We start from the raw sequence: 68232 nt of genomic DNA, 5'->3' as shown, positions 1-68232 counted from the left end.
TCGATCAAATTAGTGCTTATCCAAATTAAGCCTGAATGTCACTGTTTTCCATTCATCCAATGTCTAATGTCTGTTACTATGTCAGTCAAGTCTTTGATCGTTGGCGTGGTTGGTGTCGAGCATTTCTTTGTGATGGCCTTTTTCTCTACAGCCAAAAGTGTGTTCCAAGGGTATCCATTTTTGTGTCCATGGCAGGAGTGTTGAGGCCCAAGTACATAGTTTTAAATTTGAGTTGGATGGCAAAGTCAAAAACAGTCTGCAGTGCCCTGTGAATTTCATTCCATTATTTTTGAGCAACAGCACAGCCCCAAAACACCTGATAGTGGTTTGCCTGCTGGGTTCTCCAGCAGTTAGCATTTCCTTGTGAATAATGGGCACTTTGACATGGTGTGGTGAAAAAAACATATTTTTCCCCTTCAGGCATGTGATTTTGTGGTCTTCCTCAGGGCTGTTCCCACATTTCCACACTCTTGGTCAGACAAAACCAGGTTCACTTCTCGTTCCCATTGGTTTAGAATATACTTAGCAGAACGTTGTCCAGATTACCAATGCATTGAGATCATTTAGAAATGATTCCCCTCGCAAGTTCTGATTGATTGGTTTCAACAAAGATTACTGTCAGAGGATTATAGTGGTCATTTCTTTGTTTCATTTCTTGCTTATAATAAGTCCTATAAAAGTCCTGTCTCTCCAAGTCAAAGGATTCCTTCAACACATCAATGCTTTTCATTTGATTTTCTTTTGCAATGCAGTGAAACGTTTACGCCTTTTGTAATCCAGGCGTTGAATCATAAGCTTGGTCATAAGAAAACCAGCTCCAGATTTTAACAGCTTTGTTTAGTTTGTATGCTTTGGTTGGCTCCTTTCAGGGGGTAAGCACAGATTTTACCCAAAGATTCTTCTTGTTTCTGCACTTTTTCAAAAGAGTAGCGCTGCTCTCGGGGCACTCAAGGTTTCACCGAGATTTGAACTCGGATCGCTGGATTCAGAGTCCAGAGTGATAACCATTACACCATGGAACCGCAGACTCCTCCTTGGAGTCTTTACGTCAATCATCCCTTGCCAAAAAAATGAGAAACAAGGAGTTAAAACAGTGCAAATAATCTTGATGTGCAGCAATACTTTTCCCTCTCTTAATGCAAAGTGTAGCAGCAGTAAACTTGAGGGAGAAAGGTATGGGTTTGAGGGCTCTTCTTGTGGGCTTTTCTGTCCTTGTAAATATTTTTCATACACAAAAGAGTAGGCATTTCCTGTTTACTAAACAGGCCCTTTGACCAAGGAAGCCGCAGCGCCATAACGATTTCCTGGTTTCCTTACATAATTACATACAGTGGTTACTTCTGGCATTGTATTTCTTGCTTGCTTTGGCAAGGTGAGCAGTCGTCCCTGGGTGGGCTCTAACCACCAACCTTTCGGTTAACAGCCGAACGCGCTAGCCGATTGCGCCACAGAGACAAGAGCGTATCCATTAAAGACTTGTGCCTCTAATTGCAATAAGAAATGAAGAAAAACTCGAGATTCAGAGCGCTAACGGCTATACCGTTGAACCACACCTTTCTACAGGATGTCCTGTTTTGAAAATAAGTATGACATTTGATCATTGGGCTATATCAAAGAGAGCAGCATTGAAGTAGGCAAACTTCTGCTTCATGGTTTCATTGTGTGGTGGTCATCACATCTGCCCTACACGCAGAAGGTCTTGGGTACAACATTCAGCGAAACCAAACATGTTACCAAACATGTTCATGCTAACAATGTTCCAACGAAAGCTTGCTGTTTATGTTTTATAGATCCTTTCCAGGCCATTTATGTCCTGATCTCGCAAAATATCCAATAGACCCAGCATTCCTATTCATTGTATTTTTGAGCAAAGACTAACATTCAGGTACACCTGCCGAAACCCGGGATTGAACCAGGAATAACGTAGCGAGAAAATGAACTAGTTCTGTGTGTCCTTTTTTCTTTTCTTTTGATTAAACATAAAACAATACAGGACACAACCAGGGAGCAAAAATCGTAATTAAAAGAACTTAATAGTTACATAAAACATAACATAACATAAAATAAAATAAAAACAAAATCACATTTAAATGAAAATAAGGGTCCTACTTGGTCCAAGTCAATCAAATTAGTGCTTATCCAAATTAAGCCTGAATGTCACTGTTTTCCATTCATCCAATGTCTAATGTCTGTTACTATGTCAGTCAAGTCTTTGATCGTTGGCGTGGTTGGTGTCGAGCATTTCTTTGTGATGGCCTTTTTCTCTACAGCCAAAAGTATGTTCCAAGGGTATCCATTTATTGTGTCCATGGCAGGAGTGTTGAGGCCCAAGTACATAGTTTTTAATTTGAGTGGGATGGAAAAGTCAAAAACAGTCTGCAGTGCCCTGTGAATTTCAGTCCATTATTTTTGAGCAACAGCACAGCCCCAAAACACCTGATAGTGGTTTGCCTGCTGGGTTCTCCAGCAGTTAGCATTTCCTTGTGAATAATGGGCACTTTGACATGGTGTGGTGAAAAAAACATATTTTTCCCCTTCAGGCATGTGATTTTGTGGTCTTCCTCAGGGCTGTTCCTACATTTCCACACTCTTGGTCAGACAAAACCAGGTTCACTTCTCGTTCCCATTGGTTTAGAATATACTTAGCAGAACGTTGTCCAGATTACCAATGCATTGAGATCATTTAGAAATGATTCCCCTCGCAAGTTCTGATTGATTGGTTTCAACAAAGATTACTGTCAGAGGATTATAGTGGTCATTTCTTTGTTTCATTTCTTGCTTATAATAAGTCCTATAAAAGTCCTGTCTCTCCAAGTCAAAGGATTCCTTCAACACATCAATGCTTTTCATTTGATTTTCTTTTGCAATGCGGTGAAACGTTTACGCCTTTTGTAATCCAGGCGTTGAATCATAAGCTTGGTCATAAGAAAACCAGCTCCAGATTTTAACAGCTTTGTTTAGTTTGTATGCTTTGGTTGGCTCCTTTCAGGGGGTAAGCACAGATTTTACCCAAAGATTCTTCTTGTTTCTGCACTTTTTCAAAAGAGTAGCGCTGCTCTCGGGGCACTCAAGGTTCCACCGAGATTTAAACTCGGATCACTGGATTCAGAGTCCAGAGTGCTAACCATTACACCATGGAACCGCAGACTCCTCCTTGGAAGGATAACGGTCATCCAAAGCTACAAGTCTTTACATCAATCATCCCTTGCCAAAAAAAATGAGAAACAAGGAGTGCAAACAGTGCAAATAATCTTGATGTGCAGCAATACTTTTCCCTCTCTTAATGCAAAGTGTAGCAGCAGTAAACTTGAGGGAGAAAGGTATGGGTTTGAGGGCTCTTCTTGTGGGCTTTTCTGTCCTTGTAAATATTTTTCATAGACAAAAGAGTAGGCATTTCCTGTTTACTAAACAGGCCCTTTGACCAAGGAAGCCGCAGCGCCATAACGATTTCCTGGTTTCCTTACATAATTACATACAGTGGTTACTTCTGGGATTGTATTTCTTGCTTGCTCTGGCAAGGTGAGCAGTCGTCCCTGGGTGAGCTCGAACCACCAACCTTTCGGTTAACAGCCGAACGATTGCGCCACAGAGACGAGAATCTAGGCATATCCATAAAAGACTTGTGCCTCTAATTGCAATAAGAAATGAAGAAAAACTCTGGATTCAGAGCGCTAACCGCTATACCGTTGAACCACACCTTTCTACAGGATGTCCTGTTTTGAAAATAAGTATGACATTTGATCATTGGGCTATATCAAAGAGAGCAGCATTGAAGTAGGCAAACTTCTGCTTCATGGTTTCATTGTGTGGTCATCACATCTGCCCTACACGCAGAAGGTCTTGGGTACAACATTCAGCAAAACCAAACATGTTACCAAACATGTTCATGCTAACAATGTTCCAACGAAAGCATGCTGTTTATGTTTTATAGATCCTTTCCAGGCCATTTATGTCCTGATCTCGCAAAATATTAAATAGACCCAGCATTCCTATTTATTGTATTTTTGAGCAAAGACTAACATTCAGGTACACCTGCCGAAACCCGGGATTGAACCAGGGACCTTTAGATCTTCAGTCTAACGCTCTCCCAACTGAGCTATTTCGGCTAATTTTTCAGCAAATTAGGCAAGGGAGCGAAACGTGTGGCATAAAGTAGCGAGAAAATTAACTAGTTCTGTGTGTCCTTTTTTCTTTTCTTTCGATTAAACATTAAACAATACAGGACACGACCAGGGAGCAAAAATCGAAATAAAAAGAACATAAATAGCACTAAACATAAAATAAAAACAAAATCACATTTAAATGAAAATAGGGGGCCTACTTGGTCCAAAGTCGATCAAATTAGTGCTTATCCAAATTAAGCCTGAATGTCACTGTTTTCCATTCATCCAATGTCTAATGTCTGTTACTATGTCAGTCAAGTCTTTGATCGTTGGCGTGGTTGGTGTCGAGCATTTCTTTGTGATGGCCTTTTTCTCTACAGCCAAAAGTGTGTTCCAAGGGTATCCATTTTTGTGTCCATGGCAGGAGTGTTGAGGCCCAAGTACATAGTTTTAAATTTGAGTTGGATGGCAAAGTCAAAAACAGTCTGCAGTGCCCTGTGAATTTCATTCCATTATTTTTGAGCAACAGCACAGCCCCAAAACACCTGATAGTGGTTTGCCTGCTGGGTTCTCCAGCAGTTAGCATTTCCTTGTGAATAATGGGCACTTTGACATGGTGTGGTGAAAAAAACATATTTTTCCCCTTCAGGCATGTGATTTTGTGGTCTTCCTCAGGGCTGTTCCCACATTTCCACACTCTTGGTCAGACAAAACCAGGTTCACTTCTCGTTCCCATTGGTTTAGAATATACTTAGCAGAACGTTGTCCAGATTACCAATGCATTGAGATCATTTAGAAATGATTCCCCTCGCAAGTTCTGATTGATTGGCTTCAACAAAGATTACTGTCAGAGGATTATAGTGGTCATTTCTTTGTTTCATTTCTTGCTTATAATAAGTCCTATAAAAGTCCTGTCTCTCCAAGTCAAAGGATTCCTTCAACACATCAATGCTTTTCATTTGATTTTCTTTTGCAATGCGGTGAAACGTTTACGCCTTTTGTAATCCAGGCGTTGAATCATAAGCTTGGTCATAAGAAAACCAGCTCCAGATTTTAACAGCTTTGTTTAGTTTGTATGCTTTGGTTGGCTCCTTTCAGGGGGTAAGCACAGATTTTACCCAAAGATTCTTCATGTTTCTGCACTTTTTCAAAAGAGTAACGCTACTCTCGGGGCACTCAAGGTTCCACTGAGATTTGAACTCGGATCGCTGGATTCAAAGTGTGCTAACCATTACACCATGGAACCGCAGACTGCTCCTTGGAAGGATAACGGTGATCCAAAGCTACAAGTCTTTACATCAATCATCCCTTGCCCAAAAAATGAGAAACAAGGAGTTAAAACAGTGCAAACAATCTTGATGTGCAGCAATACTTTTCCCTCTCTTAATGCAAAGTGTAGCAGCAGTAAACTTGAGGGAGAAAGGTATGGGTTTGAGGGCTCTTCTTGTGGGCTTTACTGTCCTTGTAAATATTTTTCATAGACAAAAGAGTAGGCATTTCCTGTTAACTAAACAGGCCCTTTGACCAAGGAAGCCCCAGCGCCGTAATGATTTCCTGGTTTCCTTACATAATTACATACAGTGGTTACTTCTGGGATTGTATTTCTTGCTTGCTCTGGCAAGGTGAGCAGTCGTCCCTGGGTAACACCTCTAATTGCAATTAGAAATGAAGAAAAACTCTGGATTCAGAGCGCTAGCTGCTATACCGTTGAACCACACCTTTCTACAGGATGTCCTGTTTTGAAAATAAGTATGACATTTGATCATTGGGCTATATCAAAGAGAGCAGCATTGAAGTAGGCAAACTTCTGCTTCATGGTTTCATTGTGTGGTGGTCATCACATCTGCCCTACACGCAGAAGGTCTTGGGTACAACATTCAGCAAAACCAAACATGTTACCAAACATGTTCATGCTAACAATGTTCCAACGAAAGCATGCTGTTTATGTTTTATAGATCCTTTCCAGGCCATTTATGTCCTGATCTCGCAAAATATTAAATAGACCCAGCATTCCTATTTATTGTATTTTTGAGCAAAGACTAACATTCAGGTATACCTGCCGAAACCCGGGATTGAACCAGGGACCTTTAGATATTCTATCTAACGCTCTCCCAACTGAGCTATTTCGGCTACTTTATCGAATAAATTAGGCAAGGGAGGGAAACGTGTGGCATAACGTAGCGAGAAAATGAACTATTTCTGTGTGTCCTTTTTTCTTTTCTTTCGATTAAACACTCTACACTCTTGGTCAGACAAAACCAGGTTCACTTCTCGTTCCCATTGGTTTATCTTCTTTACCATGAAATCAACTCTTACCTTCTCAAAGCCTTCCCATATGGTCTAGCGGTTAGGATTCCTGGCACTCATCCAGGGGCCAGCCGTGGATAGTGGGCATAGAGCGCCAGCCAATCAGAATGAGCCTGTGTGCCATGTGCCACTGTGATGAAGGCCAACCAATCAGAATGCAGAGATTCGTGTTCGTTCACAAATTCATCTCAAGAAACCAGAGTTCAATTCCTGCTGTGCCCAGAAGAAGAGGAACGTTTCAAAGGATCAAAACATTAAATGTATAAAGTTTATGAGTTGGTGTGTCAGTTTGCACTTGTTAAAAGGTCAGATCATGAGAAGGACTCACATGCAGCTGCTGGTACTGATTTGCAATTTTAATAAAATCACAAATTGATCACAAATAGTGATTTCTGCTTCACCTTAAGAGATTTACCCACGTCACACCTTCTGCATAAATAAACTTGGAGTGGGTCAGAAAACTCCAGGTGTTTAGTCAGAGGTCACACTATCACATCTCTAACACTGCAGCACTGAACTGTACTATTGTGTTCAGTTTATGTTCTGCAGAGAAATAAAACAATGACTCATATTGTTAATGATATGATATCTCAATCATTTAAAGAATATTGTTGTATTGTTATATTGGAAAGAAAACACAAAAAAACATGTACTTTTAAGAATATTTATTGACAGGGAAAATACCAGAAATATTAAGTTTAATTTATTTACACTTCAGACAGCATTCATTACTTGACAGTAGTATTTACATTAAATATACAGATATATACAGTCCAGGGAAGTATGTGTGGATGTGAGGACTGTGCGGGGCCTGCTTCAGCACCAGTTTGCAGAACCTGCACGTTCTCCCTGGGGCAGAACCTGCACGTTCTCCCTGGGGCAGGTGACTCCTCTCTCTTCCTCTTCTGTTGCTTCCTTTCCTCCTCTCTCTGTCTTGTGGCCTCCAGCTCCCTCTGGAAGAACTCTGTGTCCACAATGTCCTTAAAGGTGGTGTTTCTTCAGGGCTGCTGCTCAGGGCGTCCTGAGAAAGAGACGGTGATGGTCAGAGCTGTAGGAGACGAGGTGATGGTCGTGGTGACGACAGTTGTCGTGGTGACGACAGGCAGAGTTGTGGTGCTGCCAGAGTGTCTGTGTTTGCTCCAGCTTTTTCGGGCTGATGTTGAGTGAAGATGATGCATTTAATAATTTGATGTGATGATGATGTAATGACAAATATGTAGTTTTGTGGTCGGGTGTAGCGCGCTGTTGGCTGATTGGCTCAGGGGCAGTGGAGGGGGAGGCGGCCTGTTGTGACGACTGCGGCTGAAGCTTCACTGGAGGAGGAACTACAGAACAAAACAGATGAATGTTTTAGTGATAAGCAACACGTGTGCACATGAAATACAACACATGACACACATTTAGAACCACTGCACTGGCTGTGAAACTACAGTCAGCATGAAGCATTCATCTGTTCACTCTGTGATGGTTTGACTGAGACAGACACAGACACACATGGAGCATGAAGCATTCATCTGTTCACTCTGTGATGGTTTGACTGAGACAGACACAGACACACATGGAGCATGAAGCATTCATCTGTTCACTCTGTGATGGTTTGACTGAGACAGACACAGACACACATGGAGCTCACTCACTTTGGGTTGTCTCTTCTCCAGGAGCATCAGATGCAGAATGTGTGGGACGAGCTGCATCTGAAACAACCAAAACACCACAATATAGGTTTATGTTTGTTTAGATTATTCTATTAAAATGTCAGACCTGGAGCTGAAGTACTTCCAGACTCGGGCAGAACAAACCTCAGCTCCTGTGGAAGTGGCACTGGAGGCTTAAGGGGCAGCACATCTGCAGCAGCTGAAGAGAGGAAAGAAATATATGATACGTTTGATCAACTTTGATCTTACAGTGAATAAGCAACAAGTAAAAGCTCTTACATCCTGTGGTTCCTCCAGAACAGTTGCTGTAAGAGAAGAAGAAGAATAATGAGTCATATTTAGCTGTTAGTAACAACGCACACTTACATTTGACCTGTTGTTTATATCATAAGTAAGTTTATATTGCTGTTTTATTTAGCAATGTTAGTGTGAATGAGCAGAAGAAGCTCTCACTCATTCATATTGAACACCAGATAATATGACTTACTCTCATCACAGGTGCATGAATTCAGAGCAGGACCTGAACAGGGTCAGGAACAACTGAACTCATGCACAGGACAGAACGTGTCCCAAAGTGTCTTTCATGGCAGGACATCTGTGTGTGAACTTCTGTAAACCTGAGGATGATGGAGCTCAGCAGCGACTGGACACGGCTGGAATAAAAGACAAACCTTTTTAACACATGATAAATCCAAAATGGAGCTTAAGCGTTACAGACACATTACACACATCCACGTGTTGTTTGGACGGAGATGCTGAGCATTGTCCTCTCCAGCGCGTCCTCTTCAGCCACTACTAAAGGAAAAGACATGAAATGAAACAGAAGTGACTGCTCCTCTACACGGTGTGACTCTGTGTGACTCCACACAAACCAAGAACACATGATTTATGTAGTTATACTCACCCAAGGGCTCACGAGGAGAGGTGGTGGGGACACGAGTGGGTGGAAAAGAGGACAGGGCAGAGGAGGACAGGAGAGAGGAGGACAGGACAGAGGAGGACAGGGCAGAGGAGGACAGAACAGAGGAGGACAGGACAGAGGAGTACGGGGCAGAGGAGGACGGGGCAGAGGACAGGACAGAGGAGGATGGGGCAGAGGAGGACAGGAGGAATTGTTGAGTCATTCATATGGATTTTGGCTCTTGTTTACAGTCTGTTGCTAGGTAACAGTTGTGGAATGTCCTCCACATTAACATGAAGTGAAGGCATTTCCCCCATTGTGGGAAAAAGTCTCTCTTACTTGTGATGAATTGTTGAAGCTACAACTACTTTTATGCACAATAAGAGACAACACAACACACAGATCACGTAATATTGCACCTTATATAAAACTGCACAACTGCAAACCTTTAAATGTAATAAACTTTAACTTCACAGGGCTGAATATCACACAAAACTGACAGAAAAGTCGCGTTTAGTTGTTCAACAGAGACATGGAAGTAGCAGTGACTTTATGTGACTAAAAACACAGTTTCAAAAGTGCAAAACACAAGACGAACTTTACCTGAAAACGTCTTCAAATGCCCGTTATAAATGCCACAAAATACGAGTGTTCTGGGGCAGTAAAATGTCCATAAGAAGGTGAAAACAGGAGCAGATCTAGTGCTAAACTTGTCCAGGTCGCACTGAATGAATGACGTCACTCTGCATTCAAACATGGCGCGCTCTCGCCACAGCGCCGCCGCTGGCCAAAAGTATATTACATCCGTAGTGGTTTAACACTACCATAGGAAATGAATGGGATTCTGTTTAGGGCTGTTTAGCTAAAGAATCCAGGTGGCCCGGGTTCAACTCCCGGTATGGGAATATCTAGTCTGTCCTGCTGGAACACTTGTAGCTGCATTATGTACAAGACTCGCTGTGGTTACGAGTACATTCAAGCTGGACGGAGGTGAAGAGAGGCATAGCAACATGGTATCGATTTGGGCGCAGCATGCGAAAATTCGTAATCAACCTTTAGCTTTTCTATGCATCTATAGACTAGCAGGTTGGTTGGTGTTTCTTTTTGGAGCATTTCTCTTAGACAAAGTGGGTCAGCGGTAGAGCGCATACTTTGCTTCATTTGGGATCAGTCATGTTTTCCAGCAATTCTTGACTGGACAAGCATATCTTGATTTTTTTTTATTGGTCTCACGCTTTCACTGTAATTTTCCAAAGATGCAGTATTGTGGTGGCCAGGTGGTCAAGCTGATGGGCAAGAAATCCATTGGCATTGCTTCATATTTCTTAGAACCCTGCTGGAAACATACCTTTCTCTTCCCCCTGACCAGCAAAGGATGCCACCTGCTTAACAGTGCTTGATTTGTAAATATATAGGTACAGGAACACTTGTGGACTGGGTGATCAGGCCAAAAAAGTTACTGTAACACACAAAAAGTGACGCACATGTAAGTAAAGTAACAATGGGACAAACCTTTGTGTCACAACCAGTCAAATTGGAATTTAAAAAAAAATCAAGAATTGAATTGTCTATCTGGTCACTGTTTCTGTTGTTTCTATTCTATCTGTTCTGTTTTTGTCCATTCTATCATTTAAGGCATTGTTACGGAAGGGGATGTAGCTCAGTGGTAGAGCGCATGCTTAGCATGTATGAGGTCCTGGGTTCAATTCCCAGCATCTCCAGGCGACACTGTAGTCTTTGCTAATTGCCAGATTACACTGCATTGAATTTTAGAGACCTTCACTGAAATATTTCAAATCAGCACATGTGGTGATTCAGTGCAAGCTCCCAGTCCCGCATTACCTTTGAACCTTGCAGCACTTATAAAATTCAAACAATATTATTTCGTCCATCCACACTACCTGCAGGAAGGTGAGACAAAGTGGCCCATTCAGGCAGCCTGGGCGACATTCCCAACTTCCAGTATAGGTATGTCTCGCCAAACCTGAGCTTAGAATGCTTAGTAAAACATGCTGTCTCCATGAATTCATGGAGAGTTAAATCTGGTAATGTAATTGCGCTAGTTTCAGAAAATAATGTGGGTAATTTCCACTTTCTTAAACACAGTTTAAAGGTGTCTTGTTGTTGTGGCCGAGAGGTTAAGGCGATGGACTTGAAATCCATTGGGGTTTCCCCGCGCAGGTTCGATTCCTGTCAGCAACGTGTGTTTAGCAGCACAGATTTTGAGATTTCGTTCTATTCTATAAACCAGCATGTTTGGTGATGTTTAATTTCGGAGCCATTCTTTCAGAACGAGGGCATGTATGAAATCCTTGTTTCAATCCCCTGCATCTCCATTCAATATTCTGTTGATGGCACAAAGTGAAAAGTGTTGACTCCAGGTCTTGCTTGGAAAATAATCATGACAGGCAAGAGATGGTTATGTAGCTCAGTGTTAGAGCACAGTCTTTCGTAGCAAGATCCCAGTTCCACATTCCTTTAAAATTAGATTTCATATTTTGAAGCAATTTGAGTCTATTAGACGTATACAGCCCCATGGGCATTACGCACTGGCCTCTTGAACCAGGGATTGTGGGTTTGAGTCCCATGATCATAGCCATTCAGCAGAGTGGCGCAGCGGAAGAGTGCTGGGCCCATAACCCAGAGGACGATGGATCGAAACCATCCTCTGCTAGATTTTTTTTACTTGCATTATTGCGATTGTCAATCCAAATGAACCAAGCTAGTCAGTAATGTGTTGGATGATGGAAGCCGATCTTCAGCGCAAGCTCCCAGTTCCACATTTGCTTTGAATCTAGCAGCACATTTCTTTTTTCCATCCTATATTGTTATTTCTTTTTTGGGGAAAAGGATAGCTGAGTAGTGAAAGAAGATGTAGGTAAAAAAAGACCCATGATTAGACATTTTGAAGCAATTTGAGTCTATTATGGGTACATAACCCCATAAGCAATATGCACAGGATACTAGCCTCCAAAATCCGGGATTGTGGATTTCAGGTCCATGGTCTAATAGGCTGAGCCACAAGGAAAATACTAATCACTAGACTTGTTGCACGTGGAATGGGCTTATATCTATGACATACAGAACTGTTCCTTAACTCTCAAGCATCAATGAGGCCTTCTTTATACGTCATAAGGCGCTGGTACAGCTAGCAGCCCGGTGTAAACGCTCTCTCTTTTTTCTCACACTTATTGTGCTTTATCTCCTATATTTTGTAAATATAGTTAGTATATTTTTTCTATTTTACTGTAGGATAGGGACACGCGCTGGAATCGTTTTTAATTCAACTGTTTTTGACTTTATTCGGCTGGATTGAGTGTTTTCGTCGTGTCGTGGCGATGTGTCTTGGCTCTGAGTCCCCCGGCTCCGGCCCCGCCCCCCGGCCGGCGCCGTACCGCGTTTACACAAAGGACGAACTAATGAAACTGCGGAGAACAGTCGTCTTACCCGGAGATCGTCACGTTATCCCGGCGGACATCCTAAGGAAAACGCAACGAAGCAGACGGGCTGGACGTAAACTCCGAGAGAAGAGAGGGACAAACAGGAAGTCGGTTCCCGCCGTAGTCATGGGTAACGTGAGGTCCCTTCAAAATAAAATGACGGAAATAGCGAGCCTCATGCGGTCCCAGAGGATTTATAGGGACAGCAGTGTCTTGATTTTCACAGAGACCTGGTTAACAGCAGAAATGCCAGACTCTATTGTAGGTTTGGACAATTTTCATCTGCTGCGGGCGGACAGAACGAGAGAATGCGGGAAGAAAAGATATATTATCTGCCCCGGGAGTTCTCACATGTGATTTCGATCGCAGTCTATGTGGCCCCGTCTGCCAATACTGAATATGCTTGTGAAGCACTGCTCTCCTGCACTTGTAGGCCGCAAACACAGCACCCACAGGCTCTTTCCCTCGTCTCTGGTGACTTTAACCACGCTTCTCCCTCTTCTGTTCTACCAACATACACCCAGTATGTTACCTGCCCCACCAGAAACAATAGAACATTGGACTTGTTTTTTGCCAACACCAAGGAGGCTTATTCCTCTTTCCCCCTCCCTCCCCTGGGCAGCTCGGACCACAACCTTGTACATCTGGGGCCTGTGTATGAACCCATCGTGCCCATGTGGGACAATAAAGGAATATCTTATCTTATCTGATCTGATCTGATCTGATCTGATCTTATCTTATCTTATCTTATCTTATCTTATCTTATCTTATCTTATCTTATCTTATCTTATCTTATCTTATCTTATCTTATCTTATCTTATCTTATCTTATCTTATTTACCATTAAATCAACTCTTACCTTCTTAAATCCTTCCCATATGGTCTAGCGGTTAGGATTCCTGGCTCTCATCCAGGTGGCCCGGGTTCAACTCCCGGTATGGGAATATCTAGTCTTTCCTGCTGGAACACTTGTAGCTGCATTATGTACAAGACTCGCTGTGGTTACGAGTACATTCAAGCTGGACGGAGGTGAAGAGAGGCAGAGAAACATGGTATCGATTTGGGCGTAGCATGCGAAAATTCGTAATCAACCTTTAGCTTTTCTATGCATCTATAGACTAGCAGGTTGGTTGGTGTTTCTTTTTGGAGCATTTCTCTTAGACAAAGTGGGTCAGCGGTAGAGCGCATACTTTGCTTCATTTGGGATCAGTCATGTTTTCCAGCAATTCTTGACTGGACAAGCATATCTTGATTTTTTTTTATTGGTCTCACGCTTTCACTGTAATTTTCCAAAGATGCAGTATTGTGGTGGCCAGGTGGTCAAGCTGATGGGCAAGAAATCCATTGGCATTGCTTCATATTTCTTAGAACCCTGCTGGAAACATACCTTTCTCTTCCCCCTGACCAGCAAAGGATGCCACCTGCTTAACAGTGCTTGATTTGTAAATATATAGGTACAGGAACACTTGTGGACTGGGTGATCAGGCCAAAAAAGTTACTGTAACACACAAAAAGTGACGCACATGTAAGTAAAGTAACAATGGGACAAACCTTTGTGTCACAACCAGTCAAATTGGAATTTAAAAAAAAATCAAGAATTGAATTGTCTATCTGGTCACTGTTTCTGTTGTTTCTATTCTATCTGTTCTGTTTTTGTCCATTCTATCATTTAAGGCATTGTTACGGAAGGGGATGTAGCTCAGTGGTAGAGCGCATGCTTAGCATGTATGAGGTCCTGGGTTCAATTCCCAGCATCTCCAGGTGACACTGTAGTCTTTGCTAATTGCCAGATTACACTGCAGTGAATTTTAGAGACCTTCACTGAAATATTTCAAATCAGCACATGTGGTGATTCAGTGCAAGCTCCCAGTCCCGCATTACCTTTGAACCTTGCAGCACTTATAAAATTCAAACAATATTATTTCATCCATCCACACTACCTGCAGGAAGGTGAGACAAAGTGGCCCATTCAGGCAGCCTGGGCGACATTCCCAACTTCCAGTATAGGTATGTCTCGCCAAACCTGAGCTTAGAATGCTTAGTAAAACATGCTGTCTCCATGAATTCATGGAGAGTTAAATCTGGTAATGTAATTGCGCTAGTTTCAGAAAATAATGTGGATAATTTCCACTTTCTTAAACACAGTTAAGAGGTGTATTGTTGTTGTGGCCGAGAGGTTAAGGCGATGGACTTGAAATCCATTGGGGTTTCCCCGCGCAGGTTCGATTCCTGTCAGCAACGTGTGTTTAGCAGCACAGATTTTGAGATTGCGTTCTATTCTATAAACCAGCATGTTTGGTGATGTTTAATTTCGGAGCCATTCTTTCAGAACGAGGGCATGTATGAAATCCTTGTTTCAATCCCCTGCATCTCCATTCAATATTCTGTTGATGGCACAAAGTGAAAAGTGTTGACTCCAGGTCTTGCTTGGAAAATAATCATGACAGGCAAGAGATGGTTATATAGCTCAGTGTTAGAGCACAGTCTTTCGTAGCAAGATCCCAGTTCCACATTCCTTTAAAATTAGATTTCATATTTTGAAGCAATTTGAGTCTATTAGACGTATACAGCCCCATGGGCATTACGCACTGGCCTCTTGAACCGGGATTGTGGGTTTGAGTCCCATGATCATAGCCATTCAGCAGAGTGGCGCAGCGGTAGCGTGCTGGGCCCATAACCCAGAGGTCGATGGATCGAAACCATCCTCTGCTAGATTTTTTTTACTTGCATTATTGCGATTGTCAATCCAAATGAACCAAGCTAGTCAGTAATGTGTTGGATGATGGAAGCCGATCTTCAGCGCAAGCTCCCAGTTCCACATTTGCTTTGAATCTAGCAGCACATTTCTTTTTTCCATCCTATATTGTTATTTCTTTTTTGGGGAAAAGGATAGCTGAGTAGTGAAAGAAGATGTAGGTCAAAAAAGACCCATGAATAGACATTTTGAAGCAATTTGAGTCTATTATGGGTACATAACCCCATAAGCAATATGCACAGGATACTAGCCTCCAAAATCCGGGATTGTGGATTTCAGGTCCATGGTCTAATAGGCTGAGCCACAAGGAAAATACTAATCACTAGACTTGTTGCACGTGGAATGGGCTTATATCTATTACATACAGAACTGTTCCTTAACTCTCAAGCATCAATGAGGCCTTCTTTATACGTCATAAGGCGCTGGTACAGCTAGCAGCCCGGTGTAAACGCTCTCTCTTTTTTCTCACACTTATTGTGCTTTATCTCCTATATTTTGTAAATATAGTTAGTAATTTTTTTTCTATTTTACTGTAGGATAGGGACACGCGCTGGAATCGTTTTTAATTCAACTGTTTTTGACTTTTTTCGGCTGGATTGAGTGTTTTCGTCGTGTCGTGGCGATGTGTCTTGGCTCTGAGTCCCCCGGCTCCGGCCCCGCCCCCCGGCCGGCGCCGTACCGCGCTTACACAAAGGACGAACTAATGAAACTGCGGAGAACAGTCGTCTTACCCGGAGATCGTCACGTTATCCCGGCGGACATCCTAAGGAAAACGCAACGAAGCAGACGGGCTGGACGTAAACTCCGAGAGAAGAGAGGGACAAACAGGAAGTCGGTTCCCGCCGTAGTCATGGGTAACGTGAGGTCCCTTCAAAATAAAATGACGGAAATAGCGAGCCTCATGCGGTCCCAGAGGATTTATAGGGACAGCAGTGTCTTGATTTTCACAGAGACCTGGTTAACAGCAGAAATGCCAGACTCTATTGTAGGTTTGGACAATTTTCATCTGCTGCGGGCGGACAGAACGAGAGAATGCGGGAAGAAAAGATATATTATCTGCCCCGGGAGTTCTCACATGTGATTTCGATCGCAGTCTATGTGGCCCCGTCTGCCAATACTGAATATGCTTGTGAAGCACTGCTCTCCTGCACTTGTAGGCCGCAAACACAGCACCCACAGGCTCTCTCCCTCGTCTCTGGTGACTTTAACCACGCTTCTCCCTCTTCTGTTCTACCAACATACACCCAGTATGTTACCTGCCCCACCAGAAACAATAGAACATTGGACTTGTTTTTTGCCAACACCAAGGAGGCTTATTCCTCTTTCCCCCTCCCTCCCCTGGGCAGCTCGGACCACAACCTTGTACATCTGGGGCCTGTGTATGAACCCATCGTGCCCATGTGGGACAATAAAGGAATATCTTATCTTATCTGATCTGATCTGATCTGATCTGATCTGATCTGATCTGATCTTATCTTATCTTATCTTATCTTATCTTATCTTATCTTATCTTATCTTATCTTATCTTATCTTATCTTATCTTATCTTATCTTATCTTATTTACCATTAAATCAACTCTTACCTTCTTAAATCCTTCCCATATGGTCTAGCGGTTAGGATTCCTGGCTCTCATCCAGGTGGCCCGGGTTCAACTCCCGGTATGGGAATATCTAGTCTGTCCTGCTGGAACACTTGTAGCTGCATTATGTACAAGACTCGCTGTGGTTACGAGTACATTCAAGCTGGACGGAGGTGAAGAGAGGCAGAGAAACATGGTATCGATTTGGGCGCAGCATGCGAAAATTCGTAATCAACCTTTAGCTTTTCTATGCATCTATAGACTAGCAGGTTGGTTGGTGTTTCTTTTTGGAGCATTTCTCTTAGACAAAGTGGGTCAGCGGTAGAGCGCATACTTTGCTTCATTTGGGATCAGTCATGTTTTCCAGCAATTCTTGACTGGACAAGCATATCTTGATTTTTTTTTATTGGTCTCACGCTTTCACTGTAATTTTCCAAAGATGCAGTATTGTGGTGGCCAGGTGGTCAAGCTGATGGGCAAGAAATCCATTGGCATTGCTTCATATTTCTTAGAACCCTGCTGGAAACATACCTTTCTCTTCCCCCTGACCAGCAAAGGATGCCACCTGCTTAACAGTGCTTGATTTGTAAATATATAGGTACAGGAACACTTGTGGACTGGGTGATCAGGCCAAAAAAGTTACTGTAACACACAAAAAGTGACGCACATGTAAGTAAAGTAACAATGGGACAAACCTTTGTGTCACAACCAGTCAAATTGGAATTTAAAAAAAAATCAAGAATTGAATTGTCTATCTGGTCACTGTTTCTGTTGTTTCTATTCTATCTGTTCTGTTTTTGTCCATTCTATCATTTAAGGCATTGTTACGGAAGGGGATGTAGCTCAGTGGTAGAGCGCATGCTTAGCATGTATGAGGTCCTGGGTTCAATTCCCAGCATCTCCAGGTGACACTGTAGTCTTTGCTAATTGCCAGATTACACTGCAGTGAATTTTAGAGACCTTCACTGAAATATTTCAAATCAGCACATGTGGTGATTCAGTGCAAGCTCCCAGTCCCGCATTACCTTTGAACCTTGCAGCACTTATAAAATTCAAACAATATTATTTCATCCATCCACACTACCTGCAGGAAGGTGAGACAAAGTGGCCCATTCAGGCAGCCTGGGCGACATTCCCAACTTCCAGTATAGGTATGTCTCGCCAAACCTGAGCTTAGAATGCTTAGTAAAACATGCTGTCTCCATGAATTCATGGAGAGTTAAATCTGGTAATGTAATTGCGCTAGTTTCAGAAAATAATGTGGATAATTTCCACTTTCTTAAACACAGTTAAGAGGTGTATTGTTGTTGTGGCCGAGAGGTTAAGGCGATGGACTTGAAATCCATTGGGGTTTCCCCGCGCAGGTTCGATTCCTGTCAGCAACGTGTGTTTAGCAGCACAGATTTTGAGATTGCGTTCTATTCTATAAACCAGCATGTTTGGTGATGTTTAATTTCGGAGCCATTCTTTCAGAACGAGGGCATGTATGAAATCCTTGTTTCAATCCCCTGCATCTCCATTCAATATTCTGTTGATGGCACAAAGTGAAAAGTGTTGACTCCAGGTCTTGCTTGGAAAATAATCATGACAGGCAAGAGATGGTTATATAGCTCAGTGTTAGAGCACAGTCTTTCGTAGCAAGATCCCAGTTCCACATTCCTTTAAAATTAGATTTCATATTTTGAAGCAATTTGAGTCTATTAGACGTATACAGCCCCATGGGCATTACGCACTGGCCTCTTGAACCGGGATTGTGGGTTTGAGTCCCATGATCATAGCCATTCAGCAGAGTGGCGCAGCGGTAGCGTGCTGGGCCCATAACCCAGAGGTCGATGGATCGAAACCATCCTCTGCTAGATTTTTTTTACTTGCATTATTGCGATTGTCAATCCAAATGAACCAAGCTAGTCAGTAATGTGTTGGATGATGGAAGCCGATCTTCAGCGCAAGCTCCCAGTTCCACATTTGCTTTGAATCTAGCAGCACATTTCTTTTTTCCATCCTATATTGTTATTTCTTTTTTGGGGAAAAGGATAGCTGAGTAGTGAAAGAAGATGTAGGTCAAAAAAGACCCATGAATAGACATTTTGAAGCAATTTGAGTCTATTATGGGTACATAACCCCATAAGCAATATGCACAGGATACTAGCCTCCAAAATCCGGGATTGTGGATTTCAGGTCCATGGTCTAATAGGCTGAGCCACAAGGAAAATACTAATCACTAGACTTGTTGCACGTGGAATGGGCTTATATCTATTACATACAGAACTGTTCCTTAACTCTCAAGCATCAATGAGGCCTTCTTTATACGTCATAAGGCGCTGGTACAGCTAGCAGCCCGGTGTAAACGCTCTCTCTTTTTTCTCACACTTATTGTGCTTTATCTCCTATATTTTGTAAATATAGTTAGTAATTTTTTTTCTATTTTACTGTAGGATAGGGACACGCGCTGGAATCGTTTTTAATTCAACTGTTTTTGACTTTTTTCGGCTGGATTGAGTGTTTTCGTCGTGTCGTGGCGATGTGTCTTGGCTCTGAGTCCCCCGGCTCCGGCCCCGCCCCCCGGCCGGCGCCGTACCGCGCTTACACAAAGGACGAACTAATGAAACTGCGGAGAACAGTCGTCTTACCCGGAGATCGTCACGTTATCCCGGCGGACATCCTAAGGAAAACGCAACGAAGCAGACGGGCTGGACGTAAACTCCGAGAGAAGAGAGGGACAAACAGGAAGTCGGTTCCCGCCGTAGTCATGGGTAACGTGAGGTCCCTTCAAAATAAAATGACGGAAATAGCGAGCCTCATGCGGTCCCAGAGGATTTATAGGGACAGCAGTGTCTTGATTTTCACAGAGACCTGGTTAACAGCAGAAATGCCAGACTCTATTGTAGGTTTGGACAATTTTCATCTGCTGCGGGCGGACAGAACGAGAGAATGCGGGAAGAAAAGATATATTATCTGCCCCGGGAGTTCTCACATGTGATTTCGATCGCAGTCTATGTGGCCCCGTCTGCCAATACTGAATATGCTTGTGAAGCACTGCTCTCCTGCACTTGTAGGCCGCAAACACAGCACCCACAGGCTCTCTCCCTCGTCTCTGGTGACTTTAACCACGCTTCTCCCTCTTCTGTTCTACCAACATACACCCAGTATGTTACCTGCCCCACCAGAAACAATAGAACATTGGACTTGTTTTTTGCCAACACCAAGGAGGCTTATTCCTCTTTCCCCCTCCCTCCCCTGGGCAGCTCGGACCACAACCTTGTACATCTGGGGCCTGTGTATGAACCCATCGTGCCCATGTGGGACAATAAAGGAATATCTTATCTTATCTGATCTGATCTGATCTGATCTGATCTGATCTGATCTGATCTGATCTGATCTTATCTGATCTGATCTGATCTTATCTTATCTTATCTTATCTTATCTTATCTTATCTTATCTTATCTTATCTTATCTTATTTACCATTAAATCAACTCTTACCTTCTTAAATCCTTCCCATATGGTCTAGCGGTTAGGATTCCTGGCTCTCATCCAGGTGGCCCGGGTTCAACTCCCGGTATGGGAATATCTAGTCTGTCCTGCTGGAACACTTGTAGCTGCATTATGTACAAGACTCGCTGTGGTTACGAGTACATTCAAGCTGGACGGAGGTGAAGAGAGGCAGAGAAACATGGTATCGATTTGGGCGCAGCATGCGAAAATTCGTAATCAACCTTTAGCTTTTCTATGCATCTATAGACTAGCAGGTTGGTTGGTGTTTCTTTTTGGAGCATTTCTCTTAGACAAAGTGGGTCAGCGGTAGAGCGCATACTTTGCTTCATTTGGGATCAGTCATGTTTTCCAGCAATTCTTGACTGGACAAGCATATCTTGATTTTTTTTTATTGGTCTCACGCTTTCACTGTAATTTTCCAAAGATGCAGTATTGTGGTGGCCAGGTGGTCAAGCTGATGGGCAAGAAATCCATTGGCATTGCTTCATATTTCTTAGAACCCTGCTGGAAACATACCTTTCTCTTCCCCCTGACCAGCAAAGGATGCCACCTGCTTAACAGTGCTTGATTTGTAAATATATAGGTACAGGAACACTTGTGGACTGGGTGATCAGGCCAAAAAAGTTACTGTAACACACAAAAAGTGACGCACATGTAAGTAAAGTAACAATGGGACAAACCTTTGTGTCACAACCAGTCAAATTGGAATTTAAAAAAAAATCAAGAATTGAATTGTCTATCTGGTCACTGTTTCTGTTGTTTCTATTCTATCTGTTCTGTTTTTGTCCATTCTATCATTTAAGGCATTGTTACGGAAGGGGATGTAGCTCAGTGGTAGAGCGCATGCTTAGCATGTATGAGGTCCTGGGTTCAATTCCCAGCATCTCCAGGTGACACTGTAGTCTTTGCTAATTGCCAGATTACACTGCAGTGAATTTTAGAGACCTTCACTGAAATATTTCAAATCAGCACATGTGGTGATTCAGTGCAAGCTCCCAGTCCCGCATTACCTTTGAACCTTGCAGCACTTATAAAATTCAAACAATATTATTTCATCCATCCACACTACCTGCAGGAAGGTGAGACAAAGTGGCCCATTCAGGCAGCCTGGGCGACATTCCCAACTTCCAGTATAGGTATGTCTCGCCAAACCTGAGCTTAGAATGCTTAGTAAAACATGCTGTCTCCATGAATTCATGGAGAGTTAAATCTGGTAATGTAATTGCGCTAGTTTCAGAAAATAATGTGGATAATTTCCACTTTCTTAAACACAGTTAAGAGGTGTATTGTTGTTGTGGCCGAGAGGTTAAGGCGATGGACTTGAAATCCATTGGGGTTTCCCCGCGCAGGTTCGATTCCTGTCAGCAACGTGTGTTTAGCAGCACAGATTTTGAGATTGCGTTCTATTCTATAAACCAGCATGTTTGGTGATGTTTAATTTCGGAGCCATTCTTTCAGAACGAGGGCATGTATGAAATCCTTGTTTCAATCCCCTGCATCTCCATTCAATATTCTGTTGATGGCACAAAGTGAAAAGTGTTGACTCCAGGTCTTGCTTGGAAAATAATCATGACAGGCAAGAGATGGTTATATAGCTCAGTGTTAGAGCACAGTCTTTCGTAGCAAGATCCCAGTTCCACATTCCTTTAAAATTAGATTTCATATTTTGAAGCAATTTGAGTCTATTAGACGTATACAGCCCCATGGGCATTACGCACTGGCCTCTTGAACCGGGATTGTGGGTTTGAGTCCCATGATCATAGCCATTCAGCAGAGTGGCGCAGCGGTAGCGTGCTGGGCCCATAACCCAGAGGTCGATGGATCGAAACCATCCTCTGCTAGATTTTTTTTACTTGCATTATTGCGATTGTCAATCCAAATGAACCAAGCTAGTCAGTAATGTGTTGGATGATGGAAGCCGATCTTCAGCGCAAGCTCCCAGTTCCACATTTGCTTTGAATCTAGCAGCACATTTCTTTTTTCCATCCTATATTGTTATTTCTTTTTTGGGGAAAAGGATAGCTGAGTAGTGAAAGAAGATGTAGGTCAAAAAAGACCCATGAATAGACATTTTGAAGCAATTTGAGTCTATTATGGGTACATAACCCCATAAGCAATATGCACAGGATACTAGCCTCCAAAATCCGGGATTGTGGATTTCAGGTCCATGGTCTAATAGGCTGAGCCACAAGGAAAATACTAATCACTAGACTTGTTGCACGTGGAATGGGCTTATATCTATTACATACAGAACTGTTCCTTAACTCTCAAGCATCAATGAGGCCTTCTTTATACGTCATAAGGCGCTGGTACAGCTAGCAGCCCGGTGTAAACGCTCTCTCTTTTTTCTCACACTTATTGTGCTTTATCTCCTATATTTTGTAAATATAGTTAGTAATTTTTTTTCTATTTTACTGTAGGATAGGGACACGCGCTGGAATCGTTTTTAATTCAACTGTTTTTGACTTTTTTCGGCTGGATTGAGTGTTTTCGTCGTGTCGTGGCGATGTGTCTTGGCTCTGAGTCCCCCGGCTCCGGCCCCGCCCCCCGGCCGGCGCCGTACCGCGCTTACACAAAGGACGAACTAATGAAACTGCGGAGAACAGTCGTCTTACCCGGAGATCGTCACGTTATCCCGGCGGACATCCTAAGGAAAACGCAACGAAGCAGACGGGCTGGACGTAAACTCCGAGAGAAGAGAGGGACAAACAGGAAGTCGGTTCCCGCCGTAGTCATGGGTAACGTGAGGTCCCTTCAAAATAAAATGACGGAAATAGCGAGCCTCATGCGGTCCCAGAGGATTTATAGGGACAGCAGTGTCTTGATTTTCACAGAGACCTGGTTAACAGCAGAAATGCCAGACTCTATTGTAGGTTTGGACAATTTTCATCTGCTGCGGGCGGACAGAACGAGAGAATGCGGGAAGAAAAGATATATTATCTGCCCCGGGAGTTCTCACATGTGATTTCGATCGCAGTCTATGTGGCCCCGTCTGCCAATACTGAATATGCTTGTGAAGCACTGCTCTCCTGCACTTGTAGGCCGCAAACACAGCACCCACAGGCTCTCTCCCTCGTCTCTGGTGACTTTAACCACGCTTCTCCCTCTTCTGTTCTACCAACATACACCCAGTATGTTACCTGCCCCACCAGAAACAATAGAACATTGGACTTGTTTTTTGCCAACACCAAGGAGGCTTATTCCTCTTTCCCCCTCCCTCCCCTGGGCAGCTCGGACCACAACCTTGTACATCTGGGGCCTGTGTATGAACCCATCGTGCCCATGTGGGACAATAAAGGAATATCTTATCTTATCTGATCTGATCTGATCTGATCTGATCTGATCTGATCTGATCTGATCTGATCTTATCTGATCTGATCTGATCTTATCTGATCTTATCTTATCTTATCTTATCTTATCTTATCTTATCTTATCTTATCTTATCTTATCTTATCTTATCTTATCTTATTTACCATTAAATCAACTCTTACCTTCTTAAATCCTTCCCATATGGTCTAGCGGTTAGGATTCCTGGCTCTCATCCAGGTGGCCCGGGTTCAACTCCCGGTATGGGAATATCTAGTCTTTCCTGCTGGAACACTTGTAGCTGCATTATGTACAAGACTCGCTGTGGTTACGAGTACATTCAAGCTGGACGGAGGTGAAGAGAGGCAGAGAAACATGGTATCGATTTGGGCGCAGCATGCGAAAATTCGTAATCAACCTTTAGCTTTTCTATGCATCTATAGACTAGCAGGTTGGTTGGTGTTTCTTTTTGGAGCATTTCTCTTAGACAAAGTGGGTCAGCGGTAGAGCGCATACTTTGCTTCATTTGGGATCAGTCATGTTTTCCAGCAATTCTTGACTGGACAAGCATATCTTGATTTTTTTTTATTGGTCTCACGCTTTCACTGTAATTTTCCAAAGATGCAGTATTGTGGTGGCCAGGTGGTCAAGCTGATGGGCAAGAAATCCATTGGCATTGCTTCATATTTCTTAGAACCCTGCTGGAAACATACCTTTCTCTTCCCCCTGACCAGCAAAGGATGCCACCTGCTTAACAGTGCTTGATTTGTAAATATATAGGTACAGGAACACTTGTGGACTGGGTGATCAGGCCAAAAAAGTTACTGTAACACACAAAAAGTGACGCACATGTAAGTAAAGTAACAATGGGACAAACCTTTGTGTCACAACCAGTCAAATTGGAATTTAAAAAAAAATCAAGAATTGAATTGTCTATCTGGTCACTGTTTCTGTTGTTTCTATTCTATCTGTTCTGTTTTTGTCCATTCTATCATTTAAGGCATTGTTACGGAAGGGGATGTAGCTCAGTGGTAGAGCGCATGCTTAGCATGTATGAGGTCCTGGGTTCAATTCCCAGCATCTCCAGGTGACACTGTAGTCTTTGCTAATTGCCAGATTACACTGCAGTGAATTTTAGAGACCTTCACTGAAATATTTCAAATCAGCACATGTGGTGATTCAGTGCAAGCTCCCAGTCCCGCATTACCTTTGAACCTTGCAGCACTTATAAAATTCAAACAATATTATTTCATCCATCCACACTACCTGCAGGAAGGTGAGACAAAGTGGCCCATTCAGGCAGCCTGGGCGACATTCCCAACTTCCAGTATAGGTATGTCTCGCCAAACCTGAGCTTAGAATGCTTAGTAAAACATGCTGTCTCCATGAATTCATGGAGAGTTAAATCTGGTAATGTAATTGCGCTAGTTTCAGAAAATAATGTGGATAATTTCCACTTTCTTAAACACAGTTAAGAGGTGTATTGTTGTTGTGGCCGAGAGGTTAAGGCGATGGACTTGAAATCCATTGGGGTTTCCCCGCGCAGGTTCGATTCCTGTCAGCAACGTGTGTTTAGCAGCACAGATTTTGAGATTGCGTTCTATTCTATAAACCAGCATGTTTGGTGATGTTTAATTTCGGAGCCATTCTTTCAGAACGAGGGCATGTATGAAATCCTTGTTTCAATCCCCTGCATCTCCATTCAATATTCTGTTGATGGCACAAAGTGAAAAGTGTTGACTCCAGGTCTTGCTTGGAAAATAATCATGACAGGCAAGAGATGGTTATATAGCTCAGTGTTAGAGCACAGTCTTTCGTAGCAAGATCCCAGTTCCACATTCCTTTAAAATTAGATTTCATATTTTGAAGCAATTTGAGTCTATTAGACGTATACAGCCCCATGGGCATTACGCACTGGCCTCTTGAACCGGGATTGTGGGTTTGAGTCCCATGATCATAGCCATTCAGCAGAGTGGCGCAGCGGTAGCGTGCTGGGCCCATAACCCAGAGGTCGATGGATCGAAACCATCCTCTGCTAGATTTTTTTTACTTGCATTATTGCGATTGTCAATCCAAATGAACCAAGCTAGTCAGTAATGTGTTGGATGATGGAAGCCGATCTTCAGCGCAAGCTCCCAGTTCCACATTTGCTTTGAATCTAGCAGCACATTTCTTTTTTCCATCCTATATTGTTATTTCTTTTTTGGGGAAAAGGATAGCTGAGTAGTGAAAGAAGATGTAGGTCAAAAAAGACCCATGAATAGACATTTTGAAGCAATTTGAGTCTATTATGGGTACATAACCCCATAAGCAATATGCACAGGATACTAGCCTCCAAAATCCGGGATTGTGGATTTCAGGTCCATGGTCTAATAGGCTGAGCCACAAGGAAAATACTAATCACTAGACTTGTTGCACGTGGAATGGGCTTATATCTATTACATACAGAACTGTTCCTTAACTCTCAAGCATCAATGAGGCCTTCTTTATACGTCATAAGGCGCTGGTACAGCTAGCAGCCCGGTGTAAACGCTCTCTCTTTTTTCTCACACTTATTGTGCTTTATCTCCTATATTTTGTAAATATAGTTAGTAATTTTTTTTCTATTTTACTGTAGGATAGGGACACGCGCTGGAATCGTTTTTAATTCAACTGTTTTTGACTTTTTTCGGCTGGATTGAGTGTTTTCGTCGTGTCGTGGCGATGTGTCTTGGCTCTGAGTCCCCCGGCTCCGGCCCCGCCCCCCGGCCGGCGCCGTACCGCGCTTACACAAAGGACGAACTAATGAAACTGCGGAGAACAGTCGTCTTACCCGGAGATCGTCACGTTATCCCGGCGGACATCCTAAGGAAAACGCAACGAAGCAGACGGGCTGGACGTAAACTCCGAGAGAAGAGAGGGACAAACAGGAAGTCGGTTCCCGCCGTAGTCATGGGTAACGTGAGGTCCCTTCAAAATAAAATGACGGAAATAGCGAGCCTCATGCGGTCCCAGAGGATTTATAGGGACAGCAGTGTCTTGATTTTCACAGAGACCTGGTTAACAGCAGAAATGCCAGACTCTATTGTAGGTTTGGACAATTTTCATCTGCTGCGGGCGGACAGAACGAGAGAATGCGGGAAGAAAAGATATATTATCTGCCCCGGGAGTTCTCACATGTGATTTCGATCGCAGTCTATGTGGCCCCGTCTGCCAATACTGAATATGCTTGTGAAGCACTGCTCTCCTGCACTTGTAGGCCGCAAACACAGCACCCACAGGCTCTCTCCCTCGTCTCTGGTGACTTTAACCACGCTTCTCCCTCTTCTGTTCTACCAACATACACCCAGTATGTTACCTGCCCCACCAGAAACAATAGAACATTGGACTTGTTTTTTGCCAACACCAAGGAGGCTTATTCCTCTTTCCCCCTCCCTCCCCTGGGCAGCTCGGACCACAACCTTGTACATCTGGGGCCTGTGTATGAACCCATCGTGCCCATGTGGGACAATAAAGGAATATCTTATCTTATCTGATCTGATCTGATCTGATCTGATCTGATCTGATCTGATCTTATCTTATCTTATCTTATCTTATCTTATCTTATCTTATCTTATCTTATCTTATCTTATCTTATCTTATCTTATCTTATTTACCATTAAATCAACTCTTACCTTCTTAAATCCTTCCCATATGGTCTAGCGGTTAGGATTCCTGGCTCTCATCCAGGTGGCCCGGGTTCAACTTCCGGTATGGGAATATCTAGTCTGTCCTGCTGGAACACTTGTAGCTGCATTATGTACAAGACTCGCTGTGGTTACGAGTACATTCAAGCTGGACGGAGGTGAAGAGAGGCATAGCAACATGGTATCGATTTGGGCGCAGCATGTGAAAATTTGTAATCAACCTTTAGCTTTTCTATGCATCTATAGACTAGCAGGTTGGTTGGTGTTTCTTTTTGGAGCATTTCTCTTAGACAAAGTGGGTCAGCGGTAGAGCGCATACTTTGCTTCATTTGGGATCAGTCATGTTTTCCAGCAATTCTTGACTGGACAAGCATATCTTGATTTTTTTTATTGGTCTCATGCTTTCACTGTAATTTTCCAAAGATGCAGTATTGTGGTGGCCAGGTGGTCAAGCTGATGGGCAAGAAATCCATTGGCATTGCTTCATATTTCTTAGAACCCTGCTGGAAACATACCTTTCTCTTCCCCCTGACCAGGAAAGGATGCTACCTGCTTAACCCTTTAGGCGCCAGAGATTATGGATGAAATAAATGTATAAATAAAAAACTTCCTGAGATACAGAGAACTGAAGCCGGGGCACAGCTCTGGGTCGGCAGTGCCCCTGGAGGCCCGTAGAAGCTCCACACTCCAGTTGATTCTTGGATAAAAGGCCCTCACCGGGCCCCGAACTCGGCTGCCGGACGCAGTGCAGTGCCTCATGGATAAAAGGGCACCCAGCCGGTCTCGAACTCGCGTGAGGTGGAGCAGGGATCATCCACCCCGCACACGGCCAGACTTTGCCCGGCCAGGGAGCACCTTCTGCGGGTCGGAGGCTCCGGGTCGGAGCCCCTGGAGCCTGGAGCCCTCACCGGGCCGCAAACTCGGCTGCCGGAGGCAGTGCAGTGCCTCATGGATAAAAGGGCACCCAGCCGGTCTCGAACTCGCGTGAGGCGGAGCAGGGATCATCCACCCCGCACACGGCCAGACTTTGCCCGGCCAGGGAGCACCTTCTGCGGGTCGGAGGCTCCGGGTCGGAGCCCCTGGAGCCTGGAGCCCTCACCGGGCCCCGAACTCGGCTGCCGGAGGCAGTGCAGTGCCTCATGGATAAAAGGGCACCCAGCCGGTCTCGAACTCTCGTGAGGCGGAGCAGGGATCATCCACCCCGCACACGGCCAGACTTTGCCCGGCCAGGGAGCACCTTCTGCGGGTCGGAGGCTCCGGGTCGGAGCCCCTGGAGCCTGGAGCCCTCACCGGGCCCCGAACTCGGCTGCCGGAGGCAGTGCAGTGCCTCATGGATAAAAGGGCACCCAGCCGGTCTCGAACTCGCGTGAGGCGGAGCAGGGATCATCCACCCCGCACACGGCCAGACTTTGCCCGGCCAGGGAGTACCTTCTGCGGGTTGGAGGCTCCGGGTCGGAGCCCCTGGAGCCTGGAGCCCTCACCGGGCCCCGAACTCGGCTGCCGGAGGCAGTGCAGTGCCTCATGGATAAAAGGGCACCCAGCCGGTCTCCAACTCGCGTGAGGCGGAGCAGGGATCATCCACCCCGCACACGGCCAGACTTTGCCCGGGGAAGGGCCACTCTGGCTGGGCATGGCCCCCACTGAGCACCCCCTGGAACCCCTGGAGCCCCCGGAGCACCTCCAGAGCCACCCCCCACTCCTCCAGACTCTGCCCGGGGAAGGGCCACTCAGGCTGGGCATGGCCTCCACTGAGCACCCCCTGGAGCCCCCAGAGCACCTCCAGAGCCACCCCCCACTCTCCCCAGACTATGCCCGGGGAAGGGCCACTCTGGCTGGGCATGGCCTCCGCCGAGCACCCCCTGGAACCCCTGGAGCTCCTCCAGAGCCACCCCCCACTCCTCCAGACTCACCCCGGGGAAGGGCCACTCTGGCTGGGCATGGCCTCCACTGAGCACCCCCTGGAGCCCCCGGAGCACCTCCAGAGCCACCCCCCACTCTCCCCAGACTATGCCCGGGGAAGGGCCACTCTGGCTGGGCATGGCCTCCGCCGAGCACCCCCTGGAACCCCTCCAGAGCCACCCCCCACTCCTCCAGACTTTGCCCGGGGAAGGGCCACTCTGGCTGGGCATGGCCCCCACTGAGCACCCCCTGGAACCCCTGGAGCCCCCGGAGCACCTCCAGAGCCACCCCCCACTCCTCCAGACTCTGCCCGGGGAAGGGCCACTCTGGCTGGGCATGGCCTCCACTGAGCACCCCCTGGAGCCCCCGGAGCACCTCCAGAGCCACCCCCCACTCCTCCAGACTCACCCCGGGGAAGGGCCACTCTGGCTGGGCATGGCCCCCACTGAGCACCCCCTGGAACCCCTGGAGCCCCCGGAGCACCTCCAGAGCCACCCCCCACTCCTCCAGACTCTGCCCGGGGAAGGGCCACTCTGGCTGGGCATGGCCTCCGCTGAGCACCCCCTGGAACCCCTGGAGCCCCCGGAGCACCTCCAGAGCCACCCCCCACTCCTCCAGACTCTGCCCGGGGAAGGGCCACTCTGGCTGGGCATGGCCTCCACTGAGCACCCCCTTGAGCCCCCGGAGCACCTCCAGAGCCACCCCCCACTTCTCCAGACTCTGCCCGGGGAAGGGACACTCTGGCTGGGCATGGCCTCCACTGAGCACCCCCTGGAGCCCCCGGAGCACCTCCAGAGCCACCCCCCACTCTCCCCAGACTATGCCCGGGGAAGGGCCACTCTGGCTGGGCATGGCCTCCGCCGAGCACCCCCTGGAACCCCTCCAGAGCCACCCCCCACTCCTCCAGACTTTGCCCGGGGAAGGGCCACTCTGGCTGGGCATGGCCCCCACTGAGCACCCCCTGGAACCCCTGGAGCCCCCGGAGCACCTCCAGAGCCACCCCCCACTCCTCCAGACTCTGCCCGGGGAAGGGCCACTCTGGCTGGGCATGGCCTCCACTGAGCACCCCCTGGAGCCCCCGGAGCACCTCCAGAGCCACCCCCCACTCCTCCAGACTCAACCCGGGGAAGGGCCACTCTGGCTGGGCATGGCCCCCACTGAGCACCCCCTGGAACCCCTGGAGCCCCCGGAGCACCTCCAGAGCCACCCCCCAGTCTCCCCAGATTCTGCCCGGGGAAGGGCCACTCTGGCTGGGCATGGCCTCCACTGAGCACCCCCTGGAGCCCCCGGAGCACCTCCAGAGCCACCCCCCACTCCTCCAGACTCTGCCCGGGGAAGGGCCACTCTGGCTGGGCATGGCCTCCACTGAGCACCCCCTGGAGCCCCCGGAGCACCTCCAGAGCCACCCCCCACTCCTCCAGACTCTGCCCGGGGAAGGGCCACTCTGGCTGGGCATGGCCTCCGCTGAGCACCTCCTGGAACCCCTGGAGCCCCCGGAGCACCTCCAGAGCCACCCCCCACTCCTCCAGACTCTGCCCGGGGAAGGGACACTCTGGCTGGGCATGGCCTCCGCTGAGCACCCCATGGAACCCCTGGAGCCCCCGGAGCACCTCCAGAGCCACCCCCCACTCTTCCAGACTCTCCCCGGGGAAGGGACACTCTGGCTGGGCATGGCCTCCACTGAGCACCCCCTGGAGCCCCCGGAGCACCTCCAGAGCCACCCCCCACTCTCCCCAGACTATGCCCGGGGAAGGGCCACTCTGGCTGGGCATGGCCTCCGCCGAGCACCCCCTGGAACCCCTCCAGAGCCACCCCCCACTCCTCCAGACTTTGCCCGGGGAAGGGCCACTCTGGCTGGGCATGGCCCCCACTGAGCACCCCCTGGAACCCCTGGAGCCCCCGGAGCACCTCCAGAGCCACCCCCCACTCCTCCAGACTCTGCCCGGGGAAGGGACACTCTGGCTGGGCATGGCCTCCACTGAGCACCCCCTGGAGCCCCCGGGGCACCTCCAGAGCCACCCCCCACTCCTCCAGACTCACCCCGGGGAAGGGCCACTCTGGCTGGGCATGGCCCCCACTGAGCACCCCCTGGAACCCCTGGAGCCCCCGGAGCACCTCCAGAGCCACCCCCCACTCCTCCAGACTCTGCACGGGGAAGGGCCACTCTGGCTGGGCATGGCCTCCACTGAGCACCCCCTGGAGCCCCCGGAGCACCTCCAGAGCCACCCCCCACTCCTCCAGACTCACCCCGGGGAAGGGCCACTCTGGCTGGGCATGGCCTCCACTGAGCACCCCCTGGAGCCCCCGGAGCACCTCCAGAGCCACCCCCCACTCTCCCCAGATTCTGCCCGGGGAAGGGCCACTCTGGCTGGGCATGACCTCCACTTAGCACCCCCTTGAGCCCCCGGAGCACCTTCAGAGCCACCCCCCACTCCTCCAGACTCTGCCCGGGGAAGGGCCACTCTGGCTGGGCATGGCCTCCGCTGAGCACCCCCTGGAACCCCTGGAGCCCCCGGAGCACCTCCAGAGCCACCCCCCACTCCTCCAGACTCTGCCCGGGGAAGGGCCACTCTGGCTGGGCATGGCCTCCATTGAGCACCCCCTGGAGCCCCCGGAGCACCTCCAGAGCCACCCCCCACTCCTCCAGACTCACCCCGGGGAAGGGCCACTCTGGCTGGGCATGGCCTCCACTGAGCACCCCCTTGAGCCCCCGGAGCACCTCCAGAGCCACCCCCCACTCCTCCAGACTCTGCCCGGGGAAGGGCCACTCTGGCTGGGCATGGCCTCCGCTGAGCACCCCCTGGAACCCCTGGAGCCCCCGGAGCACCTCCAGAGCCACCCCCCACTCCTCCAGACTCTGCCCGGGGAAGGGACACTCTGGCTGGGCATGGCCTCCGCTGAGCACCCCCTGGAACCCCTGGAGCCCCCGGAGCACCTCCAGAGCCACCCCCCACTCCTCCAGACTCTGCCCGGGGAAGGGACACTCTGGCTGGGCATGGCCTCCACTGAGCACCCCCTGGAGCCCCCGGAGCACCTCCAGAGCCACCCCCCACTCTCCCCAGACTATGCCCGGGGAAGGGCCACTCTGGCTGGGCATGGCCTCCGCCGAGCACCCCCTGGAACCCCTCCAGAGCCACCCCCCACTCCTCCAGACTTTGCCCGGGGAAGGGCCACTCTGGCTGGGCATGGCCCCCACTGAGCACCCCCTGGAACCCCTGGAGCCCCCGGAGCACCTCCAGAGCCACCCCCCACTCCTCCAGACTCTGCCCGGGGAAGGGCCACTCTGGCTGGGCATGGCCTCCACTGAGCACCCCCTGGAGCCCCCGGAGCACCTCCAGAGCCACCCCCCACTCCTCCAGACTCACCCCGGGGAAGGGCCACTCTGGCTGGGCATGGCCCCCACTGAGCACCCCCTGGAACCCCTGGAGCCCCCGGAGCACCTCCAGAGCCACCCCCCACTCTCCCCAGATTCTGCCCGGGGAAGGGCCACTCTGGCTGGGCATGGCCTCCACTGAGCACCCCCTGGAGCCCCCGGAGCACCTCCAGAGCCACCCCCCACTCCTCCAGACTCTGCCCGGGGAAGGGCCACTCTGGCTGGGCATGGCCTCCGCTGAGCACCCCCTGGAACCCCTGGAGCCCCCGGAGCACCTCCAGAGCCACCCCCCACTCCTCCAGACTCTGCCCGGGGAAGGGCCACTCTGGCTGGGCATGGCCTCCGCCGAGCACCCCCTGGAACCCCTGGAGCCCCTCCAGAGCCACCCCCCACTCCTCCAGACTCACCCCGGGGAAGGGCCACTCTGGCTGTGCATGGCCCCCACTGAGCACCCCCTGGAACCCCTGGAGCACCTCCAGAGCCACCCCCCACTCTCCCCAGACTATGCTCGGGGAAGGGCCACTCTGGCTGGGCATGGCCTCCGCCGAGCACCCCCCTGGAACCCCTGGAGCCCCTCCAGAGCCACCCCCCACTCCTCCAGACTCACCCCGGGGAAGGGCAACTCTGGCTGGGCATGGCCCCCACTGAGCACCCCCTGGAACCCCTGGAGCCCCCGGAGCACCTCCAGAGCCACCCCGCATTCCCCCAAACTCAGTATGGGGACGGGCCACTCTTCCCCGGGTTGCAGGCTCTGGGACTCCGGGGATGACCACCGGGGACCAGGCCCTCCCTTCGAACCCGGGGACCCACACTTAAGCACCCCCACACGGGCTACACACCCTTGTTTCAGCCCCCTGGAGGTCCGTGCCCTTGGTACTATACCATGGAAGTCCGTGCCCTTGGTACTCCGACTGGAGTACCAAGGGAACGGCCCAGCACTCACCACAGAGGCTCGCGCCGGCCCCGGCCCACCTTTCGTCCCCGGGTACCCACACTTAAGCACCCCAACACGAGCTACACACCCTTGGTGCAGCCCCCTGGAAGTCCGTGCCCTTGGTACTCTGAGCCACTTTAAAAGATAAAAAGCACCAGGACCCCAAGGCCCTGGCTCCCCTGTCCCCTACACCACACTTGGAGGCAGGGCCCTTGCCCTCCACTGGCTGCCCCCGCGCCCAATGTACTCCATAACCGAAGAAGAGAGGGGGACCCGGAGGCCGGCCTACTAGGGTAACAGGTTTAATTTAGAGCCGGGGCTCTGGACCACAAATGCCAACAACCCCGCAGTGCGCAGGAGCCTTCGAAGCTGGATGAAACCAGAACGGGGCCCTACGATGGCGGTGACCAGCCAGTTGATAGCAAAGTGAGCCCTGGACAGGAGCTGCATTTGACAAACTCAGAGACGAGGAAGGGACCGGAGTCGGACCAAATATATCATCTGGCGCTGTGTCCAGCGTGAGGGTGAGCCAGCGCAAATCAGGACCACAAATGCCAACAACCCCGCAGTGCGCAGGAGCCTTCGAAGCTGGATGAAACCAGAACGGGGCCCTACGATGGCGGTGACCAGCCAGTTGATAGCAAAGTGAGCCCTGGACAGGAGCTGCATTTGACAAACTCAGAGACGAGGAAGGGACCGGAGTCGGACCAAATATATCATCTGGCGCTGTGTCCAGCGTGAGGGTGAGCCAGCGCAAATCAGGACCACAAATGCCAACAACCCCGCAGTGCGCAGGAGCCTTCGAAGCTGGATGAAACCAGAACGGGGCCCTACGATGGCGGTGACCAGCCAGTTGATAGCAAAGTGAGCCCTGGACAGGCGCTGCATTTGACAAACTCAGAGACGAGGAAGGGACCGGAGTCGGACCAAATATATCATCTGGCGCTGTGTCCAGCGTAAGGGTGAGCCAGCGCAAATCAGGACCACAAATGCCAACAACCCCGCAGTGCGCAGGAGCCTTCGAAGCTGGATGAAACCAGAACGGGGCCCTACGATGGCGGTGACCAGCCAGTTGATAGCAAAGTGAGCCCTGGACAGGCGCTGCATTTGACAAACTCAGAGACGAGGAAGGGACCGGAGTCGGACCAAATATATCATCTGGCGCTGTGTCCAGCGTAAGGGTGAGCCAGCGCAAATCAGGACCACAAATGCCAACAACCCGCAGTGCGCAGGAGCCTTCGAAGCTGGATGAAACCAGAACGGGGCCCTACGATGGCGGTTACCAGCCAGTTGATAGCAAAGTGAGCCCTGGACAGGCGCTGCATTTGACAAACTCAGAGACGAGGAAGGGACCGGAGTCGGACCAAATATATCATCTGGCGCTGTGTCCAGCGTAAGGGTGAGCCAGCGCAAATCAGGACCACAAATGCCAACAACCCCGCAGTGCGCAGGAGCCTTCGAAGCTGGATGAAACCAGAACGGGGCCCTACGATGGCGGTGACCAGCCAGTTGATAGCAAAGTGAGCCCTGGACAGGCGCTGCATTTGACAAACTCAGAGACGAGGAAGGGACCGGAGTCGGACCAAATATATCATCTGGCGCTGTGTCCAGCGTAAGGGTGAGCCAGCGCAAATCAGGACCACAAATGCCAACAACCCCGCAGTGCGCAGGAGCCTTCGAAGCTGGATGAAACCAGAACGGGGCCCTACGATGGCGGTGACCAGCCAGTTGATAGCAAAGTGAGCCCTGGACAGGCGCTGCATTTGACAAACTCAGAGACGAGGAAAGGACCGGAGTCGGACCAAAAATATGCGCCGGCCCTGCCCCCCGCCCCGCGCAGAGCCATCGGACACGTTGAGGCTGAAGGGGACTGGCGCAGAGCCCTTGGGCCCAGGGGCTAAGCGCAGCCATCATCCTTCAAGCCGCGCCTCCTGCTGCGCGGGGGTGAGTGACAATGGGCTCGGACTGTGGTTCCGTCGGACGCGTTAAGGCTGAAGGAGACTGGCGCAGAGCCCCTGTGCCAGGGGCTAAGCGCAGCCATCATCCTCCAAGCCGCGCGTCCTTCTGCGCAGGGGTGAGTGACAGTGGACCCGGACTGTGTTCCCACCGGACGCGTTGAGGCTGAAGGGGACTGGCTCAGAGCCCCTGGCACAGGGGCTAAGCACAGCCATCATCCTTCAAGCCGCGCGTCCTTCAGTGCGGGGGTGAGTGACAGAGGGCCTGGACTGTTGTTCCACCGGATGCGTTGAGGCTGAAGGGGACTGGTGCAGAACCCCTGTGCCAGGGGCTAAGCGCAGCCATCATCCTCCAAGCCGCGCGTCCTTCTGCGCAGGGGTGAGTGACAATGGACCCGGACTGTGTTCCCACCGGACGCGTTGAGGCTGAAGGGGACTGGCTCAGAGCCCCTGGCACAGGGGCTAAGCGCAGCCATCATCCTTCAAGCCGCGCGTCCTTCAGTGCGGGGGTGAGTGACGGTCCCATCTCCGGAGACAAGGGGCCAGGCGCGGGGGAAGCCAGTCAGACTGAAGCCCCGCGCCTGGTGGGACCTCTGTCTCGGCCTCGCTTCCAACGTGTCCGGCGTGAGGTTAGCCGGAGCAAACCACAGCCGCAAAATGTAAACAAACCCGCAGTGCGCAGGAGCCTTCGAAGCTGGATAAAACCAGAACGGGGCCCTACGATGGCGGGTCTTGAGTGCCAATAGACCAAGCTCTTTGTCTGGTATACATAGAACCATGATTTGTACCATTTTCATGGTTGATTCATGGATGATCCCTGCTCCGCCTCACGCGAGTTGGACGGCTGGGTGCCTTTTATCCATGAGGCACTGCACTGCCTCCGGCAGCCGAGTTCGGGGCCCGGTGAGGGCTCCAGGCTCCAGGGGCTCCGACCCGGAGCCTCCGACCCGCAGAAGGTGCTCCCTGGCCGGGCAAAGTCTGGCCGTGTGCGGGTTGGATGGCCCTGGGTCTGGGCGGCGCTAAGATCACGGAGCGGGTCACCTCCGCGTACAGCCCGTGGTCAGCGTGACACCGTGCTCTGCCCCGAGCAATCAGAGCAAACAGGAAGCTTCTGGAAGTGCCCGGGAGTCTGGTAAAATCAAGCCGAAAATAGACCCTCTCATGCCGGGTCTGAGCGGCGCTTAGAGCCCGGAGGAGCGCGGAGCGCGGGGCTCCATTCAGAGCCTCCGTGATCCGCCTTACAACCAGCTCTCACCTCCGCGTACAGCCCGTGGTCAGCGTGACACCGTGCTCTGCCCCGAGCAATCAGAGCAAACAGGAAGCTTCTGGAAGTGCCCGGGAGTCTGGTAAAATCAAGCCGAAAATAGACCCTCTCATGCCGGGTCTGAGCGGCGCTTAGAGCCCGGAGGAGCGCGGGGCTCCATTCAGAGCCTCCGTGATCCGCCTTACAACCAGCTCTCACCTCCACGTACAGCCCGTGGTCAGCGTGACACCGTGCTCTGCCCCGAGCAATCAGAGCAAACAGGAAGCTTCTGGAAGTGCCCGGGAGTCTGGTAAAATCAAGCCGAAAATAGACCCTCTCATGCCGGGTCTGAGCGGCGCTTAGAGCCCGGAGGAGCGCGGAGCGCGGGGCTCCATTCAGAGCCTCCGTGATCCGACGCTCACCTCCGCACCTCCGAACCATGACTTGACATTACGGCTGTGAAGGAGCCTTGGAAGCTGGATAAAACCAGAACGGGGCCCATCGATCGCGGTTCTCGTGTGCCCGTCAAACGAGCTCATTGCCCGGTAGCCGCACAACCAGGAAATGTACCTGTTTCGATTGCGAAAAACGTCATTCTCAAAAACCGCCCGCCCCTCCCTCCCAGCATTACCATTTTGCACATTCCGCCTGAGAGCAGCGTAAGAATTTCTCGGGAGCAGCGTGATTTAGCCCGGGAATCTTGAGCTGAACGCTTATTCCCACGAGCCCAAAAAACGACTAAGTCCAACGGTATATAGTGTACTATTGCCGAAAAACGACAGAGTCGCTCGGGTATAGTGTACTATTGCCGAAAAATGACAGAGTCTTTTCAGGTATAGTGTACTATTTCGGTTTTTACTCTAAGTCCCTCAGGGGCATATGGTGCTAAACTATGATGGTCAGATCACCTCCAGGCCCCAGGGGAGTGCTTTTCTGGGGGCAAACAGTGCACTGATGATGGGGGATTATTTCATTTTGCTCATTTTGGTGTTTTTTCACATTTTAACCCATTTTCACCCCTTTTGCTCACAACTTCATACTACGGCCCGGAAAAACGACAGAGTCGCTCGGGTATAGTGTACTATTGCCGAAAAATGACAGAGTCTTTTCAGGTATAGTGTACTATTTCGGTTTTTACTCTAAGTCCCTCAGGGGCATATGGTGCTATACTCTGATGGTCAGATCACCTCCAGGCCCCAGGGGAGTGCTTTTCTGGGGGCAAACAGTGCACTGATGATGGGGGATTATTTCATTTTGCTCATTTTGGTGTTTTTTCACATTTTAACCCATTTTCACCCCTTTTGCTCACAACTTCATACTACGGCCCGGAAAAACTACAGAGTCCCTCGGGTATAGTGTACTATTGCCGAAAAACGACAGAGTCCCTCGGGTATAGTGTACTATTGCCGAAAAACGACAGAGTCCCTCGGGTATAGTGTACTATTGCCGAAAAACGACAGAGTCCCTCGGGTATAGTGTACTATTGCCGAAAAACGACAGAGTCCCTCGGGTATAGTGTACTATTGGCTGGAAGCTCGGTTTTTTTTCTAAGTCCAGCAGGGGTATATGGTACTATATTCTGGTGGTCAGATCACCTCCAGGCCCCAGGGGAGTGCTTTTCTGGGGGCAAACTGTGCACTGATGATGGGGGATTATTTCATTTTGCTCATTTTGGTGTTTTTTCACATTTTAACCCATTTTCACCCCTTTTGCTCACATCTTCAAACTCGGGCCCTGATTACAAGTTCTGACCAAATGATGACAAACACGGTTTTTATTATGTATTTTTTTCATTTTTTTTTATTTTTCCAACTTATACATCCATCATTGGTGCCAGGCAGGTTGTGGAGAAAGCAGTGAAGAAAGGAGAGAGCCATCACAGAAAAGATGTCCATCCAGGGTCAAGGTACCCTGCACTTTTACATATCCAAATGACAGCATTTAAAGTTTTTTAGCGTATGGTATCTCTCGTTGCATGGAACCGCACAGAGGCCAACGCCACACTGACGGCACCTGTACTTTGTTTGCCGCCTGCCTTTGGTACGAGAGCGGTCAGAGCACACGGCGCAGTCTGGACGTCCCTCTGCTTGACAAAGCCAATGACGCTCTGTGAGTCTCTGTGGCATTTCACTTTCCGGTCTTGAGCGCCTTTCTTGTTTTTTGGAGTGATCAGCCAGTAATGCATCAATAATGTTCTGAATGTAAACCTTTAAAGGTTTGTGTGGGCCTGGAGTGGATTTGGTGTATATGATGTGTGAGTTGACAATACTTATGCTTATAATGGCATTGAATATGCGATGATACCATTTCCGGGACCTGTGTGGAAAGAGGTATGTCTTCATCCTCTGGTCAGCAGTGTCCACTCCACCCATGTAGGCGTTGTACTGGTCGACACATACAGGTCTTTTGATGTCACGGAAGCCAGTGTCATCTGTCTTGGATCGGATCCTCCTCTGAACACAATCATTTCCATGGACTGTGGACAACATGGTGAGACGTTTAGTATCGTGCCAAGCACAAGCCAGGAGTTTTCCCTTTCTGCAAAAAACTGGGTCATCTCCTTTTTTCAGCTGTAAGACACTTTTACCAAGGCATTTTGGCATCCCCAACCTGGTAATCCTTACCGTCCCACACAGTCCAGTTTCCAAATCTGCTAATTCATTTGCAATTACAGGCGAGGTATAGTAACTGTCCATGTAAATCTCGTGTCCTTTGCCCGTAAAGGGAGAAACCAACTCACGGACAACTGCGTGTGTTGCACTGATGTTGCTTGCATTATTTTTGTACTGTCCAGTGTGCATTGACCAGCGCAAAACATACCCTGAACAGCTTTCACTCAGGGCATACACTCTATAGCCATATTTGTCAGGTTTATTCGGAGAGTAACATTTTAGTGAAGATCTCCCCTTGAAAGCTATTGCCATTTCATCTAAAGAAAGCTCCTTGATTGGACTGTAAACTGCTGCAAATTTGGGAATAATCAAATCTATTATTGGGCGGACTTTGAACAGTTTATCGTGCCCGGGCTCGCCTGTTCTCACATAATCATTATTGTTGACAAAATGAAAGAACGAAAGAATGATTTCAAATCTGTTTCTTGACATTACATTTCCAAATCCAGGCGTTTGTGTAAGCCAAAATGTTCCCCAGTAATCCTCGATTTCAGGTTTCTCAACAAGGCCCATGGAGAGATGCAAAGCGAAGAAAGCTTTCATTTCGGTGACTGATACATCATACCACTCAAGAAATCTTGAATGTGGCTTCAGAATCATAGGTGCCATACACTGATGTGCATATCTATTTGTTTCATCAGTAATGAAAGTCCAAAACTGATCGGTCAGAAAGAGTGACAGAATATCAAATGGATTAGCATCCGTCAGATCCATCTCTCCTGTGTAGCCAACTGGGTCTTCAAAAGGTTTGATCCATGCCTCAAATACCTCGACCTCTCTCAGCATGTCCCAGCTCTCATCCACCGGGCAAGTTTTACTGCAGCCACTGGTTCCACTGGTTCCTCGCCTCCGTCTGTCCTTTGCACCTGTCCGTTGTTTCGAAGTCCCTTCATCTCCACTTGGAAATCCATCGTCACTCTCGGGGAGATAATACCCTTCAGAGTCAGAATCTGCTGTAAATTGCATGCCACGTGTACTTCCTCCAGCCATTTTTTTCCTTACCGGATCTGCCCTGGATCATACCTGGCTAATAAAGGGAAGTTGCACCGAACCGACCAATGACTGAAGTGATTCATTTTCTACTATTATTTCATTAATTTCCTTGTACGGTAAAGTTGCATTTCTGAGACTTTGGGGCTTAAAGGGTTAGAAGCTACTCCAACCTGTTTCAGCTAGATATTCAGTGACCAATATTACCTCATAGATTTTGCCTGCTATACCTCTTCCAATCGTCCCTGGGTGGGCTCGAACGACCAACCTCCCGGTTAACAGCCGAGCGCGCTGGCCAATTGCGCCACAGAGACAAACAGCCCGCTCAATAAAATATTTGCGAGTCGACAAGCCGCAATATCTTTTTTTTTAAAGAGAGCCAGCAACATTCGAAAGTTCAGCCCCTGTCCAATCAACTGTGTTTAATGGAGAGCGAGGGCATCAATCTTTCTACCTTTGAGCTAAATCCCCTGTACCAATGTAGCTATAAAAAAACTGGAAGTCTTTCAATCAATCGACTCTCGCCAATTTATTGCGCACTCAATATCCTGCAGTTAATCTGGATATTGAGGAAAAATTGCAAGATAATGTTATTTGACATAATGCCGATGTATTTTCTTACTTTTTCAAGCACACTTGGCAATTGAACCTCGTTCAGCAGTGCCTTTCATCAGATAGTAAAGCGAGCAGATTTTCCATTGTAAAAAAAGGAGTATGTTCTCTCACCATTAGCGACTCTGGTGGGACTGGAACCCACAACCTTTGAATGCCCTTACAAATTATGCCTAGAAGTCCAATGCGCTATCCATTGCGCCACAGAGCCCATACATCCTTCCATGATGCTCATTTCCACAAACGCAAAACACGGTTTTCATCCAAAATGGGTCCACATCAGTCATTCCTTGCCAACAAACTGAGAATCAAAAAGTGAAAAGAGTGCAGTTAATCTGTGTGTGCAGGGATACTTTTCCATCTTATTCCAATTTGTAACAGCAGCGCATTTTCTGTCGTTGTAAATGATTTGCATGCTTGAATGGACAACTGAGTAGTAGTAGGTTTGAGATGGGCCGGTAATTATTTAGCACTGTGGCATCAAGACTGCTCTTCTTTAAGACAGGCTTAATGACTGCAGTTTTAAGGATTGTAATGGCAGAAAATGGGTCATGTCATGTCATTCTAATGTTGTTTTAGGCCATGACATGTCACGGAATTAATATCTTTGTTGTTCTCCTGTGTGCAGATGGGATAAGAATATGAGGTCCTGATTATACTGAATATCTACTGTCCGGCGCCTCTTAATCATCAATTAATGCGTCAGGACCGGATTCAGTGTGGAAATGGTCTTTGATTAAACCTCTGAAGAGAGAGCTGAACCGTCACGGACGTGATAGTCTGGTCTATCTCTTTTTGAGCTGATTTGGGTTGTGATTATGTTATGTTTGTTACCACCTATAAAAGGTGTACTTTGTAACTTGTAAAGTTAGGTAGGGACAGAACGAACTTGTCTTAGGGAAAGTGAGGGTGTTTATCCACTGTGCACGTGAATAAACTTCCACCTTTTGAGAGAGACCGAGAGACTCTGTTTCTGCTTCAAGTTATTGCCTGGTTACTCTTTACTTGATCATTGTTTACAGGAAACTGCCGTAACAATTTTGGCGTCACGAACAGGATTTTGTCCATCAGTGTTTTATAGCAGAGGACTGGGATAGTGTTCCAAACTCTAATGTGACATTTTCACGGTCTTCGGGCGCATGGCGGGTGTGTTTACAGTCGTCTCTGCATTCCTTTCGCTGTGTTTCCACTGATAAGAGATACGCTGCTCCGGGAGCGGATTGTTTTTTATCTCAGGCGGGGGCAGAGGCGATACCGGAACTAAGAGAGGTGGGGGTTGACCTGTGGGCTAAGAGTCCAACCGATGTCGGCCTGATTCGAGGTTGTCAGCCCGTGGTGATCACCCCGAAATCTGACGCTCGCCCCTGTAGACCACAATATCCTCTGCGCCCAGAGGCGGTTGAAGGTATTACTCCGGTGTTTGAAGCCCTGAGGGAGGCGGGAGTAATAGTTCCTTGTAAATCTGGGGGGGTACGGAGCCCCATATTTCCGGTTAAAAAACAAAGCGAACCTGGGGTACCAGAGAAATGGAGGTTTACAAACGATTTGAAAGCAGTGAACAAAGCTGTTCAACCTGTCGTTGCTGTGGTGCCAAACCCATACACTATCTTATCTCAGATTCCTCCAGAGGCAAGATATTTCACAGTTGTGGATCTAGCTAATGCTTTTTTCTCTGTTCCCGTTCACCAGGATTCGCAGTTTTGGTTTGCTTTCGAGTTTCAGAATCGACTCTGGACTCTGACACGGCTGTGTCAGGGGTTCGTGCATTCTCCAACATGGTACAATGCAGCGCTGCGAGATTCATTGGCTCCCTTGCGACTGGCACCGGGTAGCTGCCTGCTACAATATGTGGATGACATATTGTTGTGCTCGCAAACCGAGGACCAATGTAAACAAGATACGGTGACCTTACTCAAACATTTGCATGCAGAAGGCCACAAGGCCAGTCTCTCAAAATTGCAATATGTTAAAGAGGAAGTAATATTTCTGGGTCATGTGATATCTAAAAATGGCAAAAGCATTACGACGAAGCGCGTTTCAGCCATTCAGAATATTCCGAAACCAATAACTAAGAAACAATTGATGTCATTTCTAGGAATGTGTTCATATTGTCGACAGTTCATTCCAAATTATTCTGTAATGGAGTCTCCTTTAGGTGCACTAATCCATGGAAAAGGCCTTAGGACTAATGACAAACTGACATGGACAGAGGAAGCAGACAAAGCTTTCTGTGAGTTGAAAATGGCTTTACAGAAGCCTCCAACTCTGGGGTTACCTGACCCAACAAGACCTTTCACACAGACTGTTGACGAACGCAACGGCTGCATGACTTCTGTCCTCTTACAGGCGCACGGGGGCTCCCTGCGACCTGTGGCTTTTTTCTCTGCTAAGCTGGACCCCGTTGCAGCCGGCATGCCACGATGTCTACGCGCGGTGGCGGCTGCTGAAAAAGCAGTCTTGGCCTCGCGTGATCTGGTGGGCTATGCTGAGCTAACACTGCTTGTGCCACATGCTGTCTCTCTGATCCTGCTGGAACAGAAAACTTTGCATCTTTCTGCTTCCCGATGGCTCAGGTACAACACAGTTTTGCTTGAATTACCTAACGTCACAGTAAAACAATGCACACAGCTTAACCCTGCCACCCTCTTGCCCACCCCTGAAGAGGGCGAAGCTCACTGTTGCATTTCTACAATCGAACAGGTGTGCACCCCGAGACCGGATCTGAAAGAGGAGCCACTTGTTAACTCTGACTTGTTTTTTTATGTAGATGGATCAGCATCTCGAGACACCAACACGGGACAGAACCGTGTTGGCTTTGCAGTATGCTCTGAGTGGGATGTGGCGGCCTCAGGCCCACTGCCCTCTCATTTCTCTGCACAGACTGCAGAATTGGTGGCTCTGACAGTCGCATGCACATTGGCGAAGGGTCAGTCCGTCACAATTTTCACAGACTCTCGCTATGCGTTTGGTGTATGCCACGACTGGGCGGGGTTGTGGCGACACAGGAACTTTTTGAAATCGGATGGTAAGCCTATTCTGAACTGCACGCAAGTTGGGGAACTCCTGACGGCGATCTTGCTCCCATCTGATATTGCTATATGCAAATGTCAAGCTCATACTAACAGAACTGACCCAATTTCACAGGGAAACAGCAGAGCGGACAAGGCAGCCAAGGCCGCATCTTATCTCTGCAGACAAGAGCAAAATGAATGTTTTGTGTCTAATAACACTTCTCTTCCAGAGTCCTTATCAGCCATGCAGGAATTCTCCACGTCAGAGGAAATCTCTGTGTGGAAGAAGGCGGGGGCTGAGAAGTGTGATGGCATTTGGGTTGGGCCTAACAAAAAATCTGTTTACCTAAACATTTTTTCAGGCAGATGGCGCTGATCTCACATGGACGCGACGACTCAATGCTAGCTTACTGTATAGATTTGGAAGACCGGTTGTCCTCAATTTCTGCACAGGTGAAAGCCGCTCTCCCAAAGGCAGCAGAAGCTGTCCTCCACAACTTCAAACCAGGTGATTGGATCTTGATCCGAGAGCCGAGGAAGAAAAGGTGGTGTTCCAAAAGGTGGATTGGCCCGGTCCAGGTCCTCCTCATCACTCACACCGCAGTGAAAGTCGCAGAACGGGGCACCTGGGTTCACGCATCTCACTGCCGAGCCATCTTCAGCACACCTGCGGAGATCAACGACAACGCGGGTGTCGGTCCACTCGTGGGTCGGACACCAGGGGCAACCACTGAGGACGTCGTGGGACCTTTTTGCAACGATCTCAAGTTCGAGAAAGTCGGGGTCCGAGCAGGTCGTAAACCTCGAAAGGCACCAGAGCCCACTGATCGAGTGCTCCGAGCACGGGGCAAGTTGCCAAGACCCGGCGCGGTTTAAAGCTCCACGTTCTTCTGCATCGTCTGGTAATATCTACACAAATACTGTCTTCATCGTCTTCATGATTCCTGAGGCTCAGCCGGCTCCTCCTGGGGGGAGGAGTCCCCCGGAGCGTCAGAGCTCTAAATGGTATCTGACCGACAGAAAGGTCGAGCTCAACATCAGGTTGCTGAACTATAGAATAATGATTTATGCACTGGGTCTGTCAATAGTTCTGGCATTGGGAATAATATGGTTTATCACTCTGCCTAGCTGGATGTGGCCCCACAGAGAAAACAGGGTAGACCGTAACACTCGTACACTGCACTATGACGACACATCCAAGATCGAGTCTCTCACAGACACTTATAACCATTCCACCGTCTATACACTAAACTATTGGTATCGATATGCTAAATATGTAGCCGACAGTCACAAGCGGAGAGATTGTTATGTATGTACACACATGCCCATGGCAACCAACTCCCCACACGTGCTCCCTCTCCCTGTGCCTAATTTATCCAACATGTTACCTGGCACTCTAATTTCTAGAGATAATGTTAAACTTCTGAGTAGGATAATTTGGTCTGCGTGGAGAGCAGTGATTCCTCTTCTCCCACGCAAGATTAAGTTCCGACCTCAGATTCACATCAGAGCTCCTAAAAATGTAAAACTAGGGCCGCTTTTTGGACCAGTCCACATTCGACCTGGCTCTAAATTTACATGCTTTGCACAGACTATTGCATCCACCTTATCTATCGGTCCAGGATCTGAACTTAAACCACTCCATGTAGGGCAAATCCCTGATTTATATTGTTCCACAGTGTATGTCCCGTGCACTTATCTGGTGAACAACACCCACTTGAACACCCACCTGAATAATTCTCAGGCGGGCCCCAAAACCACATGTGCACCTTACTACACTGTTCCGGACATTTTAGGGACCGTTCCAAAAGAGGGGTACATGTTTCTTTGTGGATATTACATGTATGAATGTCTTCCGGCGGGATGGGTTGGCCGATGCGCAGCTGTGATTCCTTCAGATCATTCATACATAATATCCAGCATACCACATCACACACCCAGGACACAAAGGGATCTGGCATCTCATGACGCTGTTTGGGGGTCTGACGTGCCAGATGACCATAAAATTTGGACTACGGGGGAAAAGGTCCTATTTGCATTGTTCCCAAGTGTGGGAGTGGGTAAATTGATGTTGCGTATGGAGACTCTTAGCTATAGATTTACTGCTTTTATAAACACAACATTAGCTACTTTCGAGAAAGAGAGAGAGGAGATGCATGCACTTCGCGCAGTAGCACTTCAAAATCGTATTGTGCTGGATCAGATAACAGCCTCCAGTGGGGGGGTGTGCACTTTACTAAAAGGGAGCTGCTGTACCTACATTCCTGCTAATGATGAGGATGGGGGTGCGATCCAACAGGGACTCGCAAATTTGACCAGACTCCGTAATCTCATGGAATCTGAAACTGTCACTGCCACTCACCCTTTTTCTGTGTTAGGATGGGCTCTTACTTCCTGGCGTGACGTGCTCATAAATTTTGGCATTATTGTAGGGGTAATCTTGATTCTGTTTTCTTGTGTTCTCCCATGTTTGTTCAAAGCGATTGGTAAAATGGTTTCTGCTCAATATGTGTCTGTTCAGGTTCCAGGGCCAGATAGAGACGCGTCTAAGCAAGACACAGGCTACATTAGTGATTCAGATGATGATTCAATCATCAAGGGAATGAGACCTTAAGCCAGTAACGGCATAAACAAGAGCGGAGGCAAATAAAACTTTAATAGTGTTATTAATTTCTTTTAAACTGTTTTTGAAATCACTGATTCAAAGGGAAATTGTAATGACTTAAATTAAGACAAGAGATAGACTGAAATCTTTATTTTGATGAAATTAATCGAGCATTTTTTTTCTTCTTCCAGAAGTCAGCATCAGCCTGTCCGTCCTGAGCCCCATTCACAGTGGAATTCCTCCAGGTTTCTACTTTTATCCCAAAGTGGTTTTGTAGTTTTCTCCTACTCAGGTTTTCTACTTTTATCCCAAAGAGGTTTGGTAGTTTTTTCCTGGCCGGTGGAGGGGGTCTCGGGACGGGGGAGCTGGGGTTAACTTTATTAATATTTTTTATTAATTATTTTATCTATTTTTTATTATTATTATTATTATTATTATTATTTTATTTCTAATTTCAAGGGTTCAATTTTATTAATATATATATATTTTTTTGATAATTTATCTAATTATTGTTATTATTAATTTTTTTTTGTTGTGTTATTAATTATTAATTAATATTTTCTCTGATTGGTAATTGATTGATGATATGATATTAAACAGGGGTTTAAGATAATCAAAAGAGTGGTATTGTAATGGCAGAAAATGGGTCATGTCATGTCATTCTAATGTTGTTTTAGGCCATGACATGTCACGGAATTAATATCTTTGTTGTTCTCCTGTGTGCAGATGGGATAAGAATATGAGGTCCTGATTATACTGAATATCTACTGTCCGGCGCCTCTTAATCATCAATTAATGCGTCAGGACCGGATTCAGTGTGGAAATGGTCTTTGATTAAACCTCTGAAGAGAGAGCTGAACCGTCACGGACGTGATAGTCTGGTCTATCTCTTTTTGAGCTGATTTGGGTTGTGATTATGTTATGTTTGTTACCACCTATAAAAGGTGTACTTTGTAACTTGTAAAGTTAGGTAGGGACAGAACGAACTTGTCTTAGGGAAAGTGAGGGTGTTTATCCACTGTGCACGTGAATAAACTTCCACCTTTTGAGAGAGACCGAGAGACTCTGTTTCTGCTTCAAGTTATTGCCTGGTTACTCTTTACTTGATCATTGTTTACAGGAAACTGCCGTAACAGGATCTTGGGAAAATTCCAGATCCAAGCAACATGTTGACTTTTTGATTGATTGGAGCCAACAGACTGCTCACCATAGACTTTAAAAATCTAGTAGGCAATGCATAAAGGCAGCATGTAGTGGAACTCAGACTTGTGGTGATCTCTTGGAAAGTTTTGTCAGCCACAAATGCAAAATGGGTTAACTCCAGTTGTCTAGCTGGCTGCGTGCTTGTTATCTGCAAATAATGGTATTTTTAATGTTCTGAACTGAGTCTTGCAAAGAAGACTGCAAACTCATTGCACCTGGAGAAATACAGAAACCATCAAAGTAACATTTACCACACTGTAATTTGAAATATTAACCCGCTTTGTCATTAGCAGGCCCAGAGTGTGCCCTTTGCCCTTGGTGGGGCCACTCAGGTGCTGAGTAAGACCAAAGCTTCTGAGGACAGCGCCAAACTCTTTAGAAGAAGACGAGGTTGAGCGGGACGTGAAGGAAGGAAGGAACAGTCACTCACGTACGGGAAACTCCTACCAAGCAGTGGCCAGCCTATAGCACACTGGGATTCTGTGGTATTTGAACCAAATTTAGCAGTTCCTTTCATCAGTTAATAACACAAGCAGGCTTTCCTATTTACCAATGTAGATAACAGGGGTTACAACAGTGACTCTGGTGGGTCTCGAACTCACAGCCTTTGAATGCCTTTGCAACTTTTGTCTGATTCCCCTTTTTCACAAAAGCAAAACAGTCATCCAAAAACGGTCTACATCAATCAATCAATCCTTACCATCAAACTGAGAAACAAGGAGTGAAAAGAGTGCATTTACTCTGTTTATTCAGGGATACTTTTCAATCTCTAATTAAAAAATGTAAAAGAGCTCTTTCAGTGATAAGTTTTTCTGTACATGTAAACAACTGATTTGCTTGAAAGGCTATCATGAAGGCACTGTTGGGATTTGAACCCAGGATCTCCTGTTTACTAGACAGGCACTTTGACCATCTAAGCCACAGCGCCTCTTAAAAGCTACTCCAACCTGTTTCAGCTAGATATTCAGTGACCAATATTACCTCATAGATTTTGCCTGCTATACCTCTTCCAATCGTCCCTGGGTGGGCTCGAACCACCAACCTCCCGGTTAACAGCCGAGCGCGCTGGCCAATTGCGCCACAGAGACAAACAGCCCGCTCAATAAAATATTTGCGAGTCGACAAGCCGCAATATCTTTTTTTTTAAAGAGAGCCAGCAACATTCGAAAGTTCAGCCCCTGTCCAATCAACTGTGTTTAATGGAGAGCGAGGGCATCAATCTTTCTACCTTTGAGCTAAATCCCCTGTACCAATGTAGCTATAAAAAAACTGGAAGTCTTTCAATCAATCGACTCTCGCCAATTTATTGCGCACTCAATATCCTGCAGTTAATCTGGATATTGAGGGAAAATTGCAAGATAATGTTATTTGACATAATGCCGATGTATTTGCTTACTTTTTCAAGCACACTTGGCAATTGAACCTCGTTCAGCAGTGCCTTTCATCAGATAGTAAAGCGAGCAGATTTTCCATTGTAAAAAAACTAGTATGTTCTCTCACCATTAGCGACTCTGGTGGGACTCGAACCCACAACCTTTGAATGCCCTTGCAAATTATGCCTAGAAGTCCAATGCGTTATCCATTGCGCCACAGAGCCCATACATCCTTCCATGATGCTCATTTCCACAAACGCAAAACACGGTTTTCATCCAAAATGGGTCCACATCAGTCATTCCTTGCCAACAAACTGAGAATCAAAAAGTGAAAAGAGTGCAGTTAATCTGTGTGTGCAGGGATACTTTTCCATCTTATTCCAATTTGTAACAGCAGCGCATTTTCTGTCGTTGTAAATAATTTGCATGCTTGAATGGACAACTGAGTAGTAATAGGTTTGAGATGGGCCGGTAATTATTTAGCACTGTGGCATCAAGACTGCTCTTCTTTAAGACAGGCTTAATGACTGCAGTTTTAAGGATCTTGGGAAAATTCCAGATCCAAGCAACATGTTGACTTTTTGATTGATTGGAGCCAACAGACTGCTCACCATAGACTTTAAAAATCTAGTAGGCAATGCATAAAGGCAGCATGTAGTGGAACTCAGACTTGTGGTGATCTCTTGGAAAGTTTTGTCAGCCACAAATGCAAAATGGGTTAACTCCAGTTGTCTAGCTGGCTGCGTGCTTGTTATCTGCAAATAATGGTATTTTTAATGTTCTGAACTGAGTCTTGCAAAGAAGACTGCAAACTCATTGCACCTGGAGAAATACAGAAACCATCAAAGTAACATTTACCGCACTGTAATTTGAAATATTAACCCGCTTTGTCATTAGCAGGTCCAGAGTGTGCCCTTTGCCCTTGGTGGGGCCACTCAGGTGCTGAGTAAGACCAAAGCTTCTGAGGACAGCGCCAAACTCTTTAGAAGAAGACGAGGTTGAGCGGGACGTGAAGGAAGGAAGGAACAGTCACTCACGTACGGGAAACTCCTACCAAGCAGTGGCCAGCCTATAGCACACTGGGATTCTGTGGTAATTGAACCAAATTTAGCAGTTCCTTTCATCAGTTAATAACACAAGCAGGCTTTCCTATTTACCAATGTAGATAACAGGGGTTACAGCAGTGACTCTGGTGGGTCTCGAACTCACAGCCTTTGAATGCCTTTGCAACTTTTGTCTGATTCCCCTTTTTCACAAAAGCAAAACAGTCATCCAAAAACGGTCTACATCAATCAATCAATCAATCCTTACCATCAAACTGAGAAACAAGGAGTGAAAAGAGTGCATTTACTCTGTTTATTCAGGGATACTTTTCAATCTCTAATTAAAAAATGTAAAAGAGCTCTTTCAGTGATAAGTTTTTCTGTACATGTAAACAACTGATCTGCTTGAAAGGCTATCATGAAGGCACTGTTGGGATTTGAACTCAGGATCTCCTGTTTACTAGACAGGCACTTTGACCATCTAAGCGCCTCTTAAATGCTACTCTAACCTGTTTCAGCTAGATATTCAGTGACCAATATTACCTCGTAGATTTTGCCTGCTATACCTCTTCCAATGGTCCCTGGGTGGGCTCGAACCACCAACCTCCTGGTTAACAGCCGAGCGCGCTGGCCAATTGCGCCACAGAGACAAACAGCCCGCTAAATAAAATATTTGCGACTCGACAAGCCGCAATATCTTTTTTTTTAAAGCGAGCCAGCAACATTCGAAAGTTCAGCCCCTGTCCAATCAACTGTGTTTAATGGAGAGGGAGGGCATCAATCTTTCTACCTTTGAGCTAAATCCCCTGTACCAATGTAGCTATAAAAAAACTGGAAGTCTTTCAATCAATCGACTCTCGCCAATTTATTGCGCACTCAATATACTGCAGTTAATCTGGATATTGAGGAAAAATCGCAAGATAATGTTATTTGACATAATGCCAATGTATTTGCTTACTTTTTCAAGCACACTTGGCAATTGAACCTCGTTCAGCAGTGTCTTTCATCAGATGGTAAAGCGAGCAGATTTTCCATTGTAAAAAACTAATATGTTCTCTCACCATTAGCGACTCTGGTGGGTTTCACGATTCAGGGACTTACGCATAGTCTAATCAAACAAACAATAGTCAATAACTCTTTCGTGTAGTTTATTTATCAAATGGGCAATCAAAAAGGGCACCGGAGCAGAAATGCGCACAGGTAAATCACAGGTGATGTTATATCAGATTTAACAACAGATTTCATGCAGATAATGTTAAACCAGGGTTTTGCCTTTGATAATCAAACGTGTCTGTGCTAATCTATATCAAAAAGAGGGAAAGTGAGAAGCTAAGGGAGGAGGAACAGCTGAGTTCTACCCAAATCACGCCACAAAAGAACCGCACACTGAACTCGGCTTACGATTTTGTAGAACTCGGTCCGGCTGGTCCTTGTCCGCGGACGAGATCCGTGGCGAGGCAGGGGCGTGGAGCGGTGTGGCGGGCGAAGGCAGTGGCGTGCCGCGATGTCCGTGACGCGGGGCGGCAGCGGTGGCGCGAGACGGCGCGTAGAGCGGTGTGGCGGGCGAAGGCAGTGGCGTGCCGAGATGTCCGTGACGCGGGGCGGCAGCGGTGGCGCGAGGTGGCGCGTGGCGATGTCCGGGAGTTCCTTTGCGGTAGAACGCTTTAGCGGCGTGTTAGCTCCTCACGCGGCCTTTACTCAGATGAGAACGTAGCGCTGATCCACGTAAACGGCGTAGATTACTTCAAAAATAGGAGAAGCGAAGTAGAAAAGAAAGTCTCTGTCCGGTTTAGCGCTTAAGCTTAGTTCCAGGTGTTTCCAGGTGTTTTCAGAGTTCAGGGGGGCGATGAGGCTGGCCTAGTCTTGTCGACCCACGTGGCGGACGCTTTGTTGAGACAAAGGAAAAGTAAACAGGCTCGTCCGTGGAGACGGCTTCAAAGAGATAGACGCGCTTAGAGCCCGGAGGAGCGCGGGGCTCCATTCAGAGCCTCCGTGATCCGCCTTACAACCAGCTCTCACCTCCACGTACAGCCCGTGGTCAGCGTGACACCGTGCTCTGCCCCGAGCAATCAGAGCAAACAGGAAGCTTCTGGAAGTGCCCGGGAGTCTGGTAAAATCAAGCCGAAAATAGACCCTCTCATGCCGGGTCTGAGCGGCGCTTAGAGCCCGGAGGAGCGCGGAGCGCGGGGCTCCATTCAGAGCCTCCGTGATCCGACGCTCACCTCCGCACCTCCGAACCATGACTTGACATTACGGCTGTGAAGGAGCCTTGGAAGCTGGATAAAACCAGAACGGGGCCCATCGATCGCGGTTCTCGTGTGCCCGTCAAACGAGCTCATTGCCCGGTAGCCGCACAACCAGGAAATGTACCTGTTTCGATTGCGAAAAACGTCATTCTCAAAAACCGCCCGCCCCTCCCTCCCAGCATTACCATTTTGCACATTCCGCCTGAGAGCAGCGTAAGAATTTCTCGGGAGCAGCGTGATTTAGCCCGGGAATCTTGAGCTGAACGCTTATTCCCACGAGCCCAAAAAACGACTAAGTCCAACGGTATATAGTGTACTATTGCCGAAAAACGACAGAGTCGCTCGGGTATAGTGTACTATTGCCGAAAAATGACAGAGTCTTTTCAGGTATAGTGTACTATTTCGGTTTTTACTCTAAGTCCCTCAGGGGCATATGGTGCTAAACTATGATGGTCAGATCACCTCCAGGCCCCAGGGGAGTGCTTTTCTGGGGGCAAACAGTGCACTGATGATGGGGGATTATTTCATTTTGCTCATTTTGGTGTTTTTTCACATTTTAACCCATTTTCACCCCTTTTGCTCACAACTTCATACTACGGCCCGGAAAAACGACAGAGTCGCTCGGGTATAGTGTACTATTGCCGAAAAATGACAGAGTCTTTTCAGGTATAGTGTACTATTTCGGTTTTTACTCTAAGTCCCTCAGGGGCATATGGTGCTATACTCTGATGGTCAGATCACCTCCAGGCCCCAGGGGAGTGCTTTTCTGGGGGCAAACAGTGCACTGATGATGGGGGATTATTTCATTTTGCTCATTTTGGTGTTTTTTCACATTTTAACCCATTTTCACCCCTTTTGCTCACAACTTCATACTACGGCCCGGAAAAACTACAGAGTCCCTCGGGTATAGTGTACTATTGCCGAAAAACGACAGAGTCCCTCGGGTATAGTGTACTATTGCCGAAAAACGACAGAGTCCCTCGGGTATAGTGTACTATTGCCGAAAAACGACAGAGTCCCTCGGGTATAGTGTACTATTGCCGAAAAACGACAGAGTCCCTCGGGTATAGTGTACTATTGGCTGGAAGCTCGGTTTTTTTTCTAAGTCCAGCAGGGGTATATGGTACTATATTCTGGTGGTCAGATCACCTCCAGGCCCCAGGGGAGTGCTTTTCTGGGGGCAAACTGTGCACTGATGATGGGGGATTATTTCATTTTGCTCATTTTGGTGTTTTTTCACATTTTAACCCATTTTCACCCCTTTTGCTCACATCTTCAAACTCGGGCCCTGATTACAAGTTCTGACCAAATGATGACAAACACGGTTTTTATTATGTATTTTTTTCATTTTTTTTTATTTTTCCAACTTATACATCCATCATTGGTGCCAGGCAGGTTGTGGAGAAAGCAGTGAAGAAAGGAGAGAGCCATCACAGAAAAGATGTCCATCCAGGGTCAAGGTACCCTGCACTTTTACATATCCAAATGACAGCATTTAAAGTTTTTTAGCGTATGGTATCTCTCGTTGCATGGAACCGCACAGAGGCCAACGCCACACTGACGGCACCTGTACTTTGTTTGCCGCCTGCCTTTGGTACGAGAGCGGTCAGAGCACACGGCGCAGTCTGGACGTCCCTCTGCTTGACAAAGCCAATGACGCTCTGTGAGTCTCTGTGGCATTTCACTTTCCGGTCTTGAGCGCCTTTCTTGTTTTTTGGAGTGATCAGCCAGTAATGCATCAATAATGTTCTGAATGTAAACCTTTAAAGGTTTGTGTGGGCCTGGAGTGGATTTGGTGTATATGATGTGTGAGTTGACAATACTTATGCTTATAATGGCATTGAATATGCGATGATACCATTTCCGGGACCTGTGTGGAAAGAGGTATGTCTTCATCCTCTGGTCAGCAGTGTCCACTCCACCCATGTAGGCGTTGTACTGGTCGACACATACAGGTCTTTTGATGTCACGGAAGCCAGTGTCATCTGTCTTGGATCGGATCCTCCTCTGAACACAATCATTTCCATGGACTGTGGACAACATGGTGAGACGTTTAGTATCGTGCCAAGCACAAGCCAGGAGTTTTCCCTTTCTGCAAAAAACTGGGTCATCTCCTTTTTTCAGCTGTAAGACACTTTTACCAAGGCATTTTGGCATCCCCAACCTGGTAATCCTTACCGTCCCACACAGTCCAGTTTCCAAATCTGCTAATTCATTTGCAATTACAGGCGAGGTATAGTAACTGTCCATGTAAATCTCGTGTCCTTTGCCCGTAAAGGGAGAAACCAACTCACGGACAACTGCGTGTGTTGCACTGATGTTGCTTGCATTATTTTTGTACTGTCCAGTGTGCATTGACCAGCGCAAAACATACCCTGAACAGCTTTCACTCAGGGCATACACTCTATAGCCATATTTGTCAGGTTTATTCGGAGAGTAACATTTTAGTGAAGATCTCCCCTTGAAAGCTATTGCCATTTCATCTAAAGAAAGCTCCTTGATTGGACTGTAAACTGCTGCAAATTTGGGAATAATCAAATCTATTATTGGGCGGACTTTGAACAGTTTATCGTGCCCGGGCTCGCCTGTTCTCACATAATCATTATTGTTGACAAAATGAAAGAACGAAAGAATGATTTCAAATCTGTTTCTTGACATTACATTTCCAAATCCAGGCGTTTGTGTAAGCCAAAATGTTCCCCAGTAATCCTCGATTTCAGGTTTCTCAACAAGGCCCATGGAGAGATGCAAAGCGAAGAAAGCTTTCATTTCGGTGACTGATACATCATACCACTCAAGAAATCTTGAATGTGGCTTCAGAATCATAGGTGCCATACACTGATGTGCATATCTATTTGTTTCATCAGTAATGAAAGTCCAAAACTGATCGGTCAGAAAGAGTGACAGAATATCAAATGGATTAGCATCCGTCAGATCCATCTCTCCTGTGTAGCCAACTGGGTCTTCAAAAGGTTTGATCCATGCCTCAAATACCTCGACCTCTCTCAGCATGTCCCAGCTCTCATCCACCGGGCAAGTTTTACTGCAGCCACTGGTTCCACTGGTTCCTCGCCTCCGTCTGTCCTTTGCACCTGTCCGTTGTTTCGAAGTCCCTTCATCTCCACTTGGAAATCCATCGTCACTCTCGGGGAGATAATACCCTTCAGAGTCAGAATCTGCTGTAAATTGCATGCCACGTGTACTTCCTCCAGCCATTTTTTTCCTTACCGGATCTGCCCTGGATCATACCTGGCTAATAAAGGGAAGTTGCACCGAACCGACCAATGACTGAAGTGATTCATTTTCTACTATTATTTCATTAATTTCCTTGTACGGTAAAGTTGCATTTCTGAGACTTTGGGGCTTAAAGGGTTAGAAGCTACTCCAACCTGTTTCAGCTAGATATTCAGTGACCAATATTACCTCATAGATTTTGCCTGCTATACCTCTTCCAATCGTCCCTGGGTGGGCTCGAACGACCAACCTCCCGGTTAACAGCCGAGCGCGCTGGCCAATTGCGCCACAGAGACAAACAGCCCGCTCAATAAAATATTTGCGAGTCGACAAGCCGCAATATCTTTTTTTTTAAAGAGAGCCAGCAACATTCGAAAGTTCAGCCCCTGTCCAATCAACTGTGTTTAATGGAGAGCGAGGGCATCAATCTTTCTACCTTTGAGCTAAATCCCCTGTACCAATGTAGCTATAAAAAAACTGGAAGTCTTTCAATCAATCGACTCTCGCCAATTTATTGCGCACTCAATATCCTGCAGTTAATCTGGATATTGAGGAAAAATTGCAAGATAATGTTATTTGACATAATGCCGATGTATTTTCTTACTTTTTCAAGCACACTTGGCAATTGAACCTCGTTCAGCAGTGCCTTTCATCAGATAGTAAAGCGAGCAGATTTTCCATTGTAAAAAAAGGAGTATGTTCTCTCACCATTAGCGACTCTGGTGGGACTGGAACCCACAACCTTTGAATGCCCTTACAAATTATGCCTAGAAGTCCAATGCGCTATCCATTGCGCCACAGAGCCCATACATCCTTCCATGATGCTCATTTCCACAAACGCAAAACACGGTTTTCATCCAAAATGGGTCCACATCAGTCATTCCTTGCCAACAAACTGAGAATCAAAAAGTGAAAAGAGTGCAGTTAATCTGTGTGTGCAGGGATACTTTTCCATCTTATTCCAATTTGTAACAGCAGCGCATTTTCTGTCGTTGTAAATGATTTGCATGCTTGAATGGACAACTGAGTAGTAGTAGGTTTGAGATGGGCCGGTAATTATTTAGCACTGTGGCATCAAGACTGCTCTTCTTTAAGACAGGCTTAATGACTGCAGTTTTAAGGATTGTAATGGCAGAAAATGGGTCATGTCATGTCATTCTAATGTTGTTTTAGGCCATGACATGTCACGGAATTAATATCTTTGTTGTTCTCCTGTGTGCAGATGGGATAAGAATATGAGGTCCTGATTATACTGAATATCTACTGTCCGGCGCCTCTTAATCATCAATTAATGCGTCAGGACCGGATTCAGTGTGGAAATGGTCTTTGATTAAACCTCTGAAGAGAGAGCTGAACCGTCACGGACGTGATAGTCTGGTCTATCTCTTTTTGAGCTGATTTGGGTTGTGATTATGTTATGTTTGTTACCACCTATAAAAGGTGTACTTTGTAACTTGTAAAGTTAGGTAGGGACAGAACGAACTTGTCTTAGGGAAAGTGAGGGTGTTTATCCACTGTGCACGTGAATAAACTTCCACCTTTTGAGAGAGACCGAGAGACTCTGTTTCTGCTTCAAGTTATTGCCTGGTTACTCTTTACTTGATCATTGTTTACAGGAAACTGCCGTAACAATTTTGGCGTCACGAACAGGATTTTGTCCATCAGTGTTTTATAGCAGAGGACTGGGATAGTGTTCCAAACTCTAATGTGACATTTTCACGGTCTTCGGGCGCATGGCGGGTGTGTTTACAGTCGTCTCTGCATTCCTTTCGCTGTGTTTCCACTGATAAGAGATACGCTGCTCCGGGAGCGGATTGTTTTTTATCTCAGGCGGGGGCAGAGGCGATACCGGAACTAAGAGAGGTGGGGGTTGACCTGTGGGCTAAGAGTCCAACCGATGTCGGCCTGATTCGAGGTTGTCAGCCCGTGGTGATCACCCCGAAATCTGACGCTCGCCCCTGTAGACCACAATATCCTCTGCGCCCAGAGGCGGTTGAAGGTATTACTCCGGTGTTTGAAGCCCTGAGGGAGGCGGGAGTAATAGTTCCTTGTAAATCTGGGGGGGTACGGAGCCCCATATTTCCGGTTAAAAAACAAAGCGAACCTGGGGTACCAGAGAAATGGAGGTTTACAAACGATTTGAAAGCAGTGAACAAAGCTGTTCAACCTGTCGTTGCTGTGGTGCCAAACCCATACACTATCTTATCTCAGATTCCTCCAGAGGCAAGATATTTCACAGTTGTGGATCTAGCTAATGCTTTTTTCTCTGTTCCCGTTCACCAGGATTCGCAGTTTTGGTTTGCTTTCGAGTTTCAGAATCGACTCTGGACTCTGACACGGCTGTGTCAGGGGTTCGTGCATTCTCCAACATGGTACAATGCAGCGCTGCGAGATTCATTGGCTCCCTTGCGACTGGCACCGGGTAGCTGCCTGCTACAATATGTGGATGACATATTGTTGTGCTCGCAAACCGAGGACCAATGTAAACAAGATACGGTGACCTTACTCAAACATTTGCATGCAGAAGGCCACAAGGCCAGTCTCTCAAAATTGCAATATGTTAAAGAGGAAGTAATATTTCTGGGTCATGTGATATCTAAAAATGGCAAAAGCATTACGACGAAGCGCGTTTCAGCCATTCAGAATATTCCGAAACCAATAACTAAGAAACAATTGATGTCATTTCTAGGAATGTGTTCATATTGTCGACAGTTCATTCCAAATTATTCTGTAATGGAGTCTCCTTTAGGTGCACTAATCCATGGAAAAGGCCTTAGGACTAATGACAAACTGACATGGACAGAGGAAGCAGACAAAGCTTTCTGTGAGTTGAAAATGGCTTTACAGAAGCCTCCAACTCTGGGGTTACCTGACCCAACAAGACCTTTCACACAGACTGTTGACGAACGCAACGGCTGCATGACTTCTGTCCTCTTACAGGCGCACGGGGGCTCCCTGCGACCTGTGGCTTTTTTCTCTGCTAAGCTGGACCCCGTTGCAGCCGGCATGCCACGATGTCTACGCGCGGTGGCGGCTGCTGAAAAAGCAGTCTTGGCCTCGCGTGATCTGGTGGGCTATGCTGAGCTAACACTGCTTGTGCCACATGCTGTCTCTCTGATCCTGCTGGAACAGAAAACTTTGCATCTTTCTGCTTCCCGATGGCTCAGGTACAACACAGTTTTGCTTGAATTACCTAACGTCACAGTAAAACAATGCACACAGCTTAACCCTGCCACCCTCTTGCCCACCCCTGAAGAGGGCGAAGCTCACTGTTGCATTTCTACAATCGAACAGGTGTGCACCCCGAGACCGGATCTGAAAGAGGAGCCACTTGTTAACTCTGACTTGTTTTTTTATGTAGATGGATCAGCATCTCGAGACACCAACACGGGACAGAACCGTGTTGGCTTTGCAGTATGCTCTGAGTGGGATGTGGCGGCCTCAGGCCCACTGCCCTCTCATTTCTCTGCACAGACTGCAGAATTGGTGGCTCTGACAGTCGCATGCACATTGGCGAAGGGTCAGTCCGTCACAATTTTCACAGACTCTCGCTATGCGTTTGGTGTATGCCACGACTGGGCGGGGTTGTGGCGACACAGGAACTTTTTGAAATCGGATGGTAAGCCTATTCTGAACTGCACGCAAGTTGGGGAACTCCTGACGGCGATCTTGCTCCCATCTGATATTGCTATATGCAAATGTCAAGCTCATACTAACAGAACTGACCCAATTTCACAGGGAAACAGCAGAGCGGACAAGGCAGCCAAGGCCGCATCTTATCTCTGCAGACAAGAGCAAAATGAATGTTTTGTGTCTAATAACACTTCTCTTCCAGAGTCCTTATCAGCCATGCAGGAATTCTCCACGTCAGAGGAAATCTCTGTGTGGAAGAAGGCGGGGGCTGAGAAGTGTGATGGCATTTGGGTTGGGCCTAACAAAAAATCTGTTTACCTAAACATTTTTTCAGGCAGATGGCGCTGATCTCACATGGACGCGACGACTCAATGCTAGCTTACTGTATAGATTTGGAAGACCGGTTGTCCTCAATTTCTGCACAGGTGAAAGCCGCTCTCCCAAAGGCAGCAGAAGCTGTCCTCCACAACTTCAAACCAGGTGATTGGATCTTGATCCGAGAGCCGAGGAAGAAAAGGTGGTGTTCCAAAAGGTGGATTGGCCCGGTCCAGGTCCTCCTCATCACTCACACCGCAGTGAAAGTCGCAGAACGGGGCACCTGGGTTCACGCATCTCACTGCCGAGCCATCTTCAGCACACCTGCGGAGATCAACGACAACGCGGGTGTCGGTCCACTCGTGGGTCGGACACCAGGGGCAACCACTGAGGACGTCGTGGGACCTTTTTGCAACGATCTCAAGTTCGAGAAAGTCGGGGTCCGAGCAGGTCGTAAACCTCGAAAGGCACCAGAGCCCACTGATCGAGTGCTCCGAGCACGGGGCAAGTTGCCAAGACCCGGCGCGGTTTAAAGCTCCACGTTCTTCTGCATCGTCTGGTAATATCTACACAAATACTGTCTTCATCGTCTTCATGATTCCTGAGGCTCAGCCGGCTCCTCCTGGGGGGAGGAGTCCCCCGGAGCGTCAGAGCTCTAAATGGTATCTGACCGACAGAAAGGTCGAGCTCAACATCAGGTTGCTGAACTATAGAATAATGATTTATGCACTGGGTCTGTCAATAGTTCTGGCATTGGGAATAATATGGTTTATCACTCTGCCTAGCTGGATGTGGCCCCACAGAGAAAACAGGGTAGACCGTAACACTCGTACACTGCACTATGACGACACATCCAAGATCGAGTCTCTCACAGACACTTATAACCATTCCACCGTCTATACACTAAACTATTGGTATCGATATGCTAAATATGTAGCCGACAGTCACAAGCGGAGAGATTGTTATGTATGTACACACATGCCCATGGCAACCAACTCCCCACACGTGCTCCCTCTCCCTGTGCCTAATTTATCCAACATGTTACCTGGCACTCTAATTTCTAGAGATAATGTTAAACTTCTGAGTAGGATAATTTGGTCTGCGTGGAGAGCAGTGATTCCTCTTCTCCCACGCAAGATTAAGTTCCGACCTCAGATTCACATCAGAGCTCCTAAAAATGTAAAACTAGGGCCGCTTTTTGGACCAGTCCACATTCGACCTGGCTCTAAATTTACATGCTTTGCACAGACTATTGCATCCACCTTATCTATCGGTCCAGGATCTGAACTTAAACCACTCCATGTAGGGCAAATCCCTGATTTATATTGTTCCACAGTGTATGTCCCGTGCACTTATCTGGTGAACAACACCCACTTGAACACCCACCTGAATAATTCTCAGGCGGGCCCCAAAACCACATGTGCACCTTACTACACTGTTCCGGACATTTTAGGGACCGTTCCAAAAGAGGGGTACATGTTTCTTTGTGGATATTACATGTATGAATGTCTTCCGGCGGGATGGGTTGGCCGATGCGCAGCTGTGATTCCTTCAGATCATTCATACATAATATCCAGCATACCACATCACACACCCAGGACACAAAGGGATCTGGCATCTCATGACGCTGTTTGGGGGTCTGACGTGCCAGATGACCATAAAATTTGGACTACGGGGGAAAAGGTCCTATTTGCATTGTTCCCAAGTGTGGGAGTGGGTAAATTGATGTTGCGTATGGAGACTCTTAGCTATAGATTTACTGCTTTTATAAACAATCAATTCAATCAATCGACTCTCGCCAATTTATTGCGCACTCAATATCCTGCAGTTAATCTGGATATTGAGGGAAAATTGCAAGATAATGTTATTTGACATAATGCCGATGTATTTGCTTACTTTTTCAAGCACACTTGGCAATTGAACCTCGTTCAGCAGTGCCTTTCATCAGATAGTAAAGCGAGCAGATTTTCCATTGTAAAAAAACTAGTATGTTCTCTCACCATTAGCGACTCTGGTGGGACTCGAACCCACAACCTTTGAATGCCCTTGCAAATTATGCCTAGAAGTCCAATGCGTTATCCATTGCGCCACAGAGCCCATACATCCTTCCATGATGCTCATTTCCACAAACGCAAAACACGGTTTTCATCCAAAATGGGTCCACATCAGTCATTCCTTGCCAACAAACTGAGAATCAAAAAGTGAAAAGAGTGCAGTTAATCTGTGTGTGCAGGGATACTTTTCCATCTTATTCCAATTTGTAACAGCAGCGCATTTTCTGTCGTTGTAAATAATTTGCATGCTTGAATGGACAACTGAGTAGTAATAGGTTTGAGATGGGCCGGTAATTATTTAGCACTGTGGCATCAAGACTGCTCTTCTTTAAGACAGGCTTAATGACTGCAGTTTTAAGGATCTTGGGAAAATTCCAGATCCAAGCAACATGTTGACTTTTTGATTGATTGGAGCCAACAGACTGCTCACCATAGACTTTAAAAATCTAGTAGGCAATGCATAAAGGCAGCATGTAGTGGAACTCAGACTTGTGGTGATCTCTTGGAAAGTTTTGTCAGCCACAAATGCAAAATGGGTTAACTCCAGTTGTCTAGCTGGCTGCGTGCTTGTTATCTGCAAATAATGGTATTTTTAATGTTCTGAACTGAGTCTTGCAAAGAAGACTGCAAACTCATTGCACCTGGAGAAATACAGAAACCATCAAAGTAACATTTACCGCACTGTAATTTGAAATATTAACCCGCTTTGTCATTAGCAGGTCCAGAGTGTGCCCTTTGCCCTTGGTGGGGCCACTCAGGTGCTGAGTAAGACCAAAGCTTCTGAGGACAGCGCCAAACTCTTTAGAAGAAGACGAGGTTGAGCGGGACGTGAAGGAAGGAAGGAACAGTCACTCACGTACGGGAAACTCCTACCAAGCAGTGGCCAGCCTATAGCACACTGGGATTCTGTGGTAATTGAACCAAATTTAGCAGTTCCTTTCATCAGTTAATAACACAAGCAGGCTTTCCTATTTACCAATGTAGATAACAGGGGTTACAGCAGTGACTCTGGTGGGTCTCGAACTCACAGCCTTTGAATGCCTTTGCAACTTTTGTCTGATTCCCCTTTTTCACAAAAGCAAAACAGTCATCCAAAAACGGTCTACATCAATCAATCAATCAATCCTTACCATCAAACTGAGAAACAAGGAGTGAAAAGAGTGCATTTACTCTGTTTATTCAGGGATACTTTTCAATCTCTAATTAAAAAATGTAAAAGAGCTCTTTCAGTGATAAGTTTTTCTGTACATGTAAACAACTGATCTGCTTGAAAGGCTATCATGAAGGCACTGTTGGGATTTGAACTCAGGATCTCCTGTTTACTAGACAGGCACTTTGACCATCTAAGCCACAGCGCCTCTTAAAGCTACTCCAACCTGTTTCAGCTAGATATTCAGTGACCAATATTACCTCATAGATTTTGCCTGCTATACCTCTTCCAATCGTCCCTGGGTGGGCTCGAACCACCAACCTCCCGGTTAACAGCCGAGCGCGCTGGCCAATTGCGCCACAGAGACAAACAGCCCACTCAATAAAATATTTGCGAGTCGACAAGCCGCAATATCTTTTTTTTTAAAGAGAGCCAGCAACATTCGAAAGTTCAGCCCCTGTCCAATCAACTGTGTTTAATGGAGAGTGAGGGCATCAATCTTTCTACCTTTGAGCTAAATCCCCTGTACCAATGTAGCTATAAAAAAACTGGAAGTCTTTCAATCAATCGACTCTCGCCAATTTATTGCGCACTCAATATCCTGCAGTTAATCTGGATATTGAGGGAAAATTGCAAGATAATGTTATTTGACATAATGCCAATGTATTTGCTTACTTTTTCAAGCACACTTGGCAATTGAACCTCGTTCAGCAGTGCCTTTCATCAGATAGTAAAGCGAGCAGATTTTCCATTGTAAAAAAACTAGTGTGTTCTCTCACCATTAGCGACTCTGGTGGGACTCGAACCCACAACCTTTGAATGCCCTTGCAAATTATGCCTAGAAGTCCAATGCGTTATCCATTGCACCACAGAGCCCATACATCCTTCCATGATGCTCATTTCCACAAACGCAAAACACGGTTTTCATCCAAAATGGGTCCACATCAGTCATTCCTTGCCAACAAACTGAGAATCAAAAAGTGAAAAGAGTGCAGTTAATCTGTGTGTGCAGGGATACTTTTCCATCTTATTCCAATTTGTAACAGCAGCGCATTTTCTGTCGTTGTAAATAATTTGCATGCTTGAATGGACAACTGAGTAGTAGTAGGTTTGAGATGGGCCGGTAATTATTTAGCACTGTGGTATCAAGACTGCTCTTCTTTAAGAGAGGCTTAATGACTGCAGTTTTAAGGATCTTGGGAAAATTCCAGATCCAAGCAACATGTTGACTTTTTGATTGATTGGAGCCAACAGACTGCTCACCATAGACTTTAAAAATCTAGTAGGCAATGCATAAAGGCAGCATGTAGTGGAACTCAGACTTGTGGTGATCTCTTGGAAAGTTTTGTCAGCCACAAATGCAAAATGGGTTAACTCCAGTTGTCTAGCTGGCTGCGTGCTTGTTATCTGCAAATAATGGTATTTTTAATGTTCTGAACTGAGTCTTGCAAAGAAGACTGCAAACTCATTGCACCTGGAGAAATACAGAAACCATCAAAGTAACATTTACCACACTGTAATTTGAAATATTAACCTGCTTTGTCATTAGCAGGTCCAGAGTGTGCCCTTTGCCCTTGGTGGGACCACTCAGGTGCTGAGTAAGACCAAAGCTTCTGAGGACAGCGCCAAACTCTTTAGAAGAAGACGAGGTTGAGCGGGACGTGAAGGAAGGAAGGAACAGTCACTCACGTACGGGAAACTCCTACCAAGCAGTGGCCAGCCTATAGCACACTGGGATTCTGTGGTAATTGAACCAAGTTTAGCAGTTCCTTTCATCAGTTAATAACACAAGCAGGCTTTCCTATTTACCAATGTAGATAACAGGGGTTACAACAGTGACTCTGGTGGGTCTCGAACTCACAGCCTTTGAATGCCTTTGCAACTTTTGTCTGATTCCCCTTTTTCACAAAAGCAAAACAGTCATCCAAAAACGGTCTACATCAATCAATCAATCCTTACCATCAAACTGAGAAACAAGGAGTGAAAAGAGTGCATTTACTCTGTTTATTCAGGGATACTTTTCAATCTCTAATTAAAAAATGTAAAAGAGCTCTTTCAGAAAACCCAGAATTTTTCAGTTCTAAGTCTGGTAAATTAATCACTTTAATTTCTCAGTGAGTGGTCACAATTACAGTATAAGACATATGATACAGTTCACTTTGAATGTACTCAATGCTTTGACAGTACAGCATCTACGTAGTAGATTGGCCATCACAATTCATCATCGGAAGTAACACTTCATTTGAAATCTTAAGCCAATACGACAAGTTTTCAGTCCATTGTCACACATATGTGCTTGTAATTTAGGATGTAAAAATGGCTTCCTTTCCAAAGGAAATATTTTTTTTTTGTCAGGAGTGGGATTTGAACCCACGCCGCCATTCAGAGAACAGAATCCCCTGTGGCGAGGAAGGAGTTTACCTTGAGTCTGGCGCCTTAGACCGCTCGGCCATCCTGACACTTTATTTGTGTGAACTGTGAGTATACAGAATCAGATCCGTTATTACAGTAGCACAAATGACCGTACCTATACTTTGGTAAAAAAACACATCAAACTGCTGTCTCTTTTTAAAGGAGTTTGATGTGGTTGTTGTCACATCAAACTACTGCGTCCTTTAAAAGTCCACATCAAGCTAATGCTTCTTTTTAAAGTCTATTGCAATTGAGATGTCAGTCGAGAGCCGTAACAGCAGTAGTGCATCCAAGAAAGCTGTGTAGTGAATGGATATAGAACCTTTAGTGAAGCAGGAGCCAACAGGCTATTCACATCCTTGTGTAGGGTCTCAAACTACAGGTATTCAGTTTACGATTAAGGAAGATTTCTTAGCAGAAACGAGACAAGACGGGGCACCAGGGTAAAACCCAAAAAGCTAAGATACGGTCCTTAATCGCGCTCGTTAAAAGGTCTGAAGGGTGTTTCACGATTCAGGGACTTACGCATAGTCTAATCAAACAAACAATAGTCAATAACTCTTTCGTGTAGTTTATTTATCAAAAGGGCAATCAAAAAGGGCACCGGAGCAGAAATGCGCACAGGTAAATCACAGGTGATGTTATATCAGATTTAACAGCAGATTTCATGCAGATAATGTTAAACCAGGGTTTTGCCTTTGATAATCAAACGTGTCTATAATAATCTATATCAAAAAGAGGGAAAGTGAGAAGCTAAGGGAGGAGGAACAGCTGAGTTCTACCCAAATCACGCCACAAAAGAACCGCACACTGAAGTCGGCTTACGATTTTGTAGAACTCGGTCCGGCTGGTCCTTGTCCGCGGACGAGATCCGTGGCGAGGCAGCGGCGTGGAGCGGTGTGGCGGGCGAAGGCAGTGGCGTGCCGCGATATCCGTGACGCGGGGCGGCAGCGGTGGCGCGAGACGGCGCGTAGAGCGGTGTGGCGGGCGAAGGCAGTGGCGTGCCGAGATGTCCGTGACGCGGGGCGGCAGCGGTGGCGCGAGGTGGCGCGTGGCGATGTCCGGGAGTTCCTTTGCGGTAGAACGCTTTAGCGGCGTGTTAGCTCCTCACGCGGCCTTTACTCAGATGAGAACGTAGCGCTGATCCACGTAAACGGCGTAGATTACTTCAAAAATAGGAGAAGCGAAGTAGAAAAGAAAGTCTCTGTCCGGTTTAGCGCTTAAGCTTAGTTCCAGGTGTTTCCAGGTGTTTTCAGAGTTCAGGGGGGCGATGAGGCTGGCCTAGTCTTGTCGACCCACGTGGCGGACGCTTTGTTGAGACAAAGGAAAAGTAAACAGGCTCGTCCGTGGAGACGGCTTCAAAGAGATAGACAAAGGCTTGAACAAAAAAAAAAGAAGAAGAGAGCAAGAAGAGAAGAGAGGAGAAGAGAGCGTTCCAAGCTCGGAGCGTCTTTTTGTCACCAGGGCACGCTGGGAGCGTAGATACATTTTACATCTTCTTTCACCTGTGATGGGCACTCGAGTTAAAGCATTGGGAATATAAAACTCTTAATCTCAGGGTCGTGGGTTCGAGCCCCACGTTGGGCGGAGTTGATTTTAAGCTTTATGGACTGCTTGCCTTTACAACCCGTGAAATCTTGGTCATAAATTTTCTTCTGTTGGAACCGAAAGAAGAATTATTAAACCCTCTGTAACAATGAGATTTCAACTATTTCACTCAATTCTCATCACCTGTTAAAGTCATCTCTTTATATGGACTGTACATAATTGGAAAGACTTCATCTAGTGTAAGGTTGCCAAAGCATTTACTTTGTACTGATTTTTGGAACGTTATCTTTGAGATAAGGGAGCTCAATGTCAGCATCGCTGAAATGTCCAAGGTGTCAGGGTCAAGGTAAACTCCTACCTAAGCGTAAGCAAATTTGGTCTACAAGTGGAGGAATGGGTTCTAATCCCACTCCTGACAATCGGTTTGTCCTATATTTGAACTCATTGCAAGTGTAGGGGAATGGAGATGGACATTCCACGGCCAGATAACAGAAAATCTCTCTTTGAACATTGGGGGGTTTTCTTTCTCCCTCTCTCCCTCACCGCAGGGAGCCGCTGTGACTTTGGCGATAACAGACCTTCTCCCCCACAGTCTTACAGGAGGACGCCCCGATGAAAACTATGTTTTATGTGATTATGCCATGAATGTTTGTCCGAATCAACTCCGTACACCGCATGTTTCACCTTGTGTTACGTATTTTTCCACTGTTTAAGGTTTTATATTCCCAATGCTTTAACTCGAGTGCCCATCACAGGTGAAAGAAGATGTAAAATGTATCTACCTCAAGAAATAATGTGCACAAACTGCCAAAAGTGTTTAAAGTGTCGTCGCAGTAGCGCCCGCCCCTTTCGCTCCCAGCGTGCCCTGCGGCGCTAGGTGACAAAAAGACGCTCCGAGCTTGGAACGCTCTCTTCTCCTCTCTTCTCTTCTTGCTCTCTTCTTCTTTTTTTTTTTGTTCAAGCCTTTGTCTATCTCTTTGAAGCCGTCTCCACGGACGAGCCTGTTTACTTTTCCTTTGTCTCAACAAAGCGTCCGCCACGTGGGTCGACAAGACTAGGCCAGCCTCATTGCCCCCCTGAACTCTGAAAACACCTGGAAACACCTGGAACTAAGCTTAAGCGCTAAACCGGACAGAGACTTTCTTTTCTACTTCGCTTCTCCTATTTTTGAAGTAATCTACGCCGTTTACGTGGATCAGCGCTACGTTCTCATCTGAGTAAAGGCCGCGTGAGGAGCTAACACGCCGCTAAAGCGTTCTACCGCAAAGGAACTCCCGGACATCGCCACGCGCCACCTCGCGCCACCGCTGCCGCCCCGCGTCACGGACATCTCGGCACGCCACTGCCTTCGCCCGCCACACCGCTCTACGCGCCGTCTCGCGCCACCGCTGCCGCCCCGCGTCACGGACATCGCGGCACGCCACTGCCTTCGCCCGCCACACCGCTCCACGCCCCTGCCTCGCCACGGATCTCGTCCGCGGACAAGGACCAGCCGGACCGAGTTCTACAAAATCGTAAGCCGAG

General features: G+C 47.2%; 33 non-coding genes across 33 annotated transcripts; 19 read left to right on the top strand and 14 right to left on the bottom strand.

Annotated features, from left to right (window-relative positions):
- Positions 1–950: 950 nt before the first annotated feature.
- trnaq-cug (transfer RNA glutamine (anticodon CUG)) lies at positions 951–1022 on the bottom strand. The gene has a single exon. It is a non-coding gene; the product is annotated as a tRNA-Gln (tRNA).
- Positions 1023–3070: 2048 nt separating this feature from the next.
- On the bottom strand, positions 3071–3142 carry trnaq-cug (transfer RNA glutamine (anticodon CUG)). The gene has a single exon. It is a non-coding gene; the product is annotated as a tRNA-Gln (tRNA).
- An 891-nt stretch (positions 3143–4033) lies between these two features.
- trnaf-gaa (transfer RNA phenylalanine (anticodon GAA)) lies at positions 4034–4106 on the bottom strand. The gene has a single exon. It is a non-coding gene; the product is annotated as a tRNA-Phe (tRNA).
- A 2054-nt stretch (positions 4107–6160) lies between these two features.
- trnaf-gaa (transfer RNA phenylalanine (anticodon GAA)) lies at positions 6161–6233 on the bottom strand. Its single transcript has one exon. It is a non-coding gene; the product is annotated as a tRNA-Phe (tRNA).
- A 4382-nt stretch (positions 6234–10615) lies between these two features.
- Positions 10616–10687, top strand: trnaa-agc (transfer RNA alanine (anticodon AGC)). Its single transcript has one exon. It is a non-coding gene; the product is annotated as a tRNA-Ala (tRNA).
- A 399-nt stretch (positions 10688–11086) lies between these two features.
- trnas-uga (transfer RNA serine (anticodon UGA)) lies at positions 11087–11168 on the top strand. The gene has a single exon. It is a non-coding gene; the product is annotated as a tRNA-Ser (tRNA).
- A 2109-nt stretch (positions 11169–13277) lies between these two features.
- Positions 13278–13349, top strand: trnae-cuc (transfer RNA glutamic acid (anticodon CUC)). Its single transcript has one exon. It is a non-coding gene; the product is annotated as a tRNA-Glu (tRNA).
- A 744-nt stretch (positions 13350–14093) lies between these two features.
- Positions 14094–14165, top strand: trnaa-agc (transfer RNA alanine (anticodon AGC)). The gene has a single exon. It is a non-coding gene; the product is annotated as a tRNA-Ala (tRNA).
- Positions 14166–14564: 399 nt separating this feature from the next.
- Positions 14565–14646, top strand: trnas-uga (transfer RNA serine (anticodon UGA)). The gene has a single exon. It is a non-coding gene; the product is annotated as a tRNA-Ser (tRNA).
- A 399-nt stretch (positions 14647–15045) lies between these two features.
- Positions 15046–15117, top strand: trnam-cau (transfer RNA methionine (anticodon CAU)). Its single transcript has one exon. It is a non-coding gene; the product is annotated as a tRNA-Met (tRNA).
- Positions 15118–16755: 1638 nt separating this feature from the next.
- Positions 16756–16827, top strand: trnae-cuc (transfer RNA glutamic acid (anticodon CUC)). Its single transcript has one exon. It is a non-coding gene; the product is annotated as a tRNA-Glu (tRNA).
- Positions 16828–17571: 744 nt separating this feature from the next.
- Positions 17572–17643, top strand: trnaa-agc (transfer RNA alanine (anticodon AGC)). The gene has a single exon. It is a non-coding gene; the product is annotated as a tRNA-Ala (tRNA).
- Positions 17644–18042: 399 nt separating this feature from the next.
- trnas-uga (transfer RNA serine (anticodon UGA)) lies at positions 18043–18124 on the top strand. The gene has a single exon. It is a non-coding gene; the product is annotated as a tRNA-Ser (tRNA).
- Positions 18125–18523: 399 nt separating this feature from the next.
- trnam-cau (transfer RNA methionine (anticodon CAU)) lies at positions 18524–18595 on the top strand. The gene has a single exon. It is a non-coding gene; the product is annotated as a tRNA-Met (tRNA).
- A 1638-nt stretch (positions 18596–20233) lies between these two features.
- Positions 20234–20305, top strand: trnae-cuc (transfer RNA glutamic acid (anticodon CUC)). The gene has a single exon. It is a non-coding gene; the product is annotated as a tRNA-Glu (tRNA).
- A 744-nt stretch (positions 20306–21049) lies between these two features.
- Positions 21050–21121, top strand: trnaa-agc (transfer RNA alanine (anticodon AGC)). Its single transcript has one exon. It is a non-coding gene; the product is annotated as a tRNA-Ala (tRNA).
- A 399-nt stretch (positions 21122–21520) lies between these two features.
- trnas-uga (transfer RNA serine (anticodon UGA)) lies at positions 21521–21602 on the top strand. Its single transcript has one exon. It is a non-coding gene; the product is annotated as a tRNA-Ser (tRNA).
- Positions 21603–22001: 399 nt separating this feature from the next.
- Positions 22002–22073, top strand: trnam-cau (transfer RNA methionine (anticodon CAU)). The gene has a single exon. It is a non-coding gene; the product is annotated as a tRNA-Met (tRNA).
- Positions 22074–23736: 1663 nt separating this feature from the next.
- trnae-cuc (transfer RNA glutamic acid (anticodon CUC)) lies at positions 23737–23808 on the top strand. The gene has a single exon. It is a non-coding gene; the product is annotated as a tRNA-Glu (tRNA).
- Positions 23809–24552: 744 nt separating this feature from the next.
- trnaa-agc (transfer RNA alanine (anticodon AGC)) lies at positions 24553–24624 on the top strand. Its single transcript has one exon. It is a non-coding gene; the product is annotated as a tRNA-Ala (tRNA).
- Positions 24625–25023: 399 nt separating this feature from the next.
- Positions 25024–25105, top strand: trnas-uga (transfer RNA serine (anticodon UGA)). The gene has a single exon. It is a non-coding gene; the product is annotated as a tRNA-Ser (tRNA).
- A 399-nt stretch (positions 25106–25504) lies between these two features.
- On the top strand, positions 25505–25576 carry trnam-cau (transfer RNA methionine (anticodon CAU)). The gene has a single exon. It is a non-coding gene; the product is annotated as a tRNA-Met (tRNA).
- Positions 25577–27204: 1628 nt separating this feature from the next.
- Positions 27205–27276, top strand: trnae-cuc (transfer RNA glutamic acid (anticodon CUC)). Its single transcript has one exon. It is a non-coding gene; the product is annotated as a tRNA-Glu (tRNA).
- Positions 27277–41001: 13725 nt separating this feature from the next.
- On the bottom strand, positions 41002–41092 carry trnar-ucu (transfer RNA arginine (anticodon UCU)). The gene is given in 2 exon segments: positions 41002–41037; positions 41056–41092. It is a non-coding gene; the product is annotated as a tRNA-Arg (tRNA).
- Positions 41093–48554: 7462 nt separating this feature from the next.
- Positions 48555–48628, bottom strand: trnat-agu (transfer RNA threonine (anticodon AGU)). The gene has a single exon. It is a non-coding gene; the product is annotated as a tRNA-Thr (tRNA).
- An 86-nt stretch (positions 48629–48714) lies between these two features.
- Positions 48715–48788, bottom strand: trnan-guu (transfer RNA asparagine (anticodon GUU)). The gene has a single exon. It is a non-coding gene; the product is annotated as a tRNA-Asn (tRNA).
- Positions 48789–49206: 418 nt separating this feature from the next.
- trnar-ucu (transfer RNA arginine (anticodon UCU)) lies at positions 49207–49297 on the bottom strand. Its single transcript is given in 2 exon segments — positions 49207–49242; positions 49261–49297. It is a non-coding gene; the product is annotated as a tRNA-Arg (tRNA).
- A 7013-nt stretch (positions 49298–56310) lies between these two features.
- On the bottom strand, positions 56311–56401 carry trnar-ucu (transfer RNA arginine (anticodon UCU)). The gene is given in 2 exon segments: positions 56311–56346; positions 56365–56401. It is a non-coding gene; the product is annotated as a tRNA-Arg (tRNA).
- A 5149-nt stretch (positions 56402–61550) lies between these two features.
- On the bottom strand, positions 61551–61641 carry trnar-ucu (transfer RNA arginine (anticodon UCU)). The gene is given in 2 exon segments: positions 61551–61586; positions 61605–61641. It is a non-coding gene; the product is annotated as a tRNA-Arg (tRNA).
- Positions 61642–62882: 1241 nt separating this feature from the next.
- Positions 62883–62956, bottom strand: trnat-agu (transfer RNA threonine (anticodon AGU)). The gene has a single exon. It is a non-coding gene; the product is annotated as a tRNA-Thr (tRNA).
- Positions 62957–63041: 85 nt separating this feature from the next.
- trnan-guu (transfer RNA asparagine (anticodon GUU)) lies at positions 63042–63115 on the bottom strand. The gene has a single exon. It is a non-coding gene; the product is annotated as a tRNA-Asn (tRNA).
- Positions 63116–63533: 418 nt separating this feature from the next.
- Positions 63534–63624, bottom strand: trnar-ucu (transfer RNA arginine (anticodon UCU)). Its single transcript is given in 2 exon segments — positions 63534–63569; positions 63588–63624. It is a non-coding gene; the product is annotated as a tRNA-Arg (tRNA).
- Positions 63625–65097: 1473 nt separating this feature from the next.
- trnal-caa (transfer RNA leucine (anticodon CAA)) lies at positions 65098–65207 on the bottom strand. The gene is made up of 2 exons: positions 65170–65207; positions 65098–65136 (listed from the first exon to the last, which is right to left on the bottom strand). It is a non-coding gene; the product is annotated as a tRNA-Leu (tRNA).
- Between the last annotated feature and the right edge of the window lie 3025 nt (positions 65208–68232).

The sequence above is a fragment of the Eucyclogobius newberryi genome, unplaced genomic scaffold (genome assembly GCF_026437365.1).
Source record: "Eucyclogobius newberryi isolate DKJ021-1_F unplaced genomic scaffold, fEucNew1.0.hap1 SCAF_29, whole genome shotgun sequence".
Classification (NCBI taxonomy): Eukaryota; Metazoa; Chordata; class Actinopteri; order Gobiiformes; family Gobiidae; genus Eucyclogobius; species Eucyclogobius newberryi.
The sequence above is the reverse complement of the archived record's forward strand: the minus strand, read 5'-3'. Positions and strand labels throughout refer to the sequence as shown.